This window comes from the organism of the source record quoted next, unplaced genomic scaffold, assembly GCF_019419815.1.
Source record: "Pyrus x bretschneideri cultivar Hongxiangsu unplaced genomic scaffold, Pyrus_bretschneideri_v1 Contig35, whole genome shotgun sequence".
Taxonomy (NCBI): Eukaryota; Viridiplantae; Streptophyta; class Magnoliopsida; order Rosales; family Rosaceae; genus Pyrus; species Pyrus x bretschneideri.
Window position 1 is genome coordinate 3,471,933 of NW_025999668.1, and position 71,095 is coordinate 3,543,027.

The 71,095-nt window shown below is 37.4% G+C and overlaps 6 protein-coding genes across 7 annotated transcripts; 3 read left to right on the forward strand and 3 right to left on the reverse strand.

The window, feature by feature from the left end:
• Positions 1-6,963: 6,963 nt before the first annotated feature.
• On the forward strand, positions 6,964-13,295 carry LOC103965014 (UTP--glucose-1-phosphate uridylyltransferase). Of its 2 annotated transcripts, XM_009378032.3 has the most exons (20): positions 6,969-7,797; positions 7,903-7,991; positions 8,083-8,173; positions 8,329-8,389; positions 8,501-8,578; positions 8,656-8,706; positions 8,841-8,896; positions 9,254-9,326; positions 9,505-9,562; positions 9,687-9,733; positions 9,819-9,881; positions 11,039-11,071; positions 11,302-11,339; positions 11,421-11,496; positions 11,572-11,628; positions 11,719-11,802; positions 11,916-12,014; positions 12,099-12,203; positions 12,612-12,683; positions 12,774-13,295. In XM_009378032.3, the coding sequence occupies exons 1-20, from the start codon at positions 7,169-7,171 to the stop codon at positions 12,798-12,800; spliced, it is 1,887 nt and encodes a 628-aa protein (XP_009376307.2). In that variant the 5' UTR covers positions 6,969-7,168; the 3' UTR covers positions 12,801-13,295. The 2 variants fall into 2 exon arrangements, with proteins under 2 accessions (XP_048447767.1, XP_009376307.2); XM_048591810.1 differs by lacking the exons at positions 11,302-11,339; positions 11,421-11,496; positions 11,572-11,628; ... (3 more) ...; positions 12,612-12,683; positions 12,774-13,295 and adding an exon at positions 11,192-11,288 and having other exon boundaries at positions 6,964-7,797.
• An 8,095-nt stretch (positions 13,296-21,390) lies between these two features.
• Positions 21,391-22,420, forward strand: LOC103965013 (50S ribosomal protein L3, chloroplastic). Its single transcript, XM_009378031.3, has one exon. The coding sequence runs from the start codon at positions 21,500-21,502 to the stop codon at positions 22,328-22,330; it is 831 nt and encodes a 276-aa protein (XP_009376306.2). The 5' UTR covers positions 21,391-21,499; the 3' UTR covers positions 22,331-22,420.
• Positions 22,421-23,518: 1,098 nt separating this feature from the next.
• Positions 23,519-27,276, reverse strand: LOC103965012 (flavonoid 3',5'-methyltransferase). Its single transcript, XM_048591661.1, has 5 exons — positions 27,116-27,276; positions 26,647-26,732; positions 24,427-24,571; positions 24,146-24,277; positions 23,519-24,000 (listed from the first exon to the last, which is right to left on the reverse strand). Exons 1-5 carry the CDS (start codon positions 27,167-27,169, stop codon positions 23,710-23,712), a joined length of 708 nt encoding a protein of 235 aa, XP_048447618.1. The 5' UTR covers positions 27,170-27,276; the 3' UTR covers positions 23,519-23,709.
• Positions 27,277-45,077: 17,801 nt separating this feature from the next.
• LOC103965011 (chromo domain-containing protein LHP1) lies at positions 45,078-49,532 on the reverse strand. The gene is made up of 6 exons (XM_009378026.3): positions 49,058-49,532; positions 48,792-48,817; positions 48,364-48,450; positions 47,291-48,082; positions 45,555-45,615; positions 45,078-45,422 (listed from the first exon to the last, which is right to left on the reverse strand). Exons 1-6 carry the CDS (start codon positions 49,412-49,414, stop codon positions 45,375-45,377), a joined length of 1,371 nt encoding a protein of 456 aa, XP_009376301.2. The 5' UTR covers positions 49,415-49,532; the 3' UTR covers positions 45,078-45,374.
• Positions 49,533-63,275: 13,743 nt separating this feature from the next.
• On the forward strand, positions 63,276-65,804 carry LOC103965010 (upstream activation factor subunit spp27). The gene is made up of 2 exons (XM_009378025.3): positions 63,276-63,712; positions 65,384-65,804. The coding sequence occupies exons 1-2, from the start codon at positions 63,401-63,403 to the stop codon at positions 65,507-65,509; spliced, it is 438 nt and encodes a 145-aa protein (XP_009376300.1). The 5' UTR covers positions 63,276-63,400; the 3' UTR covers positions 65,510-65,804.
• Positions 65,805-65,858: 54 nt separating this feature from the next.
• On the reverse strand, positions 65,859-69,173 carry LOC103965032. The gene is made up of 4 exons (XM_009378050.3): positions 69,016-69,173; positions 67,644-67,696; positions 66,728-66,842; positions 65,859-66,553 (listed from the first exon to the last, which is right to left on the reverse strand). The coding sequence occupies exons 1-4, from the start codon at positions 69,171-69,173 to the stop codon at positions 66,331-66,333; spliced, it is 549 nt and encodes a 182-aa protein (XP_009376325.2). The 3' UTR covers positions 65,859-66,330.
• Between the last annotated feature and the right edge of the window lie 1,922 nt (positions 69,174-71,095).

Here is a 71,095-nt window from a genome sequence, read left to right on the forward strand (position 1 = left end):
GAAGCATTTGCCAACAAGATGGCTCACGATACGATGGTACTTGCAGTACCTAGGATCGTTTGTGCGATTCATTTCTTCAGGACGCTTGCATTCGGGTAGCTCAATCACCTTTTTTTCCAGCAAGTCATCTAACATGGCAGCCATGTCAGAGTCAGGAAAAGGGTACGTTTTCTGTTCCAACTCTCTCAAAGTGCTCTTGTATCTGTCTTGGGTGCGAGAAGGCTCACTTGTCTTTATCTCATTCGCTTTCTTCTTGGAGGAGATCTTGATGGGCGCTGAAGAGGTCTTGATGGGTGCTGATGAGGTCTTGATCGGGGTAGTGTTGACGGTGAAAGCTTCCTTAGCGGGCTTCTTCCCAGTCTTGTCTATATTTGGGGTGAATACTTTATCCTTATTGAAGTTAGTAATCGGCTCATTTTTCCCGTGATTAGTGATACTCAGCTCCATGTCGTGGGAACGAGTTGCTAGCTCTTCGAATGTTCTTGGTTTTATGCCTTGGAGGATGTAATGCAACCCCCAGTGCATGCCTTGAACGCACATCTTAATGGCAGAGGTTTCAGAAAGCCGATCTTTGCAATCCAGACTTAAGGAGCGCCATCTATTTATGTAGTCGACGACAGGTTCATCTCTCCACTGTTTCGTACTGGTCAACCCTAGCATGCTTACAGTACGACGAGTGCTGCAGAAACGGTTGAGGAATTCCCTTTCTAGCTGGTCCCAACTGTTGATAGACTCAGGTTCGAGGTCAGTGTACCAGTCAAAAGCGTTACTTTTCAGCGAACGCACGAACTGTTTGACGAGGTAGTCTCCCTCTGTCCCAGCACTGTTGCAAGTTTCAATGAAATGGGCGACATGTTGCTTCGGGTTGCCTTTTCCATCGAACTGCATGAACTTTGGGGGCTAATAACCCCTTGGCATTTTCAAAGCATCAATCTTCTTGGAGTAAGGCTTTGAGTACAGTACGGAGTCATGCGAGCTTCTTTCGTACTGTGTCTTGATAGTGCTTGCGATCATCTCCTGTAGCTGCTGGATAGAGAGAGATCCCATGAATGCCGTTGCTTGGTCTAGCTTCGGCTGCTCTTCAACTTTCTCCACTGGTGGCTCCTCTTCTTCGTCGACTTCTTTCTTTAATAGGCCAACATTTGGGTCGACTTTCACGTCGGGCAGCGCATCTAGTTGGTTGACAAGTGCGGCAATCTGCAAGTCCTTCTCTTCCACAGTCCGTGTGAGCTTTGCGATTGCTTCATTCATCTGAGCTAGCTGCTCCTCGATTGAAGTTGCTCCAGTGGTCATGACTTGCATGGTTGTACTGCTGCTCGAATCAGCGTCGGAGAGTAGGGACTCTGAGTATTTCCTCGGGCTTTCTCCCCTTGATGCCTTTAGCGAGGCTAGGGTGATCACAGGCTCGTACCTCAGGTGCTCTTGTTCCTTTGACAGAGTTAATGCAAGGGCGGAAGCCGCGGCAAAAAGAGCTCTTGCTTTACTTCGGGTTGTGATGCCCGAAATACCACCACTTGCGGCGATGATGTTCTTGTTCTTTGCTTTGATTGCAGGAACAGCTTGATCCTTTCTTGATGCCATTTGCATTTTTTCGATGATTTGAGGATAGAGATGAGAGGTAGAGAGGTCCCACTGGGCGTGCCAAATTTGTGAACACGAAAGTTCCTTGAAACAAGAAACAAGAATAACGTGTACAAAATAATATTTTGTGTTTAATGATTTTGGGGTTACGATCTCTCTCAAATTGAGTCCTCTGATTCTATCTTCGTAGGGTGTAGGTTTGTGGATGAGTTGTTGATCCAAAGGGCCGTCGGGGCTTGATCTAAGGATGAACAGTTGATGAACGGATGAACACTTTCTTCAAGGGCCGTCGGGGCTTGATCTTGAATAATGGTTGTGTGAATTTCTTCAAGGGCTTTTGGGCTTGATCTTGAAGGTTGATGGATGAGCGGATCTTCAAGGGCCGTTGGGGCTTAATCTTGAAGAACGATTGGATGTGTGGATTTGTTGAGGTTGTTGATCCAAAGGGCCGTTAGGGGCTTATGCTTAGGATGAACGGATGAACACTTTCTTCAAGGGCCGTCGGGGCTTAATCTTGAAAGAGGATTTAACGAAGAACGAAGAGAGCTTTCTTGATCCTTCGGAATTCTTGGGAATTTGGATGGTTGGAAGCTTTGGAGTTTCAAAGCTTCAAGGATTTAGGGAATTCCTCTTCTAATTTTGGAGTAGAGAAATGTATTTGTGAATTCCTTGATGCTTGATACCTTGATGAAGAAGCCTATTTATAGGCTTTGAGAATGAATCACCACCACAAAAATATTTTTTCCTTTCCAAGCACCATTGCCTAATTTTCCCACTTAATGCAATATTGAAATTGAAGTGGTGTAACTTATGGCCTAATTTCCCACTTAATACCATTTTAAACTTGAAGTGGTCTAACTTATGGCCTAATTTCCCACTTAACACCATTTTAAACTTGAAATGTGTATGCTTTGTCATTGCCCAAATGAGAAAAACTTGCTTTGATCCGTAATGGATTGAAGTGTGCTTGCCTTGTCATTGCCCAACATGAGAAGAAAAACTTGTTTTGATCCTCAATGGATTGAAATGTACTTGCCTTGTCATTGCCCAAAATGAGAAGAAAAACTTGTTTAATCCTTCAAGGGTATTTCTTCCTATTTTGTTGAGTCACACGCCATATGTACAATTTGTACAACACGTGGCGTATGCCATGTATGCCTTGACACGTCAAAACTTTAATGCATTGGTGAACATTTGTTTTATTGAAATTTCGATGTCTACACAAATATCTCAACATAAAAATATATGTAAGCCAGGTGATATAAATCAATGCAAATGATATGTCAGCCGGAGTCACCTAACGTGACATGTACGGCTAAATCTAGAGCTCATCCCTCTAGCCGGAGTCTCCTAACGTGACCTGTACGGCTCAAATCCACATCTCAACAAATATACCTGCACACGAGTGGGAACCACCTAAAGTTGTCTGTACGATAGGACTGGGTGTAAATAAATATGCTCAAGTGCTACGATCACGTGAAGACTGTGTGAATAATCGCGGGTCACCTACTAGTCGGAATCACTTATAGTGGTCTGTATGACAAGAATGTGCACCTAACTTGGGTCCAAGGTGAGCGTATGGTGCGGGAGGTAAACATCACGTGAAAGACTCTGCCCTAAATCTGGACGGAAGTACTAACACCGAGGTGCAGGTTTATGAGCTTTTAACACATCTCACATAATCATCAAGTAACATAAACAATCTACAACTCACCTGGTACTTTCCTGAGCGTCCACAGCGTCAAATCACATTCATGCACGTATCATACAAATTCATCGTCTAAGCATAAATCAATAGGCATGGCAATTTAACATAATTTCATTTAAAACTATTTTTTGGGAAAAATCTCAAGTATATAGGTAAATACGGAAAACCAAAAGCCCACTCATTGGTATGTGGAAAGGTCGTAGCCCCTAAGCCTTGATTGACTGCGCTCGTCTTGAGGTTAGGTCACACCTATATGCGAAAACAACTATATAAACGTTAATTTAAAGCACATAAACGAAACTAGCTAATAACTTCTCATACATTGCTCAAATGGGGTGTTTGAATATACCAACTTGATCTACTCAACACCACAAACATCCCCATATTTTTAGAAAATTTTTTCGACCACCCACGCGCCTACCACGTGTAGGCACGTGCTTGGCACACGTACGGAAACTCTAACGGCGTTAGGGAATATTCCATCCAAAAATGGAATATACCATTATATATACCTGACGCCGTTAGTATATTCCGTCAAAGTTGACGAAATATTCTCTTTCTTTTTCCTTGGTTCGCCGGAGTACGGCTCCGGTCGTTGATGCGTCGCCGGTTTCTGGAAAAACTTCAAAGCTTGATAACTTACTCATTTCAACACCAAAAGTCATGAAATTTGTACCAAAATGAAGCTCTCAACTAGGAGAACATGATCTTACCACTTTGGAGCCCGAAAACAAATGGAATCTCGCCGGGAAAACCTCGAACACTCCGGCAACCACTGGAACTCGATGAACTCGAGCTTCCCAACGTCCAAAACACTTCAAAATTCTTCTCCGAGCTTAGTGAAGATGTTCTAAAGCTCCCTAGTAGCTTAAAACTCTCTGAAAACTTCACGATCACGTTTGCATGAACAGTGCACCAAATCGGGAATTCTGGTTTCAAAGGTTTCCGAGGTTTTCACGTCCAACCACCACCACCATTCGACTCCTAAGCTTGCAGAGAGTCCAAAAACACCATTCATGACCTTGATCCGTGATGTTTGAAAGGGTTTTGAGGGTTGTTTGTACAGGTTGTACGGTAATGGCAAGAAAATCCGAGTGTGGAGGAGAAAAAGATGGTCAACAGGATTGGATGTGTGTGTGTGAGTGTTTTAGATGGCAGCCAACCAAAAACAAATAAAACAAACCTAAGTCTAAGTTCCTAATTGGTTCCAAAAATATTAGGCACTTAGCATATTGGTCCACAACCAAAACTTAAACCACACAAACGTTTAAGGGTACTTTAGACATTTCATACCATCGATAAATATAATTTGGGATAGGCTGTCACATTTACACTTCTGCATTAATTAAAAAACTATTAAAGACTTTACTTAAATAACAGCCGTAAGATAAATGAGAGTAAATCTGTACCGTTAGATTCTATTTCACTTATATTATTAGAACTTTTTTGGACAAAAAAAATCCCTTCTCTATTCCATTATTTTCCAATTTTACCATTTGATCAGAACAAAAGCCCTAATCCCTTTCTCTCTTCTCACTCCCGTAACCCTCTCTTCCAATCCCGCCGTCTATTTTTCCTAGTCCTTCTCTCCAGCCGTATGCTCAGTTCTTCCGGTAGTCTCTCTCAGTCTCTCTTTTCTCCTCCCTCATGCAGTGGACGGAATCATCCTTGTCATCTCTGGTCGTCTCTACATCTCTATATCTCTGCATCTCCATTCTCCAGATTCCACTCCAGGTTCGATTTTGTCTCTACATCTCTGCATCTCCTTTCTCCATCCTTTTAAGTTCTTCATTTTTCCCCATTTGTTATTAATTTTATGTTTTTTGTCTGTGTGTTCTTTGTTCAAAGGTTGGTTGGTTGGTTGTCTTCTTTTTAATCTTTTAAATTTGTTGTTATCATTCTGTCTGGCTTTTTTGAACCTCTGATTATGCATCACCTTGGGGTTGATTTTCATACTTTCTCATTACTTTTTTAGGGATATTAAGTTACTATCGATTTCTGTCAACATTTATTCATATTAATTGTTCTGTGGCAGGCATTTGCAGTTGGATTGAAGAAACTTGGAACCGTGGACGTTCAGAGCCTTCCCTTCTTCGACAATGTGAAGGTTAAGGTTCCTGATGCACATGCAATTTCGGATGTTGCTAACAAGCTTGGATTAAATTTGAGAGTAGGAGACTCGAGCACTTTAAGTTTTTTATTTTTAATTTTGTGAGTCTCTTGCATCAGTTATTTCACTAAATGTTCTCTGAGGACGGAGGATGGAGTGCTTTTACTTCATGAGGTTACAGAATGTTAAACTCCCTTTAGATCACTATTTCGTTTGACAAAACAACTACCTTAGAAGACATTGACAAGCTTTTCAAAGCTTTTCCTCTAAGCAAGCCTGTAAGTGTTTTATATCTTTACCATAAAGTTGATATTTTCAATTTATTATAATGTTTAACTTGCTGTTGTAGGCAGATGATTATAATGTTGTTCCTATTACGCATAAAGTCGTGGTAATAATAATGTAAACATTTGATATTTTGTAATGTTCTTAATTTTGCAAATCTTTTGAACATTTGATATTTTGTAATGTTTTAATGTTTTTTATTATGCTCCTATTTTTGGTATGTAAATATATACTTAAAAGAAAAATGTGTTTTTATGTTTTGGATATGACAATATGATATGCATATACTTATTTAGTATTATGTTTTTCATTTGATTATTTATTAGTTTAAAATATATTTTTCTTAACGGGTAACGGGTCAGGTCATATTTCCTGTTAATATTATCGGGTTGATTTCGGGTCAGGTCATTTTACCCGTTTATTTTAACAGGTGTTACACGATACGACCCGTTAAAATAGTGAGTATGATACGAAAACGAGACGAACATGGAAAATACGACACGAATGTCAGGTCTATATGGCATGAGCCTAATGTTCATTTTTTTTTTATCCAAACAATGGTTCTCACTAGACCTGGCAATTTCTTACACGGCACGTAAATGACACGACAATAACGGGTTTCAAGTCAACACGATAACTAATCGGGTCATTATCAGGTCACACGAAAGCCTGAGGTGAGTTTCGGCGGGGACATGTGGGGTGCTGACGAGGTGTTTGATGATGAAATGGGGTAGTGAAGAAGTGCGTCCAGGACGGTGGGCGGGAGGGGGAGTACGGAGGTGGGGGTGAGGGAGGAGGTGGGGAGGGTTTAGGGAATGGTGGTGCTGATGAGAGTGAGGGTGAATGCAAGGGTAAAGAAGGTGAAGAAGAAGAGGAGCCATAAGCGGTGGCTTCCGCCATTTGTCGATTGCTTAGGCGTGGAGGAGAATAAGCTTTGTGTTTGTGGTCTTCATTTCAACAAAGAGAGAGAGAGTGACAGATGCTGCTTTTGCTTTGTTTTTTTTTAATTATCTTGGTATTATTTTATAAACAAAAAAAATTCTAATATTTTATTGCCTATTGCCAGGACTATTGAAGTGCAACGGTGGAGATGCAAAAAGTAGTTACTGTTCATTAAGGACAGTTACTGTTCACTGGATGGATAACACAATGTATTGCTTGGAGGGGGAGCCTTTCCCATGATAGAACTGCTCTTAGCAAAGGTTCTTCCTCAACTTGTCTATATATAACATGGTTGTCCTCATTTAACACATTTTTAAAATTCAAGGACCACCTTGATACGTAAAAAAACTTGCAGGAGGACGACTAAAGTGCAAAAGTCACAAAAAAATTGGAGGCAAAAATTGAAAGATAACCCTTACGACCCATGGATCACGAGTCACCCGATCGACCCGACCCACTTCTTCACCCCCTCCAAATTTCATTGTTTTCGTTTCGCCATTTTCAGCCGGAAAAAGGAACCCAGGTAAACCCTAACAAACACCATGACTCTCCACTCCATAGTTATACAGAAGCTACTCAGCACCAACGCCCATTTGGGCCGCCGTGTCGCCGCCCACCACTTCAAGCAGTTCACCTACGGAACCCGCAATGGCATGGCCATCATCGACTCCGACCGCACCCTCATCTGCCTCCGCAGCGCCGCCGAGTTCATCGCCGCCCTCGCCCAGCAGAAGGCCCGCTTCATGTTCGTCAACACCAACTCCCTCTGGGACGAAATCATCGAGCAGATGACGAAGAAGATTGGGTGCTATAGCCCCTCCATGAACATGCTCTGGCGCACAGGCGGCTTCCTTACGAACAGCCACAGTCCCAAGAAGTTCAGGTCTCGCCATAAGAAGATTTGCTTCGGCCCCACCCAGCCCCCGGATTGCCTTGTGGTTTTTGACACGGATCGAAAATCTTCGGTGATTCTTGAGGCTGATAGGTTGCAGATTCCAATTGTTTCGCTTGTCGATTCGGCAATGCCATTGGAGTACTATAAGAAGATCACCTATCCGATTCCCGCCAACGATTCGGTTCAGTTCGTGTACTTGGTTTGCAATTTGATTACCAAGACGTTTCTTCTTCAGCAGAAGAGGAATGGTGCTGTTGCAGCGGACGAGGGGACGAGGTGGGTGTCGTGTTGTTTGTGTTTATTGAGTTGCGCTCTAGGTGTTTGATGTTTTGCTCCAGTGAAACTTTGTGGTGAAATTTGATTGTGTGTGTTGTATTGAAGGGAGCAAGTGGAGAGTATAGAGGAGAGTAAGACTACTAACAAGGCTGAGTTGCTTGTGCTTCCTTACAACTTGTTACCCATTTCTCCTGGTAAAAATATAAACGTTATTCCTTTAAGAAATTTCACCAAAAGCAATCAATTATTTAAGGAATTTCATTTTGTGCGTGTATGAGAGCGCAGGTGTTGAAGAAACTGAGGAGCTCTTAGACAAGCTTGTTGTGCTCAAGTTCAATGGAGCTTTGGGTACAAATATGGGATTCGATGGCCCCAAGTATGCATTCATACTCAATTACTACACTCTTTTTTTTTCTTTCTGTTCCCAGTTAATTGCATTCGTAGCCTAAATTGGTATACTTGTTCTGCCAGTATTGTTCTTGGTTTGGTTTTGGAGAAAATTTACTGTAATTATATTTATTTCTAATTCAGGTCTGCTATTGAAATCCGTGATGGGTTGACATCTTTGGACTTAATTGTTAAGCAAATTGAGGTCAGTTTTAACCACTCTCTCATGCCTCTTTGTGTTGCTTTCAAAATTGCATAATGTATTCTATGATCTGCACTTCAGATATCCTAATATCACTGCTCCAATTTCTTGCAGTCTCTCCGTTCTAAGTACAGATGCAGTGTTCCTTTGCTCCTGATGAACACACCAACGACACACGAAGATACCGTCAAGGTGACCTTGGCATTTATCTGTAAGTTCATACTTTTGGATCCTATGGTTTTTTACTCATATCAGCTTGGGTAATGTAGGTCTTGGAGAAATATTCCAATTCAAACATTGATATCCATTCTCTTAAACAGGTTTTCAACTCTAACTTATATTTTATTTGTATAGTAGTTTATGTTTTTTTTTTTTTTTTTTTCTTTCCCTTTTTGGGTTATTGGAGGCTTGGATTAGGAATTACTTGTGAATGTATGTGTTCTAATCAATACAGACCGAACAACCACAGCTGAAGTCACATGGAGTAGGAAGGGGTGGTGAAGATGAACTGTAAGCCATCTTTCTTATGTCTTTTCGACATTTTTAATTTTTTTTAACTATAACATAAAAAATCAGTTTGATGTTGATAGCAGACATAACACATTTTCAGATAGATTAAGTGTTATTAGTTCCTGGTGATTTGCAGTGTTTGTCCTGGTGTGAGGATAGGGATATTTTTTTGTTCTTCTACTTCTCTTTTCATGTTCATTATGTGCACTATCTAGGGATCTATCCATATAGACAACTGTAATATCTAAGTATACCATCTAATACGTCTCTCATGCCCGTACCATCACAAATTGATTTCTTTTGACATTTAATATATATATATATTATCAATTACACTCCTTTTGTGTATATGTGAAGGTATCCTTCTGGTCATGGAGCATTGTTCCTTTCCCTTGTCAAAAGTGGAACTCTTGATGTCCTTTTATCACAGGTATATATAGTAATGCATCAGTTCTGAAGTTCTCTTTGTTTTATTTTTATTTTTATTTATTTACATTTTCATCTTAACTACTGAGAAACATCAATTTGAATCAATGCATAAAGAAGTACCTGGCGAGAGGTGGTATCTAAAGGTAAACTTGACTGACTTCTTCAGCTTTCCTTTTCAGGGTAAGGAGTATATCCTTCTGGTTAACTCAGACAACGTGGCTGCTACAATTGACCCAAGTATCCTTGTCATAGTTTTTTTCTTTTATTAGTGTTGTCCTCTGTCATACTTTCATTTATTTTTTGCTTTTGATCTTTTTTGGGCTTAATCGTAGACCCTTGTGTCCCTTAAGTGGATGTGTAGAAATTTTAAACCATTTGATTGAAAACAAAATTGAATATTGTATGGAGGTAACAACAACCCCCTTATTTTTCTTAAGTTTATTTTCTCGTTTTCTGTGGTAATATTGTAAGTGCGAATTTACCCTTCCAACAGGTCACACCTACCTCTTATGATTCAGATTTTAGCAACATTGGCTCACGCCTACAGAAGTTTGAGGTAAGTTGTATATATGGTTCTATATAACCTTCCTCATATCTCAATCCAATAAAATTGTGGTCGGAGTGCTCAATGGTAGTATTTTCAAAGGTGGTTAACTTATTACTTCTTGTATAAATTAAATTTTGTGATGCAATTTATAAATGGTTGAGCTTTTGAGTGATAGGTTAAACGTGAAATTCTTTAATGAATCCACATCTTGTATGGGTCCTATTTTTCCTTCATTTTAAGTTGGTTGTAAAGAGTTAGATTCAAGTTTAGGGGAAGCCTTGAAAGGAAGCAACTGCTTAGATAAATTTGGAAACCTGTTCATAAAGCTGGAAGTTGTGCCGTAATTGACCAGAACCTGGGGTTCTAGATTGAACTACTGAAAAGTTATTGTCATGACTGAAATTCATATTAATCCAAATGATTGATCATATGATGAAAGCCTTTAAGCTTAATGACGAGAGTGAAAGCTTCCTTCCATTTGTGCTACGATCCGTCCAGTGTGTAGGGAGTTAGATTGGAGGATATAATCTTTTGATATAACTTTTTCTTCCTTCGCTCTGGATAGGAAATAATTTTGAAGTATTAATTTTTACCAAAAGAACATACAGTTGGATATGTTTATGGTGCAAATTTGCAATCCAACTGGCTGCTGATAGTTGGTTTTAACTACATATTGGTGATGAACATAATTATCTCACCCATACTAACTTTTGAGAAGATGAGTTGTCAATAACTCAAAATCCAAATATGTTCACAAATCAAAAATGCTATATATTTCTTGTGAGCTAAGGCACATTGGATAGCTGATAGCCTTGCTAATTGGAGCTGCAACATGGATTTGGGCTTTTGTTATTTTCATTTTAAGGACACTCCTGAATCCTGATTGGATTGGTCTGCTGGGTTATGGAAGATCTGTGAGGCCCATTTTATTGCCGAGATAAATTGATTGTTGCTTCCTAGAAGTGAACTTTTTAATCCGAATTTGCTTCTAATCCCAAATGCTCTATGATTTGTTGATGTACACTTGTTTTTGTTAACTTGGCTTTGGTCTAAATATTCGTTGTAATCATCTTAATTTGATGTTAACTATTGACGGATAAATTTTATTTTGGTCTTAATATGTTAAATAATAGGTAATTAATATTTCTTCCCCTAATATTATGCAGCTTGCGGAAATAGCTCAGAATTTTGTTAAACATGTAAGTTGTGACTTATTCCTCTTATTTTTGGTTTCCTCTTTTGGTTTTGTTTTGTGACATATTCCTCTTCTTTTTGGTCTCCTCTTTTGGTTATGTTTTGTTTTATATCTCTCTTTCTAGGTGTGAAATTCTATTTTGTGCTGATAATACTTGGTATGTTTACTTATTAACTTGATTTTATTTAAATGATGACTCACTTTCTGTGTTATGTGCTTGTTGATGCATCCAAGTCAATGGACAAATTCAAACTTCTTGATACTGGCAGCTTGTAAGTTGAAATAGTAGGTCTTTTGCATTGCTTCTGCAACTGAATAATATGTTTAATTCATATTTGTGCTATCTTGAACAGGTGGGTCAATTTGAAAGCCGTTAAAAGGCTTTTGGATACAGATGCAATAAAGATAGAAGATATCTCTGTTTCAAAGGTACTGTACCCCATAATCTGTAGAACTTCCCTACATTAACTACTAATTACTAAAAATACTACTTCTTTTTAACAGGGAACGGAGAGTGATCAAGTTCCTTTGCAAGAAACGGCAGCTGGTTCAGCAATACGGGTATTTTTCGTCCGATGATCAATACTTGTCATTTCTTTTAGTAGTTATTGTTTCAATGTTCTTGTGTAATTTAAATTTTATGTCTATCAGTTCTTTGATCGTGCTATTGGTGTCAATGTTCCCCATTCTCGATCTCTTCCAATCAATAAAACATCAGACCTACTCCTTTTAAAGGTGATGTTAACACTTCTCTAACCCATATGTTTAATATTAACAAGTGAAATGGTACTCTCTCTGGAGCTTCAAATTTATTGTTTTTGTTTTATCTCATTTACATATTTCTACAGTCAGATATCTTCATCTGCGATGGAGGAGTTCTAGTTCGGAATATAGCTAGAACAAATCCCGAAGATCCTGTTATTGAATTAGGACCCGAATTCGAAAAGGTAAAGATTTGTTTAACTTGAATTTTCATGCCTTTATCTGTTGCCATTTGTCTTTAATAAGTTCATTTATTTTATCTCCTTCAGGTCAGTGACCTCCTGAGCCGATTTAAGTCCATACCCGATATTATGGACCTGGATAGATTGAAGGTTACTGGTGATGTGTGGTTTGGAGCTGGTATAACTCTCAAGGTATTGTCAATGTACTCCTGGAATTTGTTTCAAATTTGTATGAACTTTGTGCCCAAACATATTATGAATTGTAACCTTTTAGCTTTGTGGAGGTTATTTTATTTTCTTTATGATATTGGCGGTAAAACACCTCAGATTCTTACTGCTGGAAAACAAATTGCTAGCTCTGGCTATCTATCATTATACGTAGGACTCAGGGCATTGATATCAATGCAGAACACATGTACCATGCACAGGACTCGTATTCATTCAAGTTCATTCATTCATTTATCCATTCATATAAAAATTGATTTTCGTGAACAGCATATTGCCATCAATCTTTCCACTGTTTCTCTCTGTTATTTGTCGATCCAACACCAACACCAACAGTATCTCATTTCTTTTCTTATGGTTGATTTACTTCTCAAGGGGAAAGTAACTATTGTTGCAAAGCCAGGGATGAAATTGGAACTTCCTGATGGAGTGGTAATAGAGAATAAGGTCAGTCATTTTTATTTATTTATTCTTTGTTTATCGGGCCTCTGTGATTTTCCACGTTTATCTGCTAAACTATTCTGTTACACTGCCCAGGACATCAATGACCCTTCAGACATTTGACAAGGAGACGAGTTGCTTGGAGAATGTTGACGAAAATGAGTTAAACCTGCCGAACATCTTCCTCCAGAGTCCTTATAGGCAGCAGCATGCTTTGACATTGCTACAGATTCCATTGAATATTCCATTATTTGTTTTGAGAAACAGAGAGATGCAGAGCGCAGGCGCGGTATTTATTTTGGCTGAGAATTAGAGAGGTCGCGTGACCAAATAAGCTTCGTGTTAAATTGTTTATTGGAAGAGGTGCGGCAAAAGGTTGTAGAATAGTTCCTTTTGGTTAGTTTACTGATTGATTTCTAGCTGTAATCTGATTTTAGCCGTAAGTGCAGCGTAAGGAGCTTAGCCAAGTTGTTCTTGTTCCAAGTGTTCTTCTAGTATTGTTCATAGTCTACGGGCTTATTTATTTTGGGTGCCAAACGCATTCTTTACATGCCTTATTGTAAACTTGCGAAGTAAGTGCAAGTTACCTTTGAATTCTAGGAGAATTTTTTAGCATAATCGTCAGTCCGCTACTTGTTGGACCCATATGGTTTACCAAGGGGGGCACATTTTTCCTATTTACCTTTCCCACTGCCCTCTTGCTGTGTAATCCACCTACATTTTGCGTGGTGACCCAAATTAACAAAAGAATCTATTTTATACTCTTATCTAATTAGATGCATTCAAGAAAAAGGAAAATAGGATCCGTAGTTTCAGTTGAGAGACCTTTCAAAAAGGAGGATATTTTTGTAGTCCACATTGTATTTCAACATCTAACTATTTATCCTTTTTAGGCGTTCCTTCAAAGATCTTTCTTTATCAATATTATTCAAAATTGGAATTCATGTGACGGATTAAATAACAGTTATTTTAGTGCTTCTTTAAAGCATTGTATTCGTCTATATCCTCAACTATAATTGAATGTCTAACTGATTTTAGATTTGTTTAATTTTTTTTTTTTTTTTGTAGTGACTATACATTATCTATTCCAAAATTGAGGAGGGATTTGACTGTAGCTTAGCTACAGTCAAATTTTTGTCACCAAATCTTGGTTGGGTTGGGGTTTGGGCTGGCCCCTTTTTTTCATCGGCTTCATTGGTTTTCGGTAGAAGCCCAGCCTTCAGTAAATTTAACGACAATTCTGCCCACCAAATCTTAAAATCCAACCGTGGGGATGATGGATTAGGAAGGGCAATTTTGTCTTGTACTTTTTGAGCGAATTGGGGTAGGTTTGGCTTGGTTGTCATTCGATGAGGTTTCAGGGATGTAGGCTATGCCGCCCTTGAGATAGAGAGAGATATAGGAGGATTTGTTGCGAGGGATTTCAGGGATTGCATAAAGAAGGAGATGGGACAAAGGGTGTCCATTGCAGAGAGAGGGATTTCAGGGATTTGCAAATCCTTCCCCTTCACACAGATGCGCCGTTTCTTTCTCATTTCTCTCCAATTCAAACTTCTCTTTCTCTCTCTTCATTTCTCTCAACCTTTAGCCCAACGCTGCTCACCCCCATTCTTCTTCTTCATCTCTCTTCAATTTCTCTCAACCCTAGTTGTCCCTCATCCAATTTCTCTCAACCATGGCCTCCATTTTAGGCGTCGAGTTCACTAAATCTGGAGAGCTTTCTCTTTCGCCTGCAAACGAAGGTGGTCTTGTACGATAGCCCGTGGTGGACCACCGCCAAAAAACCCTACAAATCCACTCTGAGTCAACTCATAGCAGTTGAGAACGACTTGCGTGACGTCGACCGCCATCGCCACTAGCTCATCGGCTCCACGCATTCTCAGGTATTCAAGTTCTTTTTAATTTTCTGGGTTTTTCTTTTTAGTGATTTTTTCCTTTTTTTTATTATTTTTTTTTAATGAGAATGCAGGTTTTGGATTTAGCATTTGATTTTCTCTGATGTGATTTTGAATTTATTATGTGGAAATCGAGTTTCATTTGAAAAATCTGAATGTTTTTTTTTTTTTTTTTTCTGATGAGAATGCAGGTTTTGGATTTAGTACGATATGATGCTTATGAATTGTAGTAAGATAATAAGATGTGACTACTCATTTCTGCGTGAAGATAGTGATTTGTGATGCAATCCGTTGACTACTTGTACTACTACCTTCACCAATCCCTTACTAAAAGACTGCTCAAACCTCACACTCACATGGAACTCTTCCTGGTAAGTCTAGTAAGCTTGTGAAAAGGTTATGCTCCTAACATTTCGGTCAGAATCGATATGAATTGGGCGCACACTTCCACTGAATTGATCAATCGTGAATTCCTCACTGATTGAGTGAGAAACCATGTCGAGAAGGCTATAAGAATACTCAAGAATTTGAGAGTCAAAACAAGTCTAAGGATAATTTGTATTTCACAACTCCTGTGAGGAATTTCAATTTCCAATGGTCGCAACCCCTTTTTGGAAATTGATGAGAATAGTGTCTGTTACCGAAGAGTCTCCCAAGGAAGTATTAAATCTAAACGAAGTCAACACTCGCTGAATTTGGGGTGAAACTAACAGTTGATGGTTAGAGAACTTGACTTCGTCGTTGGAGTAAGTAAGAGGGTTATCGATAGAACAATTGCCGAGAATTGTTCTAAAGATCCACACGAATTTCCTCAGCAAGAACGAGTCCGAGAACATTGATTCGATCCCACCAATTACCATTTACTAAACTTCATAACAACCAGCATTTACTTGCTTTCTCCAGCACGCATTTCGAAAGTTTCAAGTAGTTTCTAAAGAGATATGACTCTGCTTGCCATTCCTGGGGAACGCATGTCACAAAGTACAACACTGCTTCATATCTCCAGTTGGTCTTAACCAATTTGTACCACTAAGATTTTTCCATTTCCCAACATTCTGATGTAGATCCGACTCCGCCCACAATTCCTAGGGAATGCATGTTGTAGAGCATCAGTTTGATGTTGAAAGTCATCCCATAATCCATTACGTCACTTGTGAGGCACAATCTCGATATGAGATTTCTCCTTCTTCAATAAGATGTGACTATTCATAGCGTGGTGAGAGTTGCACAACCGTGCCGAATGACAACCAATCTGGAAGTCGTGACATCCAAATGATGTTAAGATTGACACACTACTAGAGTAAGAGAAGATCCTAAGTATGCTCCGAACAAACCACGCTCTGATAGCAAACTGACACGCCCGACCCTGATATTCCTCGAACACCATGGTAGGCATGTGTTGGCCAACACACGAAGGTGACGAAGCCATATTAGGATGCATGAGAACAACGAATATAAATAAGACTTATAAATTTAAATTACAATGAGCATACAAATGAGGAACGTGTTCAAAGCATACAATTAATTCTATACACTAGAAAAGAAATGATATACAATTGAATGAACAAAGAAGTGGGTCCTACACTAAGATGACTCGAAGATGCTGATACGGAAGTGTCTTGATGCCGGGATTGTATGCCTCGATTATAAAACCTGAGGGGGCACAAAACAAGCATAAGTGGACCAAGTTGATACATATACATATATATATATATATATATAATACTGAAACAGTTATCAACATACTAACCCCCAAAGTTAATGAAAACTCATAGCATAATATGTAATAGGTTTTCGAAACCCTAGCATGCCATAAAACCTTTCATGAAACATATCTCGTATATAGTGTGCTAACTAGCGGTATTAGTATCGCCTGAAGGCCTATAAAACTCTTCAAAACACTTCATTTGCCAAATAGGCACTAACCTACGCCCAACCGAAGCCAATATAAATATCCTTTGCCAGATAGGCACCAACCTACGCCTGACCGAAACCAATATATGTATCATCTTTAGTAGGCAAAACAGTGACCACTAGATACGCACAAAAACATTGAATATAGTCTTTCCAAACATAGGTACATATATCTCAAAACATCTTCATAGCATATAGTCATCCATCATATATACTACAAAGAAGAGTGCAAAAGCATGTTAATAAATAATATATAGTCATCCATCATATATACTACAAAAAACATCATTTCGATAAAATATGGTATTCCAAAATATTCTCAGTAAGTATAATATCTCATAAAACGTAACCATTAAATCATGATTTTCAGGTATGCATTTCTACTATTAAAACATGTATTTTAGAAGGGGTCCACTCACAGATACTTCGTCGTCGTAGAGTCGTACAAACTAGCCGGAACGGAAACGCCGCTAATAATTGCACCTAAGCACATAAAGGGTCCAATTAACAAAACTATACTCAAACTATTGAATTTCGAAAAACGGAAGTCATAAACAGATCCAGGACATCGAATTACCCTAAGAAGGGTCCCGGGTAAATTTCGTAAAAGTCAACAAAAAGTCAACAAGAGAATATTCCATCAGGTTGTGCTTGGGTCAACAGCCAGGTTGGGTGTAGGGTTAGGTTTAGGTGGGTTGGGCTTAGGATAATGGGTTAATGGGTTAAGGTTTCTAATTTAACATGGGTTATATTGGGTTTGGCTTGAAAGCCCAGCCCAAGTGCTTGGGCTAAGTCCTGATTTGGGTTGGCTTAAAAGGGTTTTGGGTTTGCCAATTGGGCATGTTCTATGGCCCAATACCCGAGTTAAGGTTTTGCAAATATGTGTTTGGGTTTAGATAAGGCCAAGGGCCTTAGGTTTAGTTTTGGGCTGGCCCAAGGATCTTTGGGCTTAACATGTTATGGAGTTGAGTTGCCCAAAAGGGCTAGGTTCCATGGCCATGGGTCGGCTGGTCTCGCCGAAGAAGAAAGTCGGAGCCTCCAAGCTCCGGACAACCCACAACTTAACTAAACTCATCAACCCATATACCAAAATGAAGCTACGGATGAGGGGAAGAATAATATACAGCCAAAGAAGAAAGCCGGAGCTTCCAAGCTCCGGTCAACCCATAACTCAACTAAACTCATCAACCCATATACCAAAATGAAGCTACGGAGGAGGGAAATAATAATATACCGCTAAAGAAGAAAGCCGGAGCCTCCAAGCTCCAGTCAACCCACAACTTAACTAAACTCATCAACCCATATACCAAAATGAAGCTACGGAGGAGGGGAAGAATAATATACCACCAAAGAAGAGAGCCAGAGCCTCCAAGCTCCGGTCAACCCATAACTCAACTAAACTCATCAACCCATATACCAAAATGAAGCTACTGAGGAAGGGAAGAATAATATACCTATCACGAGGCCAATCGTGGCCGCAAAATGGCCTGCAGCACACGATTCAGTCGCCGAAAAATGGGGAAAGTTTCCCCCGAGCTGTTCTGCGTTTAACCAGTGTACACAACATCAAACCTACCGTAAACTAACCTTAAAACACACCCCACAAGGTTTTAGAGTCTTACCCTTGGCCGTAGACGGCGAAACACGTCAGGGAAGGTTGCATAGCGATGGGAAAGAGAGGAGCTTGGGGGGAAGGGCTCCTCCATTGATCCTGGATTTCGTGGGATTTGCAGAGGATGTAGGGAGGGGTGAGGTGATGGTGGTGCAAAGAAGGGGGCTCGGGGAGCTTAGGGGAGAAGGAACGAAACATGGGGAGGGGAGAGTGAGGTCCGAGAGAGAGTTTCGGGGAGAGAGAGAGAGAGAAAAGAGAGAGAGAAGATAGAAGAAGAGGGAAAGAGAAAGGACTACCATGTGGCAGCCATAGGGGAAGGGATACCGGGGAACCAAAAAGAGAAAAGGGGTCTCACCAGGCTCACCATTTAAGGTCCCAAAAGCAATTCCAAAATAAAAAATATCCCTTTTCGTGAAATTACAAAATGCCCTCCCGATTCAAAATCCATTTAATTAATTGGGACGGGTTGTTACATTGTTCAACCCAAAATCTAGGATTGTTGTTTTTATGGTTTTAAAGGATCAAGATTGGAGGAATTTAAGTGCTTTAGTTGAAGAAGGAAACTGTACATATTCATGTATGACCCATATTGCTTCCTCTCTTTTTCACCTATCTGATCCATTGAGAGTTTGATCTCCACCATCACTAATATCCATATTTGCTGCCATTGTACACACAGACACATACTCACATATATAGTTTCTTATTCTTCTTAATTAATAGTTATTTGAAGTAATAATATTGGTGTGTGTGTGTGTGTGTGTGTGGAACTTACAACCTAGAGTGAGAGTGAGCAACTGTTGTGAAATGGCCCAACCTAAAATTCATTCGCAAATCTAGTTTATAGAAAATCTTGGCAAACTGTCCCTATTGCCTTCCCCTGCCTTTCTTCTCTAAAGAAGAAAAGAGTGTTAGACTAAAAGCTAAGCATTTCAATGCTTTTCTGATTGTATCCTAATATAACCAGTACTACTACTTCCCTTCAGCCTTTTCAGTTGTCATTGAATGGCATAGCGTTTTGCGATTTATCTCTGAATCTTGCCAATATCTTAGTTGCTTGGATTTCTCAGAAACCCCTTATGTGATGAACCATATGAAAAGAATCGGTTTAAATCAAATAACTGTGAAATAAACTTATCGAATATTGACTCTTATCAATCGGTATTTTCTATAGGTGGCATGATGGGACAATCCCATCAGAGTTCCATCGTGTTTGAAGTGGGCTCCTCCCAAAGCCATGTTTGTTGTATGATATTCAAGGTTTATTTTCTGATGCAATTGCTATAGCCTATACACATTAACCACAAAATTTATTTAAAAATCATTATTATTGGTTTTTGCATTATTTGTAAAGAAATATCCATTCCCTTCTATGCTTATAATGTTTTATGTAAGGAAAACAAGCAAGTTGGGAAATATTTGTGTCCCTTAAAAAATTATGATTACTAATTTATTTCCCTTATTTCAATGTGAATGCAACTACATAAAATATACTTAACTAATGGACAGGACCTAGCGTTTGGCTGCGATAAAGTTTTGGTTGGTAAGGTCCTCCTGCGACTCATATGAATCAGTTGTAAAGTGATTTTAGTGTTTGTATTTCATCTTTCAAGCATTATCTGAATTGCTTGAGTGCTTGAGTGCTTCAATGTTTGAATTAGATATTTCAAATTGTATGTGAATTGTAGCCGATTAGGGAAAAATTTATTAAAATGTAATGGATGCCTTTTGGGTAATAATGCATATCAAGACCTTTGAATCTGTTGATTCAGATGTTTGAACACAGTTGAAACTCACTATGTTGTTTTTACAGTTTGATTATGAATTGTTAATTAGAGTTGGCTAATTTTGTTACTAAGAGTTTAGGGCCAATTAACAAATCTATTGAGTGATTTGTAAGAGTCTAGAAGCAAACCTTTTGGAGAAGTTGAACTTATTCAGATAAACTGATAAAATTTGACTATCCTGGCCAACATGTTTTTTTGACTATTGACAATTTCTCAACCATATTTATTGATTGCAAGAACTAATTGCATTTGAAACCCGCAACATCGTGCAGACAATTTTTGCTACTTCTAAATTAAAATTATGGACGGTTTGGATGATTGACAAAAGTTGTAGAGTGAGCTACACAAGTGCCAACTTACACAAATGATTCATGGCCGCCGAGACATTCAAATCAAGTATATAATATGTGATGAACCCATCTTATGTTAAGTTGCTCTCCACATTAACAAAAGATTGGTGCTATACCGATCTACTGTCTTATCTCCCCACCCACCTTATATTTTCACTCATCATAAAAAGGTGAAAAAATTTGATAAACTCTTTCCCCACATACCGTTATCCTCAAATAGTTCTTCTTCAAATTTTCCTTAATATAAAAAAATTATTATTATTTAAGAAAAAAGAACAATTATCATTAAACAAATTACTCAGCAACTCCAAATATAACCAGGAGAACAGAGATATTTTTACCTTTTTTTTCAGTAAACTTTGTAGAAGTAGAGTATGATTGAAGTGTACAAGTAATCCTTTAAAGGGATGCGGATAAATAGGTCAATCAAACCATAAACGAAGAATAATAAGTTAATTATCTTGCCTTAAAAAAATAGCAGAATTCTTTCGGCCATTCCAAGAGCACTTTCTCATATCCTCATGAGTCGGATAATATTATATTATTTCCGATGATTGTATTAGTTTTATTTTGTGTTAATCGCTAGAGTCATAGGAATCCATTTCTTCAACCAGGAAGGAATAGATTTGGATATATTATCCAAGGACATTGCCCCCTTGAGTGAACAATAGAACGGCTTTGTATAGAAACCCTTAACCCGTGTTCGTTCTCTACTAGGCTCACCATTATTTCATTCTATTTTTGAATTCAAGCTCATAAGAATATGTATGGAGCTATGTCAACTTGTGTACATCTTGCTCACCAAAAAAATTTCTAGAACCGTCGCTACTAACACCCCCAAATTCTCAGCCAACCGCACCACCTACCCACAACACCCAGCGTCCATCTTCAGTCGCCAACCATCGCAGCATCATCATGTCTCGAAAACAGCTCTGTATCCAATCTCTATCGTTTCCCAATCTAAATTCAGACCGCACAGGAGAGATTTGATAAGCAAATAAAGTTCAGTGATCGTCACTTAGTACTACAATCTAGTATTTCTCTTCATTTGTAATTGAGAGGTTTTTTTGAAAAAAACGATATTATCTACCCTAGGAGGAAGGGTTATTAACCTTTTAGCACATATATATTATTATTTGTATACGCAATGTACCGGTCTCTCGCAAATTGAAATACTTTCCAAAACCCAATTGGAAAGGATAAGAAACAAGGCCACCCGCCTTCCGGTCCTCTTTCTCACTCAACCCAAAAAAACCATATAGCCATGTCAATCCTTTCCATTTCATCACCTTCTTCTTCCTCCGCTCTCTTCCCCAATGTCTCCTTCTCCTCCAAATCCTCCTCATTCCTCACCCCGCCGCTCCAAATCGCCACCCCATCGCTCGCCGTCGCAAAAAACCATAAAAACCAACCGACGGGAATAACCATGAGTATGGAGGCCGGCATTGGAGTTATGGCCACGAAGCTCGGCATGATGAGCTTCTTCGAGCCCACCGGCAAAGTCGTCCCGGTTACCATCGTGGGTTTCAAAGAGGGCAACATCGTCACCCAGGTCAAAACCCAGGCCACCGACGGTTACGACGCCGTCCAAATCGGGTACCGGCGGGTCCGTGACCGGAAGCTAACGAAGCCCGAAATGGGTCACCTCCAGAAGGCCGGCTCGATCCCCCTCCGCCACCTCCAGGAGTTCCGGCTTCAAGACGTCCAAGGGTTCGAGCCGAACCAGAAGCTCTTGTTCGATGAGCTTTTCAACGAGGGCGACATTGTCGACGTCTCTGGAACCACAATCGGAAAGGGGTTTCAGGGAGGAATCAAGCGGCACAATTTCAAGCGGGGGCAGATGACCCACGGGTCCAAGAGCCACAGAGCTCTCGGGTCTATCGGTGCCGGAACCACGCCGGGGCGGGTTTACAAGGGGAAGAAGATGCCCGGCAGAATGGGAGGAACCAAGACCAAGATTAGGAAGCTGAAGATTGTGAAGATCGATAAGGAGCTCAATGTTGTGATGATCAAAGGCGCTCTGCCTGGTACGCCCGGAAACCTTCTCCGCATTGCTCCTGCTAAAATTGTGGGGAAGAACATTCCCAAGAGTTAGTTTGATTACCTTTTTTGTTTAAGTGGTTTCGGTTTAGTGAATTTTTGTATCGACATTGACTCGTATGAATGTTAGCTAGTGTTTTGTGAATTTATGGAAGTAGTTCACTTGATAGGAGCAAGAATAACTGGTTTTGGTTGACTTGAATGTTAGATGGTGGAAATATGATGCTAGTCTTTTGTGAAACTATGTTTGAGTTCATGAACGCTGTTTGCGGAATTTGTGATAGAAAGCAACAATTTTTGGCTTTTGGACGAATTGAGTACTCTTCGATAAACTAGGAAATCGACTAAAGAGGTGTTGTCTGTTTTTGTTTTGATTTGTATCATTTGTGTCAATGATATGGCTACAATGCTACAATCATATAATTTCACATGTTTGTTTAGAGCTTATTGCAATAACTTCTTTGCTGTCCATATTGAACTGTTCTTCCCATGTTCGTTTCTGGTCATTGTCCTCCGTAACTTATTAGTTCTGATTTGTACTTAATTAGTGCCAATGGAAGTTTGTTTCTACTTTCTTGTGAAAAAAAGGCATTCATTTATTATTGGTTAAATTGGAATGACTTAATCTAAATCATTTGGGGTTGAGGAAGGCTACTCTGTTGGGTGAGTTGGGTGAAGAGAGGTTAATCTGAACTGGTATAACGAATAGCAAGATTTCGAATCTGTGTAGACTTCTTGGAAACTTGTTATTTGGTTCATAGGTAGTTTCTTGGATAAGACAGCCGTGAAATGATAACCTGCAAAGGTCCCGATAAAATCATGGAACTGAGATAGTCCCCTGAGGTAAAGCTATATGGGTTACATCAACATATTCTGGTGGATGTGGATGGGTGGTGAGTCCTAATCCTTATCCCTTTCTTCACTTTACTCCCTTGTCACTTTATTTAGTCCTAGGGCTAGGGGTTTTCGTGGGTACATATTTTGGAATTGTTCCTCCCGAGCGACAAAAAGCGCGCCAGTGAGAGCCTTTTTTGTTCACGTTAAGATTAAATGCATTGGAAGTGTGGATGAGAAATACGTGGGGTGGTGAGCGGTTGGATTCACTCCTGCATACAGTTGCTCACGCTTTGTCATTTGAGCAAAACCGCCAATTTGGGAAGAGATAAAAGGTGTTCTTTGTGATGTATGATGTGAAATGTAAGATTTTAGTCTCAAACTGTATGCAAATGTTAGGCCAGAAAGGAACAAAACACGAAAAACTGCAACAACATGCCCAACATCACACAAAGCTCATCTCATATGGTGAGGAGAAGATGTTTGTCAGTACATCTCCATAGTCTAAACAAAACATGTTTAGCATTTTATTTTAGATAAACAAACTGCAGCTTGATTGTTTTGGAGGACTTCAACAGAGTACGCAGAAGTTGCGTCTTCCTAACAGAGGCGCCTGCAGAGGGTGAGTCCATCCCCAACGGAAAGATGAGCCAATTCAATACGAGAATCAGCAGCTAGAAAGCTGTTCAACTCCAAGATATGTTTTCTGTGTGGTCTAGCTTGTTCATCTAGTTTCTCCTCCGGCTCCACCACTGAGCCGAACCATAACGTGTTATCGTACGCGATCATTCCACCAACCTTAACAAGCTTTAACAGTAGCTCATGATATTCCATGTACTTATCCTTGTTAGCATCCACAAATGCAAAATCAAAGCTCCCGTCTTCCTCCCCCTGCATATTTGTTTAAAATTTCAATTCTCTAAGCTAATAGAAGCGTACAACCCAGATGTCGTTAGTTGAGATGTTACAAATAGCAGCATTCGTATATTGATCTTGTAGGCTTCAAACTGCGAATCTTGCAACGTTATAAACTTACACTGGAAATGAGATCATTTAGGACTGAGAAGGCATCCGAGTGGAAGAATTTAATCTTATGATTCACTCCAGCCTTCTGAATGAACGGCAATCCAAACTCGTAAGCTTCTTTATTTGGATCGATTGCTGTAATCTGAAATTTTTTTTTACAAACACCATAACTAATTATAAGTGTTCATCCAGCTACATCAAATTTTTATACCAACGATATTCTATTTTAAAGAAATTTAAACTGCGGAAAGAGCGATATTCGAATTTGGAAGATTAAAGTAAAGAGAATACTTTGCCATCAAGGGGCAGTGCAAGAGCAGTTGTGAGAAGAGAATAGCCAGTAAAAACTCCGAGCTCCAGTGTCTTCTTTGCATTCATGAGTTTTAGAAGCATTGAGAGGAAAAGTCCTTCATCAACAGGCGCATTCATTATACTCCTGTGCTCCAAAATGTAACTTTTGAGATTAATTAAGGGTCATTTTGGTTTCGGCTTCTAATCAACTTAATTGTTAGACAAAAACCTTATTTGATTAAATATTTTGATTGAGGTCCTTAACATTATTTAAGATATTTAACTCATGCATTTATGCGTTTAATGTATCACAAATTATGAAATTTAAATAAATTCAAATACTATTTTTAAAATATAATAAATAATAGAATAATATTGTTCTTCACAAAATTATAGCAAAGAAAATAATGTACCCACATAATTATTAACATATTTTAAAAAATAACTATTGATATTTTTTAAAACATAAAATAAAAACATACAATTAGCATGGGTACATTTAGTAAAATTAAAAATGGGTACAAATAAATTTAAAAAAAATATGGGTACAAATACAAATAAAACTTAAAATGTGACATCCCACATCGCCCAGGGGAGTGATCCTTATATGTATATTTTCATCCCTACCTAGAACGAGGCCTTTTGGGAGCTCACTGGCTTCGGATTCCATGGGAATTCCGAAGTTAAGCGAGTAGCGCGCGAGAGCATTCCCTGGATGGGTGACTTATTGGGAAGTTCTCGTGTGAGTTCCCAAAAACAAAACCGTGAGGGTGTGCTAGGGGCCCAAAGCAGACAATATCGTGCTACGGTGGAGTCGGGCCTAGGAAGTGGTCCCGCCCGGGCCGGGATGTGACAATTGGTCCTGGCCCGGGGGGGGACCACTTCCTGGGCCCGCTCCACCACCGTAGCACAATATTGTCTGCTTTGGGCCCCAGCACACCCTCACGATTTTGTTTCTGGGAACTCATAGGAGAACTTCCCAATGGGTCACCCATCCTGGGAATGCTCTCGCGCGCTACTCGCTTAACTTCGAAGTTCCCATGGAATCCGAAGCCAGTGAGCTTCCAAAAGGCCTCATACTAGGTAGGGATGAGAATATACATATAAGGATCACTCCCCTGGACGACGTGGGATTTCACATAAAAAATATGGGCACAAAAAGAAATTAATATATGGGTACAAATTAAAAGTGAAATGAAAATTGGTACATATAAAAAAAAAAGGTTGCAAATTAAAAATGTGTACAAAATAAAAATAAAAATATATGATAAAAAATTTAGCCATAAATATAAATATACCAAATGAAATTATCAAATGTAACATTTCTAACACTAAATGAATGTATTTAGAAATAACAAATATTTTATTATTGAAATAATTAATGACGTTTATTAATACCTACGGACTTTGATAAAAAAATTGAAAAGAAATAAAGTTTTAATCAATGAAATAGCTAAAAAAGGGATGTGAACCTAATTTCTTCTTGATTTAATTTGGTAAAGGCCTCATTTGTGTAAAGGGTGGCTTCATTGTATAAAGGGTGCCTCACTCATTTTTAGATATATTTTATTAGAGTTGTAACTTTATTGTGCTAAGAAATTAAACTTTTGTACTACTATAAATAAAGAAACAACGAGTTGTGAAAACACACTTAGGAATTCACCCAATTCTCTCTACACTTGCCACACCCTCTCTCTCAATCTCTCTGTTGTTGTTCAGTCAAGTAAGTCTACAACATGTTATCAACACACTCAGTGAAGTATTGCGTTCTAATCATTATTATTGATTTTTTATTTTATTTTATTGTATGCTCAACATGCTATTAATTCAATTTAATTTTTCTGTGTTGAACGTGATACAACACATTAAAGGTGCAATTTTGACTTTTCGAAAAGGATTTTCTACAAAGAAACCCCTAGTAATCAAGTTTCGTAGTTTTTGAACAGTTCAATAGTAGTGTTGGAGTATTGCTTTTTCAACAATTGAATATAAAATTCCTAATACGCCCTCTCTCTTAGTGTAAATAATATTGTTTGTTCAAAAGAAAAATTTGCTTTTTTGACACTTAAAATTCTTAGTATGACCTCTTTTATTGATAATATCGTTTGTTCAAAAAAATAAATAAATAAATAAAATTCTTAGTGCGTACTTTAAAAGTTCTTTGCCCAAACATAAGTCTTCAAAATTATTGTAAATATGTAACATATACATTGAACATACCAGAACTGGTATTTCTCGACAGTGGCTTCCCTTAATTGCTTCAACTGCTCGTGCTCTCTTGGGTAGCAGCTTGTTTCAAGGATGTACTGCAATGATACAAGAAAATAAAGCTAATATATTTATCTTGTGAAGAAAAGTAAATCATGTAACTTCAACCTAAAAATATATAAAATGTAAAACATTTATTTATATTCTAGCCTTTAAACTGGTGTTTGTGTGTGTGTTGGGGGAAGAGGGTTTTTGGGTGCAACAGGCTTTTCCTCTTCAAGAGAAGGTTGGTATTTCATACACAACTATTAATAAAACACTAATCTCGCATAATCCTTCTTTATAGACCTTAGTCTCCGACCTCGAAGGGGCACTATTAGGGATGGAATTCCAGCACCGGATCTACAAAGATACACACACATATATACGTACACATATATGCACGCTATACACATTGAGGAAAGAGAAAAGAAGAATGAACCTTCAGAAGTGCTGGCGTTTTGAGGATGATCATCTCATCTTTCTCCGGTGCCATGCTCAAGAGTGATGATCTAATCTAGATCTGGAAATAAATAGAACTTTTGGTCTTTACACATAGTTTCTTCAGCATTGAGGAGACCCCACCCGGAACCTACCCCTCCAGACAGTTAGGGACCATCTGTCATTTCACTTGAATTGACACTACCAATGTCGACATTTGAATAAAAGCTAACATTTTTGTCGTGTTTCTCGTATTCGTATTGTTTTCATATCATATCCAATAGCTTAACGGATCATGTCGTGTAATACTCGTTAAAGTAAACGGATAATATGATCCGACCCGAAATCAGCCCGTTAATATTATTAGGTAATATGACCTAACCTGTGACAGCCCGTCCCGAATTATTCTTACCGTAGGTGTGACATGACGATTTTGCCCTGGGTGGGTATTTATCATTTTGGGGTGATTATTTTGTGGTTTTGTTGGTTGCATCTGAACCACACACCCACCCACATCCACATCATCTCCTTCCCCCGTTTGTCTCTCTCTCTCTTACCTGGTACTTACCTGAGCATCCACCGTGTCAAACCACATTTATGCATACTATATTAATTCAATGATCTACGTATAAATCAATATGCATGGCATTTCTAAACATAATTTCATTTAAATCGATTTTCTGAGAAAAATCTCAAGTATATAGGCATATACGAAAACCAAAATCCCACTCACTGGTATGTGGAAGGGTCGTAACCCCCAAGCCTCGATTGACTACGCTCGTCCTAAGGATTGGTCTCATCTATATGTGAAACAACCATATAAACGTTAATTTAAAGGACATAAATGAAACTACCTAATAACTTCTCATACATTACTTAAATGGGGTGTTTGAATATACCAACGTGATCTACTAAACACCATGAACATCCCCATATTTTTAAAAAAACTTTTTGACCATCCACGCGCAGGCACGTGCTTGGCACACGTACGGAAACCTTAACGGCGTTAGGGAATATTTTGTCCAAAAATGGAATATACCGTTATATATACCTGACGTCGTTAGTATATTTCGTCAAAGTTGACAAAATTTTTCCAGTTTTGGACGAAATATTTTGTCAACTTTAACGGAATATACTAACGAAAAACCATGAAATTTGTAACAAAATTTTTCCAAAACTTAAACCACACAACGCCACAACCGTTCAAGGGTACTTCAGTAATTTCACGCCATCGATACAAATATTTCAAGACGGGCTGTGACATATTGTATTTTATAGTAGTTTAAAAAATTAAAATCATCAAAATAACTTTTTTGTTATCGTGTTGAAATAGGTTACCCGCATGTCACTCTCATATACACCTATTAAGGACTTGTTATTAACGAGTTATTATCATGACCCGATTAATTATCGTGTTGACCCAAAACTCATTATTTTCATTTTATTTACGAGTCGTGTTAATAAGTCGTGTAAGAAATTGTAAGATTTAATAAAAGCTAATGCGCAATGGTCACATCCGTCACAATCAACAAGTTTTCTTTCCAATTATTGTCCATTTCGTGCTCTCCTTCTCGTACAGTCACGTAAGTTTTCTTTGAATTTCTTCAAAAACTCTTTAACTATTCCACCAATGGAGTTTAGATGCTCACTGGATGTGGTTGTTTTAGAGTTACAAGCCCTCAGCAAACATTTTTAATTTCTGAAAAGGAAATGAACTAAAATTTCTTGGAGGGAAGGGAAAACTATTTTTATTCTTTTTCTAGTGTTGTTCAACCATAAATGATTTTCCATATTCAGTAAGGCGTCTGAAGAGATTTTTAACCCAGCACAATTGTTCATAGCAGTGACACTAAGAAGAGATTTTTTAGTGTGACGGGCACACAGGATGGTACACCATATATTACTATATAAATGGTGAGATATATGTGTTAAAAAGTTAATAACTTAAAAATAAAATTTCTTACCACTTACCTAAAAACACATGGTGTACCATCCGTATTCTCGTCACAATAAAAAATTTCTTGACAATGAGTTCTGTCACATCCCGGCCCGGGGCGGATCACTTCCTGGGATATTGTCCGCTTTGGGCTTACCATTCCCTTACGATTTTGTTTTTGGGAACTCACGAGCAACTTCCCAGTGGGTCACCCATCATGGGATTGCTCAAGCCTCCTTCTCGCTTAACTTCGGAGTTCCTACGGAACCCGAAGCTAGTGAGCTCCCAAAAGGCCTCGTGCTAGGTAAGGATGGGAATATACATTTAAGGATCACTCCCCTGGGCGATTTGGGATGTCACAATCCACCCCCCTTAGGGGCCCGATGTCCTCGTCGGCACATACGCGGCCAGGGTTAGGCTCTGATACCAAATTGTCACATCCCGGCCCGGGGCGGATCACTTCCCGGGCCCGCTCCACCACTGTAGCACGATATTGTCCGCTTTGGGTTTACCATTCCCTCACGGTTTTGTTTTTGGGAACTCACGAGCAACTTCCTAGTGGGTCACCCATCATGGAATTGCTCAAGCCCCCTTCTCGCTTAACTTCGGAGTTCCTACGGAACCCGAAGCCAGTGAGCTCCCAAAAAGCCTCGTGCTAGGTAGGGATGAGAATATACATTTAAGGATCACTCCCCTTGACGATGTGGGATGTCACAGTTCCATGGCATATGGAGCTTTTGAGAAAGAAGGATTTGGTGAACGATATCAAGAATGAAAAAGAAAATTAAAAAATAACAATAAGCAATAACGTATATAAGGACATTTGTACCGCCTCTCTAATAGAGGAACTGTCTCTCTAACAGAGTTAGTATCCACCAACATATACGGGTCACATCTCTATAAGAGAGATGAAACAAATATTTGGTAAGAGTAGCATTTTTGCTATTAAAAAAAGAAAATCAAAATCATTATTAAAACATTTTAGATTTTAATTTCCAACGTATATTTATTTAGGGAGCTTAAGATATAGAAACAAAAACTTTCACTATATTTCAAGAAACTCCACTAATTTTTAAACATGTCAAGGACAGACAAAAACATAAAAGCAACTAAAGCCTAGCCCAAAAACATGGAAATAATGTTTTAAAATATCAGACGTACCCATAAGGCTTTAAAGTTGTTAATAGAACCCAACCCTCATAACTCTAACAAAATTAATATATGTCATAAGCTCAACCCATCCTCGACTATTTTTGCAGAATCAGTTTTAAAACCATATGTAGAATTAGTTTGTATCCTTTATTACTAAAATCAGTTCAACCCGTTCTCAACAATTTTTGCAGAATCAGTTCAACTCATCATCGACTATTTTTGTAGAATTAGTTCAACCCGTCTTCAACCATTTTTGCAAAATTAGTTCAATCAGTCATCGATCATTTTTGCTGAATCAATTTAAACCATCCTCAACCTTTTTTGCCAACAAATTCAACAATTAGACAAACAAACAAACAAATTCGTACATACATGCGTACAAAGGAGTTTTGAGAACAACGAAGCAGTAGAAAGAATTGAGGAGGAGGAGGAGCAGGAGGAAGACGGCTCCAGGCTTTGATCATGTCTGCGAATTGAAAGTGAATCAGAAAGAGTTTATTTTAATGCTAACCAAGCTCTTTCCTTTTCTTGTCACGAATCAAATCCCTCGCGGCTTGCTTTTTCGAATTCAATTACAGCTTCAAGCTGGGCAAGGTGGGATACAAGTGAACTCCATCAATACCGTTCAGAGAATTGTAGGCTCTTATCAGCAAAGAATGGTAGGCGTTTGGGTCTTCAGAGAACTGTAGACCGACCCTATATAGTTATGATGAGGGACACACCCACTGCTTGTAGTTATTATTTGTATCTCGAGTATACTGTGCAAAAATAAAACGTATTCCTTCAGGATTTCAGCCTCTAATTAAGGGACACACTCGTCACATCAGCCTCAAAGCTAAGCATAAAATGTAAAACAAGAAAGTGTTATATTCTATATCTGCAGGAAAATGGCAACTCTTTTGGCCTTATAAGTCGGAAGTAAATCTCCAGGAAGGCAACTACAAAATTCGTAATTATTAGAGGCAGTTTTATTTGCATCTATTAACTATTATTAGGTGCAATTATTGTTAATTTCTGCCCCTAAATGCATACGTCTTTTATTGTTCCTTCATCCCTGCAGATATGGTAAAAGGAGATGAAAGAAAATAGATTTCCACAAAATAAAACTTCATTTGAAAATCCCAGATAAAAATGCAATATACGATAAAGTAATATTTAAATATAAACAGAACTCACAAAATAAGAAGAAACTTGTATTGTCACCCTTCTCAAAAGAATTGTACATTAAATCTGCAAAAGCAAAACAAACAAAAATAACAAAGAATGCCCAACCCCAAATTGAGCCGGTTCATAAGGTAATCTTCTAAAAATAAAACCTAGAAATCTTACGCCAAGTTAAAAGTATAAGAAAATCCATAAGTGAAGATTAGCACAAGGCCTTTACCTTAAAATTTCTTGAAATTTTTCAATCAATTCTACTTCGAATTCTTCAAATCTAGGCACTTTCCCCATTCTTAAATTTTGTCACTTAGTTTTTTAATCTCTGGAATATCACAATGAAGAAAGATAAAGGCGAAATAGAGAAGAAAAGATTACGAAGAAGGAAGAAATGAGAGAGAACACGAGTTCAAAAGGAAGAAGCTGTGCGCGTGTGTGCGCGTGGAATGTTGGAAATGAGATAAATAAGGGATGCCGGTGCATAGGTATCGGAGAATTAGGGTTTTGGGAGTTAATATCTTTTGATTTATCCACTAAACACATCCAAAATAAACGAAAAAAATATGTAAATACCTAACTAAAATTACTAAATTTCATTAAGTATATTAGAGGCCCATTTATTCGCCTCTAATATATGAAATTAATAGCAACAATTTTTATTCCGCCCCTATCACTTTAATTAGAGGCAAAATTATATATCCGCCCGTAAGGCAAATTAATAGAGATGAATCCTTATTTTCGCCCCTAAGCTACTGCCCCTAATAATCAATATTCTTGTAGTGGGGCCACCCTTTCCTATTTTGGTACATAAGATCATCTCTAATGGTTAGGCTAAAAACCAAATATTTTAACCCGAAAAATTTAGTTTTTAGCCCAGAAACAGTTTTTCTCCTCCAACCGTTCTAGCTTAAAATTTTAGCCCGAGATCATTAAAGAATGAACTTAGGCTTTTTTTTTTTGTTAAATTAAATTTTTTTAAAAAAAATACATATGTAGACTATCGTGAATTAATTTTATGAACATTTTAATCTAAAAAAATTCAATAAATATTGAGTGGAATCCACTCCGATTTCTGGGCTAAATTTTGGAGAGAATTTGATCTTGGTTTAGCATTTAGCATTTAGTCCAAATTTGCTCCTTGGGTTGGAGTGGGTTGGGGGAAAATTTTAAAGGATAATTTAACTTTTAGCCCACCATTAAAGTTGATCTAAAGGTCCATCTTTCATTTGTCTGAAGCCGTTTGTTAAAAATCTCTCTCAGTAAGAAGTAAATGTGATAGTCATGAATACCATTTATGAGCTTTATGTGCAGTTCAACTACTATATATCTGTCGTGGAATCTGACTCGGCTAGCTGTTGTTACCATCGTTAAGTCTCGTTCTCTCCTCCTTGCGTTTTGGTCCGTCGGTCTTGACCTGCTCTTTAATCTTCTTCGCTGTTCGGTTGGAGACTTCGTTTTGTGCCCATTAGTTAGGTTGCTGGAGAGTTTTTCCGGACTTCGTCCCATGCTTATAATCTTCTTCACAGTTAGATGCGGTCGGTTTGGCTCCTCATGTTTTAGGGTTTTGACATCCGATTAGTGATCATTTCAAACTTATACTTTGGATTTAAGCCTAGTAACCGGTATATAGGCATCAAAGTAACCTAGGTCATTTTGTCTAAATCATTCGGCAACTAACGTTACTTTAAACTTGTCTATGTGTGTATGTATGTATGTATGTATGTATGTAACTGCATCAACTTTCATCTTCTTTTTCGAGCTCCACTTTCCATATTGGTTTATGTATAGCAAGTGGGAGTTGGGGGGTGTAAGTCAACAACTCTCCATGTGTTTTTGCTCACAATCTATTTCATCATTTTATCGTTGATGGTCTTCTATCCGACACCATTGACTTTTTTTTTATTTGTTGTATAAATTTAAAATGCTTTTGTTTTTCTTAGCGGATTAAGAGTGCTATCCGACAGAAAAAGCCTTTTCTTGACTCTAGCATTCTTGTCGCTTCTTTTATCTGCCATTACGTTCATTTCCTATTAGATTTTATCTAATATCCTACATAAATTAACTTTTCTTGTCGTTTTTAAGGACCCTAATGGGTAGTTTCGTAGTAGTGTAGCTTCATTCCCAAAAGCAATATCTTGTGATTTCATAGGTTCCTTATATGTAATAGGATTAGACTCCAAACTTGGTGTAATCAAGACAAAGGGGATCACCCAAGGAGAAAATCATATCCAATCTACTATTTTTTTATGCTGTCTTCTGTGGTCCCTTGTATAATTTGACACTCGACCCCTATTTGCAGATCAAACTCAAAGGACATTTATTTTAAAACTGTTTAGGCCCAAATTAATGGGTATGGGCCGAGTAAGTTCTTCGGCCGGCTCATGATAGATTACTGCCCCATAGTAGAGTCTTGACCCATAAGGAGATCTAGATTCATAGTGAGATCTCAGCCCAGTTCACAAGGTAACTTGGGTGAGTCCAATTTGGTCAAGGATTCTAGTTTTTTTTTTTTTTTTTTTTTTTTTTTTTTTTTTTTTTAACAAACAATATTATCTACACTAAGGAGAGAGTCTGCTTAGCCTCACAATGGGCTAGCAATAATGTGGTTTAAATTCTCTATTAGCGAGAATCGAACATAAGACCTCTCACTTACATGTGAAGAGAAATACCACCAGACCGTAGTACCAAATGGCAAGGAGTCTAGGTTCTTTGGATAAGAGATAAAACTTGTTGGATTACCTTAGCAAATGGGATGATCATAATATGATTTTTGATCTTATCGAGGGTCAAGAATTTACATAAGATCAGAGTTCCAAAGTTAGAAGGAGTACTCAAGGCCCAACCTAGTATGAAGAGTATTATTGTTGAGTTCTAATCCTGATAGGTTTTTACCTTGGTTGTTGTTATAAATAAAAGAGGATCTACAACATTCAAAGCCCTCTCTAAACACACAAACAAATCTACCCTATGCAAACCCTCACTCTACACAAAATCTCTCCTGAGAAAACACTAACCATTCTAATCTTGTCGAGCACACCTTCAGTTAGTCTTTTTTGTTATCGTGTTGAAATAGGTTACTCGCGTGTCACTCTCATATACACCTGTTAAAGACTTGTTATTAACGAGTTATTATCATGATCCGATTAATTATCGTGTTGACCCAAAACTCATTATTTTCATGTTATTTACGTGTCGTGTTAACAAGTCGTGTAAGAAATTGTCAGATTTAATAAAAGCTAATGCGCAATGGTCACATCCGTCACAATCAACAAGTTTTCTTTCCAATTATTGTCCATTTCATGCTCTCCTTCTCGTACAGTCACGTAAGTTTTGTTTGAATTTCTTCAAAAACTCTTTAACTATTCCACCAATGGAGTTTAGATGCTCACTGGATGTGGTTGTTTTAGAGTTACAAGCCCTCAGCAAACATTTTTAATTTCTGAAAAGAAAATGAACTAAAATTTCTTGGAGGGAAGGGAAAACTATTTTTATTCTTTTTCTAGTGTTGTTCAACCATAAATGATTTTCCATATTCAGTAAGGCGCCCGAAGAGATTTTTAACCCAGCACAATTGTTCATAGCAGTGACACTAAGAAGAGATTTTTCAGTGTGACGGACACACAGGATGGTACACCATATGTTACTGTTAAATGGTGAGATATATGTGTTAAAAAGTTAATAACTTAAAAATAAAATTTCTTACCACTTACATAAAAGCACGTGGTGTACCATCCGTATTCTCGTCACAATAAAAAATTTCTTGACAATGAGTTCCATGGCATATGGAGCTTTTGAGAAAGAAGGATTTGGTGAACGATATCAAGAATGAAAAAGAAAATTAAAAAATAACAATAAGCAATAACGTATATAAGGACATTTGTACCGCCTTTCTAATAGAGGAACTGTCTCTCTAATAGAGTTAGTATCCACCAACATATACGGGTCACATCTCTATAAGAGAGATGAAACAAATATTTGGTAAGAGTAGCATTTTTGCTATTAAAAAAAGAAAATCAAAATCATTATTAAAACATTTTAGATTTTAATTTCTAACGTATATTTATTTAGGGAGCTTAAGATATAGAGACAAAAACTTTCACTATATTTCAAGAAACTCCACTAATTTTTAAACATGTCAAGGACAGACAAAAACATAAAAGCAGCTAAAGCCTAGCCCAAAAACATGGAAATAATGTTTTAAAATATTAGCCGTACCCATAAGGCTTTAAAGCTGTTAATAGAACCCAACTCTCACAACTCTAACAAAATTAATATATGTCATAAGCTCAACCCATCCTCGACTATTTCTGCAGAATCAGTTTCAAAACTATATGTAGAATTAGTTTGTATTCTTTATTACTAAAATCAGTTCAACCCGTCCTCGACAATTTTTGCTTAGTTCAACCCATCATCGACTATTTTTGTAGAATTAGTTCAACCCGTCTTCAATCATTTTTGCAAAATTAGTTCAATCGGTCATCGACCATTTTTGCCGAATCAATTTAAACCATCCTCAACGTGTTTTGCCAACAAATTCAACAATTAGACAAACAAACAAACAAATTCGTACATACATGCGTGCAAAGGAGTATTGAGAAGAACGAAGCAGTAGAAAGAATTGAGGAGGAGGAGGAGCAGGAGGAAGACGGCTCCAGGCTTTGATCATGTCTGGGAATTGAAAGTGAATCAGAAAGAGTTTATTTTAATGCTAACCAAGCTCTTTCCTTTTCTTGTTACGAATCAAATCCCTCGCGGCTTGCTTTTTCGAATTCAATTACAGCTTCAAGCTGGGCAAGGTGGGATACAAGTGAACTCCATCAATACCCTTGAGAGAATTGTAGGCTCTTATCAGCAAAGAATGGTAGGCGTTTGGTCTTCAGAGAACTGTAGACCGACCCTATATAGTTATGATGAGGGACACACCCACTGCTTGTAGTTATTATTTGTATCTCGAGTATACTGTGCAAAAATAAAACGTATTCGTTCAGGATTTCAGCCTCTAATTAAGGGACACACTCGTCACATCAGCCTCAAAGCTAAGCATAAAATGTAAAACAAGAAAGTGTTGTATTCTATATCTGCAGGAAAATGGCAACTCTTTTGGCCTTATAAGTCGAAAGTAAATCTCCAGGAAGGCAACTACAAAATTCGTAATTATTCGAGGCAGTTTTATTTGCATCTATTAACTATTATTAGGTGCAATTATTGTTAATTTCTGCCCCTAAATGCATACGTCTTTTATTTTTCCTTCATCCCTGCAGATATAGTAAAAGGAGATGAAAGAAAATAGATTTCCACAAAATAAAACTTCATTTGAAAATCCCAGATAAAAATGCAATATACGATAAAGTAATATTTAAATATAAACAGAACTCACAAAATAAGAAGAAACTTGTATTGTCACCCTTCTCAAAAGAATTGTACATTAAATCTGCAAAAGCAAAACAAACAAAAATAACAAAGAAAGCCCAACCCCAAATTGAGCCGGTTCATAAGGTAATCTTCTAAAAATAAAACCTAGAAATCTTACACCAAGTTAAAAGTATAAGAAAATCCATAAGTGAAGATTAGCACAAGGCCTTTACCTTAAAATTTCTTGAAATTTTTCAATCAATTCTACTTCGAATTCTTCAAATCTAGGCACTCTCCCCATTCTTAAATTTTGTCACTTAGTTTTTTAATCTCTGGAATATCACAATGAAGAAAGATAAAGACGAAATAGAGAAGAAAAGATTATGAAGAAGGAAGAAATGAGAGAGAACACGAGTTCAAAAGGAAGAAGCTGTGCGCGTGGAAGGTTGGAATTGAGAGAAATAAGGGATGTCGGTGCATAGGTATTGGAGAATTAGGGTTTTGGGATTTAATATCTTTTGATTTATCCACTAAACACATCCAAAATAAACGAAAAAAAATATGTAAATACCTAACTAAAATTATTAAATTTCATTAAATTTATTGGAGGCCCGTTTATTCGCCTCTAATATATGAAATTAATAGCAACAATTTTTATTCCGCCCCTATCACTTTAATTAGCGGCAAAATTATATATCCGCCCGTAATGCAAAATTAATAGAGATGAATCCTTATTTTCGCCCCTAAGCTACTGCCCCTAATAATCAATATTCTTGTAGTGGGGCCACCCTTTCCTATTTTGGTACATAAGACCATCTCTAATGGTTGGGCTAAAAGCCAAATATTTTAGCCCGGAAAATTTAGCTTTTAGCCCAGAAACAGTTTTTCTCCTCCAACCGTTCTAGCTTAAAATTTTAGCCCGGGATTATTAAAGAATGAACTTAGGCTTTTTTTTTTTTTGTTAAATTAATTTTTTTTTTTTAAATAAATATGTAGACTATCGTAAATTAATTTTATGAACATTTCAATCTAAAAAAATTTAAATTCCGATAAATATTGGGTGGAGTCCACTCCGATTTCTGAGCTAAATTTTGGGGGGAATTTAGCCTTGGTTTAGCATTTAGTATTTAGCCCAAATTTTCTCATTGGATTGGAGTGGGTTTGGGGGAAAATTTTGAGGGATAATTTGGCTTTTAACCGACCATTAAAGTTGGTCTAAGGGCCATCTTTCATTTGTTTGAAGCCGTTTGTTAAAAATCTCTCTCAGTAAGAAGCAAATGTGATAGTCATGAATACCATTTATGAGCTTTATGTGCAGTTCAACTACTATATATCTGTCGTGGAATCTGACTCGGCTAGCTGTTGTTACCATCCTTAAGTCTCGTTCTCTCCTCCTTGCGTTTTGGTCTGTCGGTCTTTACCTGCTCTTTAATCTTCTTCGCTGTTCGGTTGGAGACTTCGTTTTGTGCCCATTAGTTAGGTTGCTGGAGAGTTTTTCCGGACTTCGTCCCATGCTTATGATCTTCTTCACAGTTAGATGCGGTCGGTTTGGCTCCTCATGTTTTAGGGTTTTGACATCCGATTGGTGATCATTTCAAACTTATACTTTGGATTTAAGCCTAGTAACCGGTATATAGGCATCAAAGTAACCTACGTCATTTTGTCTAAATCATTCGGCAACTAACGTTACTTTAAACTTGTCTATGTATGTATGTATGTATGTAACTGCATCAACTTTCATCTTCTTTTTCGAGCTCCACTTTCCATATTGGTTTATGTATAGCGAGTGGGAGTTGGGGGGTGTAAGTCAACAACCCTCCATGTGTTTTTGCTCACAATCTATTTCATTATTTTATCGTTGATAGTCTTCTATCCGACACCATTGACCTTTTTTTTTTATTTGTTATATAAATTTAAAATGCTTTCCTTTTTCTTAGCGGATTAAGAGTGCTATCCGACAAAAAAAAACCTTTTCTTGACTCTAGCATTATTGTTGCTTCTTTTATCTGCCATTACGTTCATTTCCTATCAGATTTTACCTAATATCCTACATGAATTAACTTTTCTTGTCGTTTTTAAGGACCCTAATGGGTAGTTTCGTAGTAGTGTAGCTTCATTCCCAAAAGCAATATCTTGTGATTTCATAGGTTCCTTATATGTAATAGGATTAGACTCCAAACTTGGTGTAATCAAGACAAAGGGGATCACCCAAGGAGAAAATCATATCCAATCTACTATTTTTTTATGCTGTCTTCTGTGGTCCCTTGTATAATTTGACACTCGACCCCTATTTGCAGATCAAACTCAAAGGACATTTATTTTAAAACTGTTTAGGCCCAAATTAATGGGTATGGGCCGAGTAAGTTCTTCGGCTGGCTCATGATAGATTATTGCCCCATAGTAGAGTCTTGACTCATAAGGAGATCTAAATTCACAGTGAGATCTCAGCCCAGTTCACAAGGTAACTTGGCCGAGTCCAATTTGGTCAAGGATTCTAGTTTTTTTTTTTTTTTTGAACAAACAATATTATCTACACTAAGAGGAGGGTCTGCTTAGCCTCACAATGGGCTAGCAATAATGTGGTTCAAATTCTCCTTTAGCGAGAATCGAACATAAGACCTCTCACTTACACGTGAAGAGGAATACCACCAGACCGTAGTACCAAGTGGCAAGATGTCTAGGTTCTTTGGATAAGAGATAAAACTTGTTGGATTACCTTAGCAAATGGGATGATCATAATATGATTTTTGATCTTATCGAGGGTCAAGAATTTACATAAGATCAAAGTTCCAAAGTTAGAAGGAGTACTCAAGGCCCAACCTAGTATGAAGAGTATTATTGTTGAGTTCTAATCCTGATAGGTTTTTACCTTGGTTGTTGCTATAAGTAAAAGAGGATCTACAACGTTCAAAGCCCTCTAAACACACAAACAAATCTACCCTACGCAAACCCTGACTCTATGCAAAATCTCTCTTGAGAAAACACTAACCATTCTAACCTCGTCGAGCACACCTTCAGTTAGTGTTGACAGCATTAGAGCTGTATAATCAGATGACCAAGGAGCACCTTCAGTTAGTCTTAAGAACATTGCTTCAAGTTTGGCTAGTTATTATCCAGGTCTCGGCCAATAAGGAGTCTTTGAGTTCTTATTGAAAGAAGTCACCTCAATAGCCTTCTCTGCAAAGTGAGGTGTTACAAGGCTCGACACATTGAAAGCCGAGTTTATTTTATGATTAGATATTCGCAAGTACATTTTAGAGTTTGACATTCGGACTGCGAAACCACATTTACAATCAAAACACTTATCTCTTTTGAGTATTTGTGTGGTATTTGTTAGGCGTACTTATATTTGCACAAATACAATTACGGAGACCGAACCCGATGCCGACAATTTGTGAACTTTAAAGAAACTAGCAGCCTTGTCTTCTGGCTCTAGAACCTAGAAGGCCGAGACTAGTTCCTTCCTCATCCACAATTGCAAGACGTAGAAGTCAGCAACACGTTCAACGCCATCACCACCACATTCATTTACTCACCAACCGAGCTCGGTCATCAAGTTGACACGCCCCGCATTCAACCGAATGACGTAGTTAGCTTATTAGTTACTTAGCATGTGTGTCACGTAGGTTTGATAGTTTTTAGGGTAAACATATACACACACTAAAATTATATAGTAATAGATGACAACAGCAAAACTAAAAATTGAAAACCTATTCCCTATCTAAGGTTAGACATAGCAAATCTTCTAACATCATACAAACTCATCTCATCAAGTGATTAGGAGAAGATGTTTAATATTTCATCGTCGAAACATTTTCTGAAGATAAAATGTTTACCAATTTTTACTATAGATTAACAAACCGCATGCACTTCTAACATGGTACAAACGAAGTTTCATATTCCTTCTTCCTATCAGATGCGCCGTTAGTTCAATGGTGAGGCCATCACCCATGGAAAGAACTACCAATTTGATACAGGGGCTAGAAAGTTATTCAGTTCATGAATGAGAATAAGCAAATGGACACACCCAATATCAAAAGATTGAGATGGCATTCCAAATTATAGTCAAAGGATCTTCCTGAATTGGCACATGAGAAAATCTGTGAACAAAAACTACAATATAACCAATAGGAGGACACTCTTTGAAAACAAGGAGCGCCGACTCTGAAGATGAATTAACAACGAACTAACTAGTATTCATACCAGCATGAATTTTATCCTCAATATCATCAATGAAGTAGACCCCAAACGAGCTAATTACACACAAAATGAAATTACTCAATAGGGAGAATTCGCAAACAAATCTCACCAAAAGGCACTTAACGATGGAAAGGAAAATGATGGATTTTCGCCACCTACAAAATTAAAAATAAAAACACTTAAAATTCTTGCAAGAGTACAAGGTAATTGTAGTAGAGTCGGCTCTAGCAAGGTTGTTCTCCACAATGATTGAATGAATAATTAAAGTGAGAATCAAATCTTAATTAAATAATTAAATGTGAAAATCAAATCTTAATTAATTAATTAAAACAAAGTTCTGAAAAAAGTTGATAATAAGACCTATAATAAGAGAAATAAATTTAATTAAAAATATTAAAGAAATTGGCAAAGATAAGAAACATAAAAGAAAATAGTTTTTAAAAATAAAGTTGTAAAAGCACTAGGGTTCCACCGTCATCTTAACAATCTTAAGTAGTTCTCCCAATTACATATGACTTATAAATGCATATTTTGAAGGTTAGTTTTCCTAAATTATGCTCTACTTGGACCTCCAATATAGAATGTATATCAATCATGCAATCTGTCTGTGGTATTCAGATCAAATTTAAATATGCAAAACTCATTAAACTTTCTGAAAACACTTTGAAAAACCATGCAACCCTTAAGACGTAATATTCATCCTAAGTGAAATTACAATTTTTAACCACAAGAAGCCTTTGATTTTAGGGACCGGCCTCCGACCAAAATTATATCAAATTACTTTCTAAATAGCCTAATGGTGATCAAGTATTAAGACAAATAGATAGTTTAAAACACGGTGATTAATAATTCAAAATCTGCATGCATATATAATATCATAAGCAAATTGAAAAGAAACTACATATTTTTGCTGAGACTCATGGCCTCGTCCTAACAAAAGGGATTAGTTATGCACAATCATATACAAAAAATAATATTATGAACATAGATTGAAAACACTTTGTAAATAAACTTGAGTCATCAAAAGCTCTATAAGCCGAGTTCGCCAAAGGAGTGCATCCCTTTTTTTTTTTTCCTAATGGCTAAATAGCCTTAGTTATACTACTACAAAATAAAATCCTTACTAGAAAATGTCTTCTAAAATCTAATAAAGAAAATAGAATAATATAATTAGGAAATACATACTTATTATAACTTTGGAAAATCTGCCCAGTCACAAAGAATCTCACGTTTCTGGATCTTCAGGGCTCCAAAATAGGTCTAAAATGTCTTGAATTAAAGCTTGAGATGTCCCGAACATAATTGCAGAAGGCCTTAAACATCATCTAGGACCCCAAAAAGGCCAAATAAGCCCAAAACGTCACTTTGTCAGCACTGCACGTTGCTCTTTTATTCCATTGCCATTAATTATCAGCTTCGTAGAAAAATCTGAAACTTTGTCAAGAACAAGCTGAGAGACTAACGAACATCCTCCAATTGAAATCACTCCAAAATTCATCCGTTTGATCACCTTTTGCTCAAGAGAAAGTCAAATGTCCTACATTAGAAATATACTTTAATGTATCAAAATTCTCACAAAATAACCAATAAATTAATACTAGGATTAAGGTAAAATATATATTATAATATCTTTTCTTTTTTGTCAAATATATAGTATAATATCAACTTATCAAAAAACAAATCTAATTACACATGAACGTAAAATTAAAGGAAAGACAAACATGGAAATTGGGTTTAGGTGGCAAGGTGGGTGGGAGGGAAGATGAAGGAGGAAGGCTCGGAGGAGGGAGAGAAAATATCCAGAACTTATCAAGATAATTATTATAGCAGTTTTCAGGAAAACTGTAGAAGGCAAATGGCTTAAATTCTTCCATGAATTGCCACTCAATCATATTTCTCTTCTTTCTCTCACTGAAACTTTTACATGCATTGCATAATTTGTTGCCTAACGATTATTATTTATACTTTAACCTTTGGATCATATTCATCTTACATTCTGGTATCATGGATTTTGTTGCTTTTGTCTTGTTTTGCATTGGAAAGGATCTATCATTTCACCTATATATCGTAATATTTTTGGTTTTATGAAAACTAAAATAGTGATCGTAATCTATTCAATTAAATGTTAAATACTTATCTACTAGTGTTTAATAAGGTACTTATAATTACTTTATTCTAAATCATTGGATCCAACGATTGATAAAACAAAAACTCAAAAGAATGCAAGTAGTAAACATTACTATTCCAAGTTCCGATATAACTCGAGAGAGGGCAAGTGGTGGATTGCCTAAGTGAATAAAGTCTGCCTCTTTAATCTACTACGTCCCAAGTTCAAACACTCTTGAGTCCCCTTAGTCTAACTTAAAATAGTATTATCGCTTGTAATAAAAGAGATAGAGACAGAGAGAGAGAGAGAGATGTGTGAATGTGCTACCAAAAGCATATGCAATGAGCTTTATCATACAACACAAGCAAAGCTGTTGCTGGTCTCACACCAGATGAAATAGAACAAGGAAGAGTACAAGTAGAAGAAACGATCCCACTCCGAACCCGAGCCCGTCACCACCGTGTTCCGAGGTACTCGTGTGATGAACCTCGGGGGATGACATCTCAAACGATGGAAAAAATGAAGCAAGAACGTGCACAACCAGTAAAACTAAGAGAAGAAGGAGCATCACAAAAGCAAAGGTGGTTCTCCGCTCTGTCTCTGCACCTATTTGGAACACAGACACTGAGATTTCCAGGAGGGATATTATGGTAGGTCTGCAGACGATCAAACCCAAAGCACCCACCAATAGAGAAGGTACAAGTGGCGACGGCCCTCTACTCCTCATTGCAAAGCTCAGTTGGCAGTTGCTTTATCTCTAGCTTCTAGCGGGTGCAGAAAGCACTTTCCGGTGGGTGCAGAAAGCAAGAAACTAAGTTACTCAGAGCAAAGGAGGGGAGTGATTTATAAGAGGGGAAAGGGTTGTTTGTTAGTAGCAGTTGGAGAAAACTTCTAAATACAATCATTCTTTCTTTTTTGTTGCACGTTTGATGGTTGTTGAGCGATGCCAACGTCTCTACAGGAATCCTCATTCTTCTATTATTGTAATTTTCTTACGAGAGATTTTTCAATTTGACTATCAACCAGTCAGTTAATGTTACTAATTTTTTCATGTTATAATACTGTTTATTAACATTATACCTGAAGGCTATTAAATATTAACCAACATATCCACTTATATTATAAAATATATATTAATAACGCAATGCGACTATGTGACTGTCGAGCCTAAGTAAAGGATATAGCAAGTCTAGGCAGCCAACCACGGGCATTTTCTGCATGACCATTTCTTCTTTAGGAAACAGCTTCTTATTATATTTTCTTTTTTCGATGCCTTCAAGAAAGGGTGTTTTCGTGAAATAGACGACGACAGCACCAACGAGAAATTCAAGATTCATGCAACTGAAATCTTGAAACGGATAAATAGAGGAAATTATAAAAATAATCTCTTACTTTAATTCAAATGGAATAACAGTTATTTAAAGAGGTAATAGTAAAAATAATTTTTTACTTTAATCCAAATGGAGTAACGGTTATTTAATTAAAATTTTATGATTATTGGTTCCTTAACTCATCAAAACGTGTAGTTATGATCATTTTCATCAATTCTTTTAGAACTTTCATCAACGCTGTTGGAACTTTTGTCAAAATGAGTCACGTGACATACACGTGAGGCTGAATCAAGTGAAAAGTACAGAAAATCAAATGAGAAAAATTATAGTAATAGTCACTCAACTTTAACGCAATTAGAGCAATAGTTCCTTAACTTTAACCCAATTGTCGCAATGATCCTTCCAATATAACATTTTGTCAAAATTCTAACGGAGTTGATGAAAGGGAACATAGTTGGACCGTTTAATGAGTTTAGGAGCCAATGATGAATTAGTTATGAATTTTTAGTTGAGAAACCATTACTTCAATTGGATTAAAACTATGGAATCATTGCTACAATTTTTTCGGATAAATATTTCTGAGATTTTTTTAGTACAGATTTTATCAGTTAAATCTTCAGGGGAAAGTATACAATGATCAATATCTAATGGTTAAGGATTTCGGAGAACAGAAACTCCGGAGCACCATAGTAGTTCAAATCATCACATAATTCAACAGCGAAAAAGCGAGCGAGAAAGATCCAGATACTATTGACCAATAAAATAAAATAAAGCGGATCCGGGTACAACAAATCTCACTTTACCTAATACAGTAAATACTGTGGTCAATGAAGGAGAGAGACAAGAGAGCAACAAGCCCATCAGCTACAGGTACACTGACTGAGTTCACCAAACTTAACTACATTTGTTAACCTGCACTTTCATCCAAACTCCGACAAGTCCGAATTTCCGACGCTGTGTACATCTGACAACAAAGATGATGCAGATCTAGCTATCATGTTGCATCCTCCATTTACACCTTGAATTAAAATGTAGGACTGTATCGGAGATGTTGCTCGTAAAAATCGATCAACTGGAAAAGAAGAGAGAGATTAGCAGAAGTACAAATGATGATATCAAAGACGAGTCAATAATCGTTAGCTACTTAAAGCCACTGAAATGTTGTCAAGATAGAATGTTATCATTTTGAGCAATAATCACTTACCAGAAGCGGATGATTAACCTTGAGAGACTTGTTGTCCACTATCACTTCAGATCCGTCGGACCTTTAAAAAGGCAAACCACGAATAAAAATGTTATAAAGCATGTGAAGAGAACCATGTGATCCAGACTTAGGCCGGATCTGTAGCAATTGAAGAGCAGAATTAATTACAACTTCCTATATTTAGAGAATATATGTTCATCCATCGAGAAGAATCTAGACTTTCCACATTACATCTACATAAAATTACAATTAAACGTCATCAGGTCTTGGGTTCGACTGGTGCAGGACCAGATAATTCTTGCTAGAGAAAAACCCCAACAGGTATGTTGTCCATCTTAGCATGCCAAAACTTTTACATCAATTCGTTCAGGAAGCTCATATCTACCTTACAGAAATGCAGATCCATGCGATCCGAAAATGGGAACAAAACATGGTAGTCGCTAATCACTATGCATTGAAGCGCAAGAAGGTGAGATTTATCATGAACCATAGAAATCAATAACTAGAATTTGGAACTTGACAAGGCAGTTCAAGTAGAAGCTTTTCTATTGTAGCCTCCTTTCATCTAAAAATGTCCTAATTTATAAAGGACTACTCCTAAGTACTAAAAATAAAAGGTAAGCGAGCAAAAAGGAATATTTAGATCACCCAAGTTAATGTCAGAATTGTAATGTACCACATTTGGATCAGAGAGACCCCAAATTAAAATTATCTAGGGAGGTACTTTAGTAATGTTAAAGAAAGCAATACATTACTGAAAAGTCCATAATCAGTTCTCAGAGGATTTAACTTTCAAGCCGACCAATTTCTCCAATAAGGGTCATAAAAAGATCGCCTAACCCATAAAATTACTCTTAGGCTTAGGCAGTTAATGCACCAACATGTCTAAACATAAAAATCACACAGATACTCAACTATTGTACTTCGCACAAGTTATCACAAGGACTAGGAAACAAGTCATCTTTTCCTGCATTTTAGTCTTAAGGATGCAACTTTAACCATACACATGTAAAACAAATTGTCTTAAAACCATAAGATCAACCAACATTTGAAGAAATCTCAAAGTTATAGCTTGACATAAATATTTTGCCCATGCAATGACTATTGAACTGCTCAGACTACAAAGCCATCAGAGATGCAGCTACACTGATGCCATGTATCACTGCTCCTAAGCAAAATATGCTACTCAAGAACTTTTATTAAGCAAACTAGAAAACATTCTAACTTCAACTACAAAGGGGGTGATACCAGTCAAGGGATTCTTATGCACAGCATTCCTCTATCTAAGATATTTGAGATACTGTATTCGGGCATGCACTTACAAGCCATATAAATGTATGAAAAGAAAAAAAAAATTATTTATAGATGATAGCCACAAAACTGTATGACTACCCCAGAATCGTTCTTTTAACCGAATACATGGCATCTTTAGATGAATCATATCGGAGGGAAGAAAATAGTTACTGAAATTCCAGTAGTACCTAACTAACTAACTAACATGTAGCATTGTTAGGAATAACCCAGTCCAATGTTTATTATTAAGGATAGCGATCTACCTCTGATGGAGCATGCATTTTCCTTTCATGAAACAGAAGGGGGAAAAAAGGAACTAATGGAGTATGTATCTTTTATTTAACCTATTCAATAAACATACTATTCATAAATCTGGTCAGAATATATTCTTAAATTCATTTTCAGCAACGGAAAAGAATTGTAAATTGAAGTTTAAGACAAACCTCATTGCCTTAAAGGTGACTAACACATCCTGGACGTCGTTTGACACTGAAGTTGAGTATCCTATTGGCTTTATTATCTTGGTGATACGTACTGCATTTCTGGATTCATCAATCTTATTCCTGCGACTTGAATTTCCCCCAGCATAGTCAAGATTTTCTGCCCCTGATTGACTACCTCTACCACCATATCTAACACTGACTCTGGTTGTTGCATTTGGTGTAGCACCCAGTTCGGACACTTGTGACTCTTGTTTAAACCTCTTCACAGAACTGGACTTCCTTCTCTTAGCTCCAGTGCTGCGATTGCTCTGTACTGGTTCTGCACAATCAACCTTGGAAAGACCATCTGTAGGGCCATTAACTTCTGGAGCCTTTGCTTCTTGGAAAGGTACAGAAACTTTATCCCAATTGACAACATTAGTAAACGTTGTTGCTCTGAGCTCACTAAGCTTTGGATCATCCTCATTTTCCTCTCTCCTTCCACCATTTTGTTGAGAAGTATTTGAACAGCCATTCTCAGCATTAACTTTCTTGGTTGCTTCAATATTGTTGACATGCCCATCATTCTCTCCGTCACGAGCTAAAACCACTGGCTGTTGAGGGGGAGAAAGACCAACAAGTTTCGAGCAGTTGAGAGCAGTGGAGGACAGAGCTTTATCCACGATGCCGATTTCCACATCTGTCATATTGTAGATAGGAATAGGATCACTAGAGCGCTGCTGCCTCTTCTTGGGTTGAGAAAGAGGAGTCCCTTGCTTTCTCTTGCGCTTCCGATGCCTTCCAGTTCGCAAGCTTTATAAACGACGTAAGAAAAACATATATTAAAGGATTAGTTTATGTGATATTTGTAAACTTTGTAGCAGACATAAGAATAACTACATAAAAATATAAAGTTTTTTATTTTTGAGAAAAAACTACTAGCAAAAAATGAACCCAATCAACTCAATCTTAAATGATTTAGTTTCTACGATTTTTATAAACTTAAACACAGTCAAAAGTTATGGTCCTTTCGCCCAAGTTTTCTGAAACAAAATGAATAACTATGGGAAGATAGAAAACCAAACAAAATATACCTTTCTTCAAAGGCCTCAACAACATCAGCAATTGACTGGAGATTATCTAAGGGTTCCCATGTATTGGCAGTCTCTGGCCAACCGCGCCTGTATAAGCAAATAGCAAATAAATACACCAAATCAATTAACAGGTGAAGCAGATTATATGGAGACACTTTTATCAAAATTCAAGTTTGGGATTTTAGAAAACATAAGTGTTTGCAGGTTTATTTACATGTTACTATATAGGATTGGTTTATTGGTCTAAGAATGTCTACTATATACAGATAGGCCTTAAATTTCTCCCCTCCTCCTTCCGCTGCCCTATCTATCTTCCATCTTCAGCACCAACAGGACTTCGATTTGATTCAATGTAACTAAGCAGTGTACGTGCGCGTAAATTAAGTTAAACAGCGACAACAAAAAAGGATAAGAAAGAGGTTACGCACCATTTGATGAGGTACTGGAGCTCACCCTATATCGTTGGTTTTGCAACATACACAAATGAAAACACAAAGCACTCAGTAGTAAGTTTAATTTAAGTAAGCAAACATATACACCCATCATTTCTTACCAAAACTCAAATTTAAACAGCAAAAATAAAAATTACCCAATTCATTTCTCACAGGCAAAGTTCAAATGGTAACAAATTAGCACCAAAAAAAATTGAGTACATAAATGTAAAAACAAAAAATTTGGGGGCAGAGAGTAGTACCTTTCGAACCCTTTTCCGGCGAATCGCTTCGATTTCGTAGAAGCCGTCATCAAGCTTGTTACGCTCTCTATTTTCGTCATCAGCGCCAGCCTCACCGTCCCCGTCGCCACCTCCCTCATCGTCAGCGTCCTCTTCAGCTTCGCCGTCGCCGTCGCCGTCGCCATCTTCTTGGGTAGCTTGAGGTTCCTCCTGATGGTCTTGCTCTTGAGCGGCGGCAGAAGCTTGCTGTTGGTGAAGAGCAAAAGAGGCGTCGGGGTGGTCGTTGCCGGCGTCCCGAACAAGAACAGCACCGGCAGCAGGCATTGCCTCCTTCCAATTGTTGTCCCAAATCTCCCTTCTTCCTACCTTGGTTCTCATTTGTGCCACTATCTCTCTCTCTTGTTTCTCTCTCTAGAGTGTCCAGCCCCAATTCCCCCCAAATACGTAAACCTGACTCCCACTTCCTTTTCAAGCGTTTTTCCTACCCTTATTTCTCTCTCCTCTTCTTTCTCTCGTCCGCCTCTATCTTTCTTATCAATTTCAATTTCTACGATTTAATGCTAAATTTGTTGGGAATTGTTATTGATACTTTAAAAATCTCATTCTACATTCTAAATTTTCTATATTTACAAAGAAAAATACATTTACGAGAAGTGTAGAATGAGATTTTTAGAATACTAATAACACTTCCCAATCTGGTAATTAAAATTCTATTATTGTGTAACGTGTCAATGTCTGATTGCTTCAAATTTGAATTGTTTTTCAATTTATTTTGTTATTAATATGGGACTTGTTAAAATATGGACGGACTCGTAATTCGGTAAACATATTTCTTAAATAAATTTGGTGACTTAATATTAATTTTTTTAGTTATGTTAGGTAAATTAAATTTGTTAATAAAATTCGTAAATTAAATAATATGTCACAAATAAATAAAAGCACATCAATCAATTTTTAAATAATAATTCAATTATTAACTTTTATATTATTTAGTTTACAAAGTTAATCTCCTAATATTACCCCTTTTATGAAAAAAAAAATTACATTATCACATTGAATTCCATACCATAGTTGGTATTTGACATTTGATCAATTCGAAAAAAATAATGTTTACTTCTCAACTATATTTTAAAATTTCTTTTCTAGAACAAAACTATATTGCCACATTGAATTCCGTACCATAATTGGTATTCCGATGCAATAATGTATGTACATCATGTGTTATAAGAGTTGAGGGAAAGGTTAGGTTATTAAGCATTTTTTATTCAGTATTTTAGACAAATGATGGCGTGTATAGTGATAGGAGTTGACAATTATACTATTGCCCATAAGGCCAAAGTTCGACTATGTACTTGTTCAATACAGCTTTTAAGAGTTGGATTTGGATTCTATTAAAGTTTTAGGCACTTAAGGTGTTCGGTACGTAAAAATCCAAAATCAAGTTTGGCCAAAATCTAAAATCCCAAGGATTTTTTAGTGGAAAATGGCTTAAATTGGAAATCCACTTAGTTCTTTGATGAAAGTTTCACTATGCCAAAAATACCATTTTCAATCTAAAGTAACGGTTTAGTGGTGACGCTTGTTGAGTCCATAAGACCAAAGTTCGACAATATATCGGCTATTATATTCCCTTTATTTAAAAAAAATTAATAATTTATGAAATAGTGTTAAACTCCACATTATATATTATATATGCTAAAACTTAATTTCCGTCCAATACTGTTTATCTATAGTGTGAAGGCGGAAATGTCCTCGGCTTCTTTGGTTTTTGGCATCGTTTTCCCTCTTTTCCGCATTGAAATCTCGACTGTGCCCATGTTGGGTAGGTGTTTTCGAGTGGCCGAATTGCCCTTAAAATCTTTTTTTTTTTTTTTTTTTTTGCTTGTTTTTTGTCTTTGCTGCAGGGAAAAGGTCGGGATTGTCCATGCCAAGTGTCGATCATCGTGGGTTGCTTTTTTGGGGCCGTGTTGTATTATTTTCTTTCCGTTTCTTATTTGAGTCGGTCGTTGTCCTTCGCTCTCAGGTTCTCTTTTCCCTTGTTCTCGAATGTCTGCTTCGGTTTGGCGCACTTTTAGCTATCGTTAGCTATTGGTACGAAGACGTGACAGGACGGGACGGAACGAAACGAAGCGATAGCAAAGATGTTTTCGGATGGAAACTAGGGGAAGAAAAAGGAGACAGAGAGGTTATAATTTTATGTTTTACAGGTGTGGAACGAGTCGTTTCAGGGGTGAGATGGAACGAAAATTCACCCAAAATTCTTTCCGTGGAACAGCTCGTTCCATCCGTTTTAGACGCACAAACGTAAAACAGAACGCCTTGTCTCACTTTGTTCCGTCTCGTCCCACATACCCAACGGTACCTTATGTTTTCTCCTTCTCAGCCATGCTTTTCTCCAGTTCACACCTATTCCTTCATCGGAGAACCTTGCAATGCGTATTTTTTTTTTTCAGATTTTTATGAGGTATTTTTTTAGATTTTTATCTTAGTTTCGAAGATGAGTTTTCTTCTGTTGCATTTAAAGATATTTAGGGTTGGTTGGTTTTTTGGGTGTGTGGTTTAATTTGCCATGGGTTCGAATAGATTTTAGGGTTTTAAGCTGTTGGAAAAGTCAGCGGATGTGCAGAGAGAGGTACGAGTGTGTGATTTGCTGAAGCAGAGGATAGGGAAAGAGAGAAAGGGATAGAAGAAGCGTGGTTGCAGACGAACGTTTGGCGATACGATTCTTTTAATCAGTTAATGATTTAAACAAACTGTTAAGGGTGTATAGTTTTGAGAGTGTGCCTTTTTTTTCATGTGAGACCGTTGGCGCTGATTAATGAATCAATTTTTTATTTTTGCGGGGTATTGTTGTGTGAGATTATCGTTATGTTATCGTGTTTAGGTTATGATTATCGTTTCTGTGTTCCAGCTTTGTCTCAAAATTTTCAAATCATGTTAGTTTAGTGTGCTTTATATATTGTTGGCCAATATGGTTACGGTTTCGTTGTATCTGATAGATGAAGAGCGCTGATTTGGTTTGTGATTAATTGCATTCAGGGGTTTTGATTCATTGGGGGGTATAAACAGTGTGTGGACACAGATTGACCTCTGTGTTGGGCAAAAACAAGGGTGTGTCTGTTTTAGGGTTGTCTTTTTTGGAATTTCATTGTTTTGATCGGTTCTGGTCTTTCGATCGATTGTGCATTGCGTTTGTTAATGTTTTGCTTTGAGTCGGAATTTTTCTTTTTTCGTTTTGTGTTTGGGCAATATTTGGTTTGTGTGCTTGATGGTAGAGTGAAAGAATGTGAAACGAGCTTAATTTGGTTGATGGAAAACGAAAGCAAAAAAATATATTATGACACTTGTTTTTTCATTGTATGTTTTGATTGTTTCAAGCCTTTTGGGTTCAGATTTGGTGTCCAAAGGATGACATGAGTTTGTTTCCTTTTGGAAATAGAGGTTTGGTTTTGTGTTATGCAACCGGATTCGCGTTGGTTGATAAATGGGTTTGGGTTGGTGTTTTTGTGATTAAATTTTTGTGTGATATTATTGTCTGGCATTACTCTTCTATGGTAGTCTGTTTTTCGTGTGGTTCTTAGGTTTGTTGTCTCTGTGTTGCAGCTCTTGGTTTTGGTAATGCTAGCTCAAGTGTTCGTTGCTTGGTCTGAAAACTTGGGTATCTCATTAATTTAGTGCAAACTAACTATGTGTTTTGCGTCGTATATTACATTGCAGGATATGAAATTTATGCAATTATTATTTAGGCATGGAGTAAGTGACACATGTATCTTTTGTTCAAACTTTTTCCCTTTTTTTTTTTTTTTTTTTTTTTTTTTGGCCTCATGTTGGCCGGTTTAGTTTCTGATATGTGATAAGAATTTCCTTTTGACAGGATTAATGGAAAGAGTGCGCTCAACTCCTATTGAAGTCGAGAAACTCAAAATTCGAATATGTAGGATTTGGAAATCAATGATTCCAGGGACTCTTAAAAAATATACAGCCCTGCACTGTATAAATCATTGTTTAATTATATTAATCAAAGATTGAGACAATGACAATTAACTTAGCAGATAATGCTTATGTTCCCATGCTTTTTTACATGTTACAGAGTAAAACTTAAATATGTTATTGTCGACAAAATGTATACATCAATCATCTGTTACCTGTTTTTTTTTTTTTTTTTGTCAACTTTTTTGTTTCTTGACTTGTGTTCGGCATGTAACAAATTCTGTGTTACTTTTTTCCCTTTTTTTTTTTCTTTTTTTTTTTTCGCCGTAATGTAATGTGAAGCAATATGCGGTCGAGGGCTGTACATTAGATGTTGACCATGATGTTATGGCATAAAAAATTGAAGTCGGTGGATGCTAAGAAATCATCGATTTTCGGATTGTTAGAATTAGGAGACAATATAAAGCGGTACCGCATGAAACTCAGGTTTTGTTCACCATGAAAACAACGTTCTGAAAATTGGCAAGTGTGTTTTCACCCATCCCTCGGCATCAATTTTTTCTGCAAGATTATAACACGCTTTAACAGAGTTGACATCCTTACAGATACTGTTAATGTCTATCTGCATGTGCATGGATTAAAGCGTGTTAACATTTACTTTCTAAAATGGATTTTAATAATTTGCCTGTGTTTATCTTTTAAATGATAAAATGTCATTGGTCGTATAAGTTTTGTGCAGCGCCTGAAACCAAATAGATTAATCAGAGGATTGTGTACATTGTGATGTGCTTATTCAAAATATAAGGTTATTTTTCACTTCTTATCGTTGGTATTATAAATTGTTTTCAATGTTTGTTGCTTTGCTGCTATAAAAAATTAAAAATTTATTTGTCTTTTCTTTTATCAACATGAAAGAAGAACTGATGGTTACATTGTGGGCAGACGTTGCAGGGGCTTTTTCTTCTCTGTCAACATAGACGTTTGTAGGATTTTATTATGTTTCTTTGCTGCAGTTTGTCATTATATGTTTCCCTCCTTCCTGGCTAATTAATTTGCAAACATCTGAACGTATTAGTGATCAATGACTGCTATTAATCACTTTCTTACTTTATTTCCTCTTTTATTCAGCTGTATGTGTTAGGCTGATTTAAGCATGGTTGGTTTTTGATTAACAATTAGAAAATAATTAAAATTATGTTGTGAATAAATTAGTTGTTTTGAAATAGACCGCATGATAAAACTGATTGTGCCATCACTTTGTCAAAAGTTTAAAAAAATGAAGATTATATTCACACATCCCAAATTACTTTTTCCACATCCTTTTATTTTTTTTTTAATATTTTTCTATCAAAGGTTAGTGGTGTGTAGAAAATATTAAAAAGTTAAAAAGATGTGGGAGAAGTAATTTGAGGTGTGTGAATATAATCTCTTAAAAAAAAAAAAGAGCATTTGTGTAATGCAGATCGTCTTTTAACATAATTAAAAAAAACTTCGAATTGTATGCATCGGGATGTATGTTTCGTTTTTTAACTTTGTTAATATAATTAACGTTGTTTATTAATCCTTTCTCTGTGTTTTTTACACTGTGATTCCAATGCACAAATTTTTACACTGTGATTCCAATGCACAAATAAAATTGTTTTGAATAGTATTGGTTTGTCATTTTTTTTCATTGATCCAGACATCCCGGAAGTGAATTTGTATAAGTCAATGTGAGTATATTTCTGATTGTTAAAACAAAATAACACTGTATTAATTGTTTTTAGTTGAGAACAATTGGTGTTTTTTTAATTGTTGAACCGGTGTGATGTTTTGAATCCTGCAGGTTTTCTAATTGTGAAGAAGCTCTAAAAATACTGCCTCCCTCTTCAAAGCAAGCAACGAAGCTGAAATTTTGCAAACTGCTAAAAAGTTACGATTGATGAATTGGCTTTTTTGGATTCAGATTTGCACAGAGTATAAGACCTAATTTTCCTTTTTTATATTTTCTTAAAATCTTGCAATTGGATTTTTACGTTTTTAATAAAAGTAAATTATGTGATTGTTCTAACTATTACGAATGTGTAACAAAACATATTACAAGATGATATGTTTCTATGTAGAGCATCTGTGAACAAAATACATTTTACTTTCTTCTAGTTGGCAGTTTCAATGCATGAACATTGCACATAATCCCACTAGGACTCATTCTAAACCTAACCAAGATTACAACACACAAAAGTGCCAATCCGTCAATGCCATAAATGCACAGCTTTATAATAACCAATGGTTGTCTCCACAAAGACCAATGCACACACTTTAGTATACTAACAGCCAAATGAATTCTGATTGTATAAACACCATTCACACTCACAAGTTGCTTTAAGAATTATATGTGTTTAAGAAGAAAACATATCAATTACATAGAATTCCCTTTGAGAATTTGGAATAATGTAATGTCGAACGAAAGATAAGAACACAAGAAAGAAAGATAAGAAGTGACATTTTCGTTTTGACTTTGCACGACGAAGATAGGCGTCGTGCAAAACTATTTTGTGCAATGTATGTGAACGTCGTCGCGCAAAATAGCTTTGCATGACACATACACACCCGTTGCGCAATGTTGGGCAAAAAGGCAGTAAAAGTCTCGGTTTGGCACCAAATACTTGCACTACGCATGGACTGCGTTGCACAAAATGGTTTTGCGAAACGAAAGATTCGTCGCACAAAGTTGGAAAAAAATCTTGGTTTGGCCCCAAAAACTTGTGCGACGCATAGGACACATCGCATGAAGCTGTTTTGTGCAATGACGGTGCACATTCATCTTGCAAAACTGCTTTACGCAACGGAGTGCTTTGTTGCGTAAAATATCCTAGTGTGACAATTTGCTGTTAACGTTGTGCAAATTGACCTTGCGCAATGCAATTTGCTACATCGCGCAAATATGTTTTTGTACTAGGGAGTGAACTATCAGAGTAAAGAAATAAACGTAATACACTTTTAATTGTCTGAAATTTAAAGGATTTTACATACAATCAAAATCAACAATATAATGATCAAAAGGAAATATTTATTCATTACACCCCAATTTAAAAAAGAGTTCTATGTGGAAAGGGATTCCTACAAGTTTGTTTACAATGGTCATTTGAACCACATTTTGAACTTTCCATAGTTGATTTTTTTACTCCACATGATGGGATCCTTTCAACTTTGCAGCTACCATATCTTCTTCATGTAATTGGTGGTAGGACAATTCTTTCACTTACATCATCATTTACTATTAGCTCGGTTTGATCATCAATTGGCCATATAGCATCTGCATATGCAATGATCAAAGAATTTGTAATATAATAATAGGAACACATAATATAACATAAAAATTATCGACTTTAATAATTATTCAACGGAAGAAGAAACTAAAAAATCCATTTACTAGTCAAGTTACAACCAAAGCGTAAATTCTGTTGTGACATATATTCTAATACATATTGTGATTGTGTAAATCCTAAGTAGAGATAGATTAGGAATCCTTTGGGATCTAGAAGATCTTTCCTAATAGACTTTGTATTACTTGGAGAGCAAATTTCTCTCCTCTTTATTAATATAAATAAAGGCACAATGACTGGTGAATTAACACATAATTTCTCAAGTTCATTCTCCACTCTTTTTCTCTCTATGTCGTACCCCTCAGTAAATTATAGGCCATAACAAATTCCTTTGTTTTCATATATTTTACTAAAAAATAATGATCTACTACGCCATTCAAATTCTCAGCAACAGGGACAATCCCCAGGTTGGAAAAAATATATATTTTCGACTTTGTTCCCTAAAGGCCTTTTTACATTTTTCAATCTACCCAACTTAGATATGGCAAAATTTTTCCATGCTTATTCAATATATAATTGAATGGTAAAAACTTTTCCATGCTTTTTTAGTACAATCGAATAGACATGAATGTGTTCTTTTTTATTATATTGAAAACGCATGACAAAATTTTTACAATCAACTACAAATTGTTGAATATTAAATTTGAGGGTATTTGTGTCTACTTTAGTGAGATTTTGGATATATTTGAAAGTTTTTATAAAAATTGATATTTTTGAAATTAGGAATTAATATTTGCTATATTTGATAAATACCCAACACTTTATAGTTGCTTTTATTCATGAAAATAAACTGTTTGGTTCAAATTCCTTCACATCATAATAATCTTACGGTGGCTTTCGTCATTAAGTTCAACTTGTGACGTCATCTTATGATTGGGTCACATGGTCAATTTAGTGGCAGCTAGCATATTATAGCCTCGTAATTTGTGTTATTAGGGTTGGGGTGTGTCACATGTGTTGTAGTTGTCATCCACCGAAGGCTGTAACATAAGGATTGTGCCAGGCTAGCCCACTGATGGAGGTAGAGAGGATGATTCAGGTTTTCCCATTTAGGGTTTGAAGTCATGCTTGGTTTGGTTGGATTGTCTCCTTCGTTATCTCCCATGGCTGCGTAGGTTAGAGTTTGTGTTTGTGTTTCGTTGACTCTCCTAGATCAATGCTCTGGTGCCATTAAGAAAATTGAGATATAATAGAATTGATATTGTTATTCAATTCACACTGCTAGTGTTATAGATTTATATATCTGTTACATATCAAGATCCTACTCTAATGCCTACAATTGTGCATTCATGAATACAAATATAAGGAAACAAATAACTACTTATCAATCTGTTTGGACCCGATTTTACACTATCGGCCCGAGCAATCGAGACCGTTGAATGAGCAAAATTTTAGACCATTGAAGTACAAAATGGTTGAAATAATTTTCAATTATTATTGAGAAATAATAATGTGATTTTAATCATGATATTATCTCTTAGTAATATATTAAATTATTTAAACCTAATATTTATCTAAATCCCAATTAATTTGAATGATGGTGGAATATTGGGATATGCACGGCGTCAGATAATGAAGCAAGCAGGTCAGTTCAAATTGATTTGGATGTCTGGCAGTGGACGTGTAGATTGAAATAGCTTGGAGTGGAGATCAGCATTTGGGATTTGATGATCTTAAAATCATGGTCTTGGATAATGATAAGATAAGGAATATAGGTAGACTAGGTCTTTTTTGCATGATGATGGATGTTGTCAGATGGGTTTAAAAGCTCCTGATGGAGTTTTGATGATAAAAGCCTAAGTGGGCTAGGTTTCTTGTGAGATGTGATAAACCTAACTTTTATTAGGTTTGAAAAGTTAAAGGAAAAATCTCACTGATCAAATTAAAGGATATGCCTTGGTTTCTGATGCGGATCAAGTTCCGTTCCACAAATTAGAGTTGTAGTTGGACTCTACAAAATTATATGGCCGTGCCCAGTAGAAGATATGAATGCTATAAATATAGAGGTAGTGGCAACGAGAAGAGCACCTCCAATTCAACACACAACTGCCCTGCGCAAACCTCTCAAACATCTTGAGATTTTTTTTTTTTTTTCCGCCAACACACCTTCAGTTTGGATAAACAGCACTGTGAAGGCAACCGGCAAACACCTTCAGTTTGGATAAACAACACTGTTGCCGTAGAATCAGCCAACCAAGGAGCACATTCAGTTTGGTCGTAGAATCAGCCAACCAAGGAGCACATTCAGTTTGGATAAACAGCACTGCGTCGAGGCTAACTGGTTACCTATCCAAGTCTCGGTCAAGAAGGGTTTCCTAATCCTTATTGGCAGAGGTCATCTTATTAGCCTTTTCAACGAAGTAAGGTGTTACAAGTTACGACATTTGGCGCATTAAACACCGAGTGATTTTATGATTGGATACTCATAAGTAAGTTTCAGAGTTCAGCATTGTGACACCCAAACCACATTTACCATCAAGACATACATGTACTTGTGTCCATATAGTTTGGTGTTCATTTGACGTGCTTATACTCTTACAAATATAATCACTATGACCGAATATGGCGCCGGCGATTTGTGAACTTCTTAGAACTAGCAGCCTTGTCTTCAGGCTTGAGAACCTAAAGGCCGAGACGTGTTCCTTCTTCGGTTGCAGTTGCAAGATCAAGAAGTTAACAACACACTCAACGCAACATTAACAAATTTTACTCCTCGGCTAAGCTCGGCCGACGAGTTGGCACACCCCACATCAACCGAATGACGTAGTTAACTCATTAGTTACTCAGCCTACGCACCATGTAGGCTTTGTAATTTTTAGGGTCAACATTTTGGCACGCCCAGTAGGACCCAGTGCTAAAACTACGAAGTTCACATTATAGATCAAGATGTCAATCCGGCTCCATTTAGCCGATTGCATGATTTTCTTGTGCAATTAAAAAGAAGCAGTGAGGAGGGTACAAAACGCCTTGAGGAGAATAGAAAATGCCTATTGCAGGTAAGGAATCATGATTTGTTTCCAAGTTATGTCAGAATATCACTGGGGAAGAGACAAAAGTTTTTATTAAAGGCCGAGCTCGGCCAATTCGTCGAGGTATACTTTCCAAGTAATATATATGCCCACCAACCATATATAGCCAACTACATGTTCCTCGGCCATTATAAGACCCCCTGATGTCCTCGGCCATGATGTTGTTCCTCAACCACTTTTATTAGTTGTGTCCGTACATATGCTAGCCAAGGTGGTTTGTCAATAACGGATACTCAGGAAATTGCCGAGCTGGGCATGAGGCCTGTTTATTTTTAAGCCTCGCCGAAGAAGAATATTCAATGACTAATTTCCTTAACCATTTAGCTTACGAGCCAAAGCTCAAGGAAACTGGGGGGCAATGTTTGGACCCAATTTTACATTATCGGCCCGAGCAATCGAGATCGTTGAATGAGCAAAATTTTAAACCATTGAAGGACAAAATGGTTCAAATAATTTTTAATTATTATTGAGAAATAATATTGTGATTTTAATCATGATATTATCTCTTAGTAATATATTAAATTATTTAAACCTAATATTTGTCTAAATCTCAATTAATTTGAATGATGATGGAATATTGGGATATGCACGGCGTCAGATAATGAAGCAAGTAGTTCAATTCAAATTGATTTGTATGTCTGGCAGTGGACGTGTAGATTGAAATAACTTGGAGTGGAGATCAGCATTTAGGATTTGATGATCTTAAAATCATGGTCTTGGATAATGATGAGATAAAGAACCTAGGTAGACTAGGCCTTTTTTGCATGATGATGGATGTTGTCAGATGGGTTTAAAAGCTACTGATGGAGTTTTGATGATAAAAAGCCTAGGTGGGCTAGGTTTCTTATGAGATGTGATAAACTTAACTTTTATTAGGTTTGCAAAGTCAAAGGAAAAATCCCACAGATCAAATCAAAGGGTATGCCTTGGTTTCTGATTCAGATCAAGTTCAGTTTCGCGAATTAGAGTTGTAGTTGGACTTTACAAAATTATATGGCCGTGCCCAGTAGAAGATATGAATGCTATAAATACAGAGGCAGTGGCAACGAGAAGAGCACCTCCAATTCAACACACAACTGCCTTGCGCAAACCTCTCAAACATCTTGAGATTTTTTTTTTCCGCCAACACACCTTTAGTTTGGATAAACAACACTGTGAAGGCAACCGGCAAACACCTTTAGTTTGGATAAATAACACTATTGTCATAGAATCAGCCGACCAAGGAGTCCCTTCAGTTTGGATAAACAGCATTGAGTCAAGGCTGACTGGTTACCTATCCAAGTCTCGATCAAGAAGGGTTTCTAAATCCTTATTAGCAGAGGTCATCTTATTAGCCTTCTCGGCGAAGTAAGGTGTTACGAATTACGACATTCGACGCATTGAACGCCGAGTGATTTTATGATTGAATAGTCACAAGTAAGTTTCAGAGTTCGGCATTCTAACGCCCGAACCACATTTACCATCAAGACATACATCTCCTTTGAGTACTTGTGTCCATATAGTCTGGTGTCAATTAGACGTGCTTATACTCTTACAAATATAATCACTGTGACCGAATCCGGCGCCGGCGATTCCTGAGCTTCGCAGAACTAGCAACCTTGTCTTCAGGCTCGAGAACCTAAAGGCTGAGACGTGTTCCTTTCTCGATCGCAGTTGCAAGATCAAGAAGTCAGCAGCACACTCAACGTAACATCAACAAATTTTACTCATCGGCCAAGCCCGGCTGACGAGTTGGCACGCCCTGCATTAATCGAAGGACGTAGTTAGCTCATTAGTTACTTGGCCTGCACGCCACGTAGGCTTTGTAATTTTTAGGGTAAACACAATCACAATATTTGACGCTGATTTTTGGGGATGCTTTCCTTTAACATTAAATCCCTAAATCTAGCAAAACCTAAATGCCTAAAATCGTAAATATAGAAAATCACGTAGTTGAGGAGAGATACATGGTGTTTAACAATCTCGCCGGCAATGATGGGGTGGTCGGGACGGGAAGGTTTGGGAGGAGGCGATGGTGATGGTGGTCACAACTTGCAAATCACCAGAGAGAGGGATGATGGAATGTTGATGGTTGTCGAGTTGAGGTTCGAGGAATGGTCAGGTCCAAGGCGGGCAAATGAGTACATATAAAAATGGTCAAGTCCAATCCTTGGGTGAGTCACCTTTTCGCAGTGACGTCGCATCTTGAATGAATGGGAGAGATGAGAAAGAGGAAGAAAAGAGCAAGTGAGTCTAAGTGAGAAAAGATTCAATGGTGGAGTGGAGTTGTGATTAAATTCAACGGTAGAAATGGTCCGGGTCAAGCCCCCATGTCAACTGATTTTTTGACCTATCTCGTTGCATCCCATTTTGTATATATAAATATAGGACCTGCGCCGATCCATTTGGGCCCGTACCGACCCACGGGTGCAAGGCCCGTTCGGCCACCGCTAATATGGACCCAACTTTCTGAAAGAATCATCGACTTTCTAGACATAAAGATCAGAGAATTGGTTCAACTGGGATCGACTTGGGGTTGGAGCCCATGTTAAGCAAAACATTGGCCAACTTAGTGTCCCATTAGAAAAATTGTTGTTTGACGTAGTAACTGGTGTAACAATTTTAGGAGTTGTTTTTTCTCAAGTGTTTAGGACATAGTGTCGAAAACATTTCGTGGACACTAAGCTAATATTGGGGAGACGAAATCAAACACAAGCCTTTTGGTGAGACCATGTCGACTCCAGGTCTTGCTCTCTTCATCTATTTGAAGTTGGAAAAAACTGAACTTAAGTAATTTATTGTTATAAATCAACAAAATGAGATTGAACCTTTGCCAGATATTGAAGTGAAACGTGAATAATGGATCACTCTGTTTATTTTTCTTATTGATGTTAGTCGAGAAAATAAGCGCAAAAAAGCTAGGCAATAACTTTGAGGAAAGTAATAGTATTGTGTCTTATTTTCTTGTATATCTGATCATACAATGCATGCTTTTTATATAGAGCTCTAAATGTGTACAAGTCTACAATGCTAATTAATGCATGTTGAAGCCATGCCTTAAAATAGCAAGATTTTGGTCGTTCTTACATTTCGTCTTTAGTCATATTATGTGAGCATTCACACCATTTCCCACCACTCCCCCTTTGATGCCCATATATCAATATCGGTTGTCTTCTTAAAACCTTGCTAGGAAAAACTTAATGAAAAAAAAATCTAGCAAAGAAAAAAATAGTATAACTTTGCTTAGATTATTGATAGTGTTAAATATGCTTGTGTTATCTCGTTAAAACCTTGCTAGAAAAACTAAGTGGGAAAATCTCTACTCGAAAAAACAAAAAACAACACGCGTGTGTCTTAGATGCTCTCCCCATAAGCATCTCCCCTTGATTCCGCATTCTTCAATTTGACTGGTTGTTAATTCCGTGTAACATACAATGCCCACGTCCACATAGTTGTAATGTTCTCACACGCCTGCGTATGTTTGTAGTGGGCATTGCTAATCCCTTCTAATTATTTTATGGTCTATTCCTTGCGAACTTGGACTCAATTCCTAACCTAAACCTACCCTAATAGAAGCAACTGGATTGACCAAATGTGTGTTTTGGTCGAAGCACGGTTAAATAAAATGTGTTTAACCAAATAAACAAAAACCCTAACAACTTCATAAGAAAGCCCAAGTGTTTGAGCCCAAGCCCAACTAGGACTGCACAGTTTTTTTTTTTTTAAGAACATATCTACTCTAAGAAGGTAAGGGAGTGGACTAAGTCATACAATAAGTTTACCTTAATAATGTTGTTCAACTTTCTCTTTAACAAGAATCAAACTTAAAAACAATTAAAGAGAAATACTAACAGATCGTAATAATAGTTGGCCTACATAGTTTTTGGATTTTAAATTTTCGACCAAATATAATAAAATAATATAAAACAGAGGGCTTTCATAGTTTGGGGAGGAGAGGGGGAGAAGAAAAGTTTGAATATAGGCAAAAAGTGGGTCTTCTGAGTAATTAGGGCACAGAGATCAAAGAGTGTTGCCGTCGCTTGTGAGAGAGAGAGAGAGCAATGGCGTCTTCCAGTTTGATTAGGGTTTGCAGGGCTGTGACAGCGGCGACCAGGTCCTCCAGTTCCAACGGCGGAGCTGCTCTCTTTTCCTCGAAGCCCGCCACCAATACTATTCCGAAGCCAAAGGCAAAGGCGAAGGCGAAGGCTAAGCCCAAGGAAGCAGGTGTTTCGACCAAGCCCAAACCCACCCTCGGGATTATGAAGCCGATTCCGATCTCTCCAGCTCTGGGAAGCTTCCTCGGCGTCAAGGAGTCCTCCCGCGCCGAAGCTGTCAAGCAGATCTGGGCCCACATCAAGCTCCACAACCTGCAGGTACTCGTCTCTCTCGGCTTCACACTGTATTTTGTCTATATTTATAAATATCTTCCATTTTCATTTCTGTTTGATCTTTTTTTGTGGGTTTTTCTTTGATGGGTTCTAATAAAATGCTTTGTTTTTGTTTTATTTATGTGGTTTTGCTTAAATTTACTTTGCAAATCAGAAGATTTTAGCTGGAAAAAAAAAAAAATGTCTCAAAGCCCTAAAACCCTACGCCTTAAATCCCACCCCAAATAAAAATATAAACAAATGAAAAATGTAAAATAGGAAGTAGCTGTTGTGGGGTGCACAAAATGGGATATCCAGACACTTTTGGATGATCATTCTTTAGGTTCGCTGTTTTTCTAAGAACGAAATGTATTTGTTGTATCTTAACTTGATGGAACTTGGCCGAATGCAGAGTTTTGACAACGCCTCGTTAGTTAGGTTTTGAAGATTTGACTATGATTTAATTTTGTTTCCGAAGTTGATTAAACCCTAATAGATGGTGCTCTGCATTTCTGTTCTTACAAAGCTGCTTTTTATTAAGTTAACTAAGATGCTGCTCTGCATTTCTGTTATTACTTGTATTTGACATGATTTTGGTTCATGATTTTATTTTGGTTTGCAATTTGGATAATTCTTGGTTGTCATTTGTCGCTTGGATTCCGTTCATGTTTAGCATTCACTTTTTCATCAGCTTGACCTGACAATCTTATTCAGAATGCATTTTGCTTCCGTGTTGACATGTAGACGTCTGCTTAGTGTAATACTTTGAGATGTCTCTGCTGTTTGCAATTCAGTAGTTTCCCAAAAGGTTGCAGGGATGCTATAATATAACTTTCTATTGTAATTATGGATCATGATTTATAGTTTCTAACTAGGATGGCTAGTGAGTGGCTATTACAGCTAAGAGATGTTATGTAAGGTCTTCTTTTATTGACGTTAGCACTTCTGTGGGTGGATGGAGCAAGTTTGTGGTACACAATTCTGGCCCCCAAGCAGATCTTCTGTATCTTGTCTAAAGAATTGTTTGCGGTCACAAATAATTCCATACTTGCTTCCTTTGGTCTTGAAATGTCTTAATATAAGTAAAACATGATGATTGAAGACCCAATATCTAGTCAGTATATTGAGGCAATGTTATATGTCGATTTGTATAGCCAATACCAAGAGCCAAGCAACAATGGAAGCCTTGGCAATTACTGAAAACGTTGGAAGACTTTTAAAAGTTATGCTTTGGACTTACTTGTTGCTGGTTTCTTTTGATGTGAGCACCTAGATGCAGATGGCACAAGATTGTGTGGCCTTGTGGCCTTAATACTTGGAACAAGGCCCATAAAAGGGATAAACAGTTTAAATCTGATCTAATTTCTGTCCACGAAATTCAATTGAATTGTGCCTTTGCATGTCTGTGGGTTGGATTTGTGTGTTGGTCTGGGAAATTGTAACAAATTGATACCATATGCTTTGTATACACCATATTTGTGAACGCTACTTATTCTACAGTAGTTTAGGAAAGTGCAGCAGGGATGTGGACCCTTACGTGTTTATGGAATGCTTGTTTTCATTTGAATTTTGTACATGCTGTGCGTTATTAACCACAGAAGAGTAAAATACTTGTAATCGAGATGTGAAGTTGAGTTGAGTAATAGTACTCAAATACGTCTGGTTTTCTGTCTGCAGAATCCTGCCAACAAGAGGGAGATTTACTGTGATGACAAGCTAAAGGAGATTTTTGAAGGGAAGGAAAAAGTGGGCTTTCTGGAAATTGGGAAGCTGCTCTCGCGCCACTTTGTGAAGGCTGAATGAATGTCTATTGAGTCGTTAAATTGATGTGTGTTGCTTTTGAATCGATGCTCCCCACCCCTTGGAAGAGCAAATCCTTTTGGATATAGTTTTATGCTCACCAACTTTCGTTTGAAGACCTTTTTGTGCAGGAAGGGAAGGGGTTTGGTAATTGGAATTGGCTGGTCTAACTTTTGGATGTATAAAAGCACGTAGGATGAACATTTTATGATTTAACGTAGATCTTCTCTTGTATCAATTTAGTTGTTGTTTTAAGCTACGTTGATGGCCGTATCATTTATCTTAGCGTTTTATTTTTTGTCGGCGTTGATCTTAGTTGCCCTCTTGAAATGTCTATCAAAAGCTGCTTGGATGGGATCAAGTTTTTGTTATCTTATGTTGGTCCATTTGGAATGACAGAAGTGGTGCCATTTTTCAAGGAAATGGTTTCCATGTACATCGTACTAATTTTTCTCCTCTACAATTGCGGCCGGAATTTCATGATGCTTATGCCAAGCACACGGTGATGGCCGGCGCATGAACATGGGTGGTTCGTTGGCGACCTCCCTCTTCCTCCGCCACGCCCACCATTGCACAGAAATTCTCCATTAGACAGAATCCATACCGAAATCCCAAGACCTCTCTGCCTTCCCACGGATCGTTGGCAGAGCAAGACCAGGAGTGACAAGTACTATTAATAACAGTATCTGCTGTTCTCATTACAGTAGCTCGGAAATCCTTAGTTAAGGAGATGATGCATCCATTGCTCTACAATAGCGGGAGACCCGTACCATGGCGTCAACGTATCATCTGAACCAACCGGAGAGTGGTAAACACCGTCGAAGCTAATGTTGAGGGCACCCTCCATGATGCTTCTGGTACAACTCGTCTCCCCAAACATCAGCCTGCCCACAGACCTGAAACAAAACGATAATCTCATTATCGGCATTCAGCATCCAGCCTTGACGCTTGGCTTGCAAGACATGCCGAGGACATAACATCAACATAACATAATCTAGAAGACCCCTCGTTTGATCAATGACCCCCGACACACCATTTGGTAGTGCCCTGAACAGCATATGGGTGCCAGATATACGTATGATGAAATTTGAAGTAGGATTATACAGATGGAATAACAGAAGCTCCAAGGCATGTTAACGGAATAGACCTCAGACGATATGTAACAGAGGTATCCAAGAGTCATCAGCAAGAAATTATTGAGACAAAGGTTTGATAACCTACAGGTGCGGGGTTCCAAGAGTCGATAACAACGAAATATCGGAAAACCCGAATTCTTCCTTGTAAAGACGTGCAAGCCATCCTCCTGCTGAGTGTCCAATGAAGGATAAAGTCCCACCTACAATGAAATATGTCCAACACTTTCGGAACTACAACAAATGAAGCAAACAATTACACTACTGTACTTGCTGGAGAAGTCAAGCATCCATTGGCAGAGGTGTTTCGTTTCAACGTCGCCTCGAGGAAGAATCGCATGTGAAGGGAGGACAACAATTTCTGATGGCTTTTCCGGGGCACATTATCTTAGCCGCTTTTATACTGTCCATCTCCCTCCTCTCCTCAACGATTTCTGATTTCCTGAAAGCTGTATAGCTATATGATAAACTTCATCCGATACAAAAATTGGATTCTGTAATTACGTAACCACTATATCAGTCAAATTAATTTACGGGCTTCCAGCATAACTGGTTGCTTCATAGGACGGTACTGGATGCCTTCTGGCTTAGAAAAGCTCTATATAAATTTCCATTTCAAGCATAAGCTAAGCGCTTAGTTGATAATATAATTGCATTGCAAAAGCTCCTAAAGCACGAGAATTCTAAAATTAAGCAATGCCATTTGAAGATCTAGCAGCACGGTAAGAGCTTAACAGAGATGAAACCAATTATCGTTTAGTATCATCTAAGTAGGTTCAAGAGACGCGGTTTCAGACATGTTTGAATAGTGTTAACTCTATTATTAGATTTCACCGATCCTTCATAACCTTTTCGACATAGATATTGCATTGAAGCTTATTCATGTATACTTATAGACATAGTATACCTACCTACATACATACATACATACATACATACATACATACATACATATATATATATATATATATTGTATAGCTGTCAGAGAGAGAGTTGATTAACACCTTGTGAGAACTCCTTGGCCTCTTGTACGGCATCATCCACCCTCTTCAAATACCTGCCAAGTTGCCAGCATCGTCATTCGTTATTTGTTCTTAACTCAAATTCAATACAACCTATTCGGGCAAGGATTTCTCTGGAGAAGGATCCTCGGATCTTAGCACATCTCCCCAAGGGATTGGCACTTTGGATGTGTAGTCGGGCTCTTACTTGTTGATGTGCTACAAGAAGAGGACATAGTTAGTTCTAAAAGGTGCCTTTGTGGGGCCTTAGGTGTAGGCCTTGAGGCTCGCATTCAAAACTAACCAAGTGCTAGGCATGCCACTGCTATCTCAGTATAGCAGATGTAGAACAAGTGTGTTTTTAGTCGATTACTTGCGCCCTAAGTTACTTGGACTTCTTGTTATCAAAGGATTGTCGTGGATGGGTTAAGTCCACATTAAATTCTTTTTCTTGCCTTGTAAACAAGGACTTTTAGTTCATAATCTTGTATGTTCAAATGAAGAGAGTCCAGGCCCCTTTAAGCCATTTATGTGGTTCTTGATTGATTTTAATGATAACATATCCATTAAACTAACTAGATCCAGAAGCAAATGGAACTCTTAAGATAGGAAAACCGATGGAAATAACTTGAATACATACTGGAGAATGCATTAAGTAATAGATCTACAAATTCAGAAAACAAACAAAGAGCCTCGAGCAAGATTTCACCTTGTCTGGCAAGGTTGAACCTCTTGCAATCGCTTCTCTTTGAATTAACAGGGGTTTATATGCCAAAAAAGGATGGATGGTAAACAAGTTTACACAAAGGAATTGATACTACGCCACTGAGGGAAATAGCAGAGGTTTAAAACTGGACAAGAGATAGCTTGTTGCTAAAAAGGACTGAATATGGGTTGATTTCAGCTTTTGGATGCAAATCTGGCTTGAGAGCAGAGTTTGTTTGTTTGTTTATTTGATTGGATGAGTGTCTTTGTCTCTAGGGCCTCTTCCTCATTTTATAGGCAATTTAGCCCGACTACTGTAACTTTGTTCTTACCCAAAAGCACTTGGAGGGTAGTGAGTCATCAACCTTTTACTTGGAATGCCACTAGAAAGTATTCTTTGGCTGGTAGTAGGTTAGTATCCATCACTTGTCTTTTCAATGGTAAGCACGTGACTTGTATTTGGTTGAGAAAGCTTCAATTTGCCTTTGGACTCGGTGTTGGACTTTGGGCAAGTCCCTTTTTAGTTGGCATCCTTGGGCTTTCCTTCATTCAATTCCAATGTTCAAATATTAACCCAAACACAACCTTATTCCAATGTAAGTCAAATTCCAAAAGGTACTCGTCATAAAGAAGCAAACTATAACAATTACAGGAGACTGAGTCGACATACCAATTGAGTACAAGTCGAGGATTGAGAGTTCTTCGCCAATAATTGGGGTCAACCAAGCCAACGACATTCGTCAGCCAATCAATTCTTGACACTTTGGCAACCACTGTGCTCACTCCATACCAATGTTCTAAACATCCCCGCCTAACACCGCCTACCATTGCCTAGGCGCTAGACGGCTGGCCACCGTCCCGATTAATGCTTAAGCGTTTGAAAATTAAGAAAAAGCGCCTAGACTTGTTAAGGCGCCGTCTAGACCACCTAGGCACCTGCCTAGCCCATCCAGACCCTCTTAGGCACCCTCCTAAGTCGCCACTCACTTAGATAGAAAATAGATAACTTTCATTTTGTATTTAATTTTTTTTTTTCAATAAATTGTAAAAGACTTGTTGCATACTTAAATGAACATGCATTATACCCTTGTTCCCCATATTTTCATTATGTTCCAATACTTCATAATATGTATGTTATTCTATTTTGTAGTTTATGATGAAAGTATATATATTTCAAGTATAAGCAAACACCTATTTACACAAAATATAATAAATTTTCTCAAATTCGCCGACTCTACCTAGACACCCACCTAAGCCCCGCCTAAGCCCTGCCTAGCCACCTAGGTGCTAGGCCTCAACCTGCCGCTCGACTAATACCCATCGTTTTTTAGAACCTTTCTCCATACCCTCTCAGAGTTAGCTCTAACTTATGGTAGTCAGCTGAGTTGTTTCCTAAACCATGAAACCAAAGTGCAAAGTGTATGCATGTATATTATTACAGATTTGTATATATTAGCTAGACTAGTTAGCTAAGGCAGTGTGGGCAAGACATGACGTCATATCCGTATTTCTGTAAATTAGAATAGTTTAAAATATCGCTGCCTCGTGAAAAAGAAGTATTGGTGCAGATTTTTATATATAAAGTTATTGAAAAACACAGATGAAGAAAGTAGAGAAATTGTGAGCTTAACTGGAAGAAGAACAGCAGGTCGGCATGAAGATGATAAGGATGATGGGTCCTGAGAGAATGCAGAGGAGGAGAAGGCTAATGGCTTTAAAGGGGATAAAAGCATAGCCATTGCCATACCCCTACAAAAGAATAAAGGGAAGGGAAGATGCTGGGGTTGGCATTTTGTAGCTTGTATAAAAAATGGAGGGTCGCATAAACATACACACCACCGCACCGGTGGCTTTTTTGCAAGTTTGACAGCTGAGGTTAAGGTCAAGGAGACATGGTTTTCTGCTGTCCTCCAGCTCCAGTAGGTTCCTTTTTTCTAATCTCAACAAAAAGTGAGACCATTTTGAATAAACATAAAAAATAAAAAAATAAAAGAAGAAGAGAACCAAACCAACAGGATCCTCTTCGGATTCTTTTAGTGAGAATTCTGGAGATTCGTAAATCGTATCTATTCATCATACATTGTGGGGTCAGTTTTTGTCAAGTATTATTTATGTTTACTTTTAAATAAAAATATTTAAAATGATTTCTGACTGCACGATGTACAATGAAGGGACACGATTCATGGATCTTCAGGATCTTCACAAAGATGATCCGATGATGATTCGAACTCAGAACCAAGGACCAACAAAATCACGACCAAACTGATGGATCTCAAATTAGTTATTAATAAAAGGCTTTTAGTTAAAATTGTATTTAAAATTGTATTTAAAATTGACATAACGCCTTATTTTGCTTTTTGAAATTTAAAATTAATACACATGGTCATTGAGATTTTGCACCCTTGCTTGATTGGTGTGGCTCTGCATGTCCTTTTTTTTCTTTTTTCTTTATTTTTTATTATTAAATCTTGTCCAAAACGAAGTCATTTTGGACCTAAGAAGGTGAAAAACAGAAACAGGCGCCATAACCGTAGACCTGGCATACGTGTCGTGTTTCTCGTGTTGGTGTCATACCCAAAGCTTAATGGGTCGTGTCGTATAATACCCGTTAAAGTAAACGGGTAATATGACCTAACCCGAAATCAACCTGTTAATATTATCAGGTAATATGACCCGACCTGTTACCCGTTAAGAAAAATATATTTTAAATCAATAAAAATGAAAATGAAAAACATAATTTGACCCAAAAA

Bases quoted from the DNA above. Each gene is read 5' to 3' on its own strand.
- LOC103965032 (XM_009378050.3), bottom strand. From the start codon at position 69,173: ATGGTAGGCGGTGTTAGGCGGGGATGTTTAGAACATTGGTATGGAGTG. The intron at 67,697-69,015 runs GTATGTCGACTC...GCAACTTGGCAG, and splicing joins CCTCGACTTGTACTCAATTG to GTATTTGAAGAGGGTGGATG. The intron at 66,554-66,727 runs GTAGGTTATCAA...TATGCTGTTCAG, and splicing joins ACTCTTGGAACCCCGCACCT to GGCACTACCAAATGGTGTGT.
- LOC103965012 (XM_048591661.1), bottom strand. From the start codon at position 27,169: ATGGCACCGGAGAAAGATGAGATGATCATCCTCAAAACGCCAGCACTT. The intron at 26,733-27,115 runs GTTCATTCTTCT...GTATCATTGCAG, and splicing joins AAACGCCAGCACTTCTGAAG to TACATCCTTGAAACAAGCTG. The intron at 24,001-24,145 runs GTAAGTTTATAA...ACAAATATGCAG, and splicing joins TAAATGATCTCATTTCCAGT to GGGGAGGAAGACGGGAGCTT.
- LOC103965011 (XM_009378026.3), bottom strand. From the start codon at position 49,414: ATGAGAACCAAGGTAGGAAGAAGGGAGATTTGGGACAACAATTGGAAG. The intron at 48,818-49,057 runs GTACTACTCTCT...CCAACGATATAG, and splicing joins GCCGGAAAAGGGTTCGAAAG to GGTGAGCTCCAGTACCTCAT. The intron at 45,423-45,554 runs GTAAGTGATTAT...CTTCTTTTCCAG, and splicing joins AGGTTAATCATCCGCTTCTG to TTGATCGATTTTTACGAGCA.
- LOC103965014 (XM_009378032.3), top strand. From the start codon at position 7,169: ATGACTCTCCACTCCATAGTTATACAGAAGCTACTCAGCACCAACGCC. The intron at 12,015-12,098 runs GTAAAGATTTGT...TATCTCCTTCAG, and splicing joins TAGGACCCGAATTCGAAAAG to GTCAGTGACCTCCTGAGCCG. The intron at 12,684-12,773 runs GTCAGTCATTTT...TACACTGCCCAG, and splicing joins GAGTGGTAATAGAGAATAAG to GACATCAATGACCCTTCAGA.
- LOC103965013 (XM_009378031.3), top strand. From the start codon at position 21,500: ATGTCAATCCTTTCCATTTCATCACCTTCTTCTTCCTCCGCTCTCTTC.
- LOC103965010 (XM_009378025.3), top strand. From the start codon at position 63,401: ATGGCGTCTTCCAGTTTGATTAGGGTTTGCAGGGCTGTGACAGCGGCG. The intron at 63,713-65,383 runs GTACTCGTCTCT...TTCTGTCTGCAG, and splicing joins TCAAGCTCCACAACCTGCAG to AATCCTGCCAACAAGAGGGA.